This window comes from Larus michahellis, chromosome 6 (genome assembly GCF_964199755.1).
Source record: "Larus michahellis chromosome 6, bLarMic1.1, whole genome shotgun sequence".
Lineage (NCBI taxonomy): Eukaryota > Metazoa > Chordata > Aves > Charadriiformes > Laridae > Larus > Larus michahellis.
The window spans coordinates 6,979,536-7,051,624 of NC_133901.1; the positions used below are offsets into that span (position 1 = coordinate 6,979,536).

Consider the following 72,089-nt stretch of genomic DNA (forward strand, 5'->3'; position numbering starts at 1 on the left):
ATTAAAACATAAATGATAGACAAAGAATGAAGGTTCCATGAAGCTTCTATTAAGAAAGACATGGGAAAAAAAAACCAAACCCAAAAAACATTTAGTCATGCAAGGTGGATAAGCTATTGGCATTTTATTGCCATTTTTCTCTCTTTTGCAGAATCTTATGCATTATATTGAACCAAAATATTATTAATTAACCAGCCATTCCTTGGATGCATTAATCACAGTAACTATGTTTAGTCCAAAGAATTTCTGCAATCTGCCTGTAATCGTGTATGTGCCTGCCATTGGCAGATAAGTTAGCAAATAATGCAATAACTGATAACAGCAAAGGATAAAGCATTGGTTTCAATGTTGAGCTTTACAAGCAAGAGTAGCAGATGAAGGAAGCAGAGGGGATTTAAGGTATGTTATTCATTTTATTGTATCCAAGTTTCTGGAGACCTTTACCTCACTGCTGAGCACACAGCAATCAACAAAATTTATATTCATAAATTATAAAGCCTTATTTCCAAAATCTCTGGTCTTGGGGGAGACCATGTGAAGGAAAGAACTGAAATGCAACATTACAGTTGGAGTAGGGGAGGCAGGGTAGGGCTTGATGACAAGAACTTTAAGAAAATCATAGTTTTCAGAAAAATGAATGTTACATTTTAGGACTCCAGGTCAACATGTATTTAGGCAATGTTAAAGGGAACTAAGGAGAGGAACTGCTGGAGTATCATTTCCACATTGTAAAGAATGGGCCTTCGAGTGTATGCTTTTCAATATACAGTGTAGTTGGAAACTTTAAATACAATATTCCCTGGGGGAGTAACAATAATCATAATAACAAAAATAGCTACGAATTTTTATATTAATGGAGAAAATGTGAATAGCACTATACTATCTATAAAAGTGTCTTTATTAATCACCATGCTGAAAAGCACTCAGGTGTCTAAATAACAGCTTTACTTTTCTGGGGACTGTTGATGGGCCAGTCTTGCTTTTACTCCTCATTCATTTCTGTTGCTGTGGGATTATACTTGGAAGAAATGGGAGGCAAGAATATACAATAGACATAAACTGTTATTTCACACAAACAAAAGCTTATTCTGAAGTATTTTCCGTTAATTTGGGTCATCACTACAGTGAATGTGTGTTGGTGTGCCAGTGCAATGCACGTGTATTCACACGCTTTCAGGCTTTAGTGAAAAAAAAAATGGTTTCTCTGTATTTAAGGCTGTTTTATAAGGTTAAATGTTCTTAACCAAATGTAAAATGCAGTAGCTGCTGCCAATGTGTATCGATCTGGATGCTGGAGATTAGTTTTAATTAGTTTTATTGCTGGTGCGCAGTTCAACGTTAATGGTACGGTGTTGTTCTTCACACAGGGCTGAGCAGCTGGCTCTGCAGCTCACAGCCCCCTTGGCGCAGCACGCATTGCTCCACTGTGCCTCACAAAAAAAGCAATACTGGGAAAAACATGAGTTTTGCACAACATTTTAAGGCACTGACTCCACCTTAAGTAACTTACCCTGTTACTATGTCTTGCCTTTCTCACGTGTCGTGAGCATGCAATCGGAGCTCATTAGACGTTTTTTCAAATATACTTTTAACAACTCAATATCCTCCTTATAAAACAGGATATAGTTTGTAATTCTTCCAAAGAAGGAAAGAAAACTTAAAAAAAATAGAAAAGAGGATTCCGGATTTTTTCCATTTAAGGAATTTCAGTTATGTGTAAGAAACTCCATCATTAATCTCAGGAGAAAATTGTTCTTTGTCTATAAAGTGGTTTGCAAGGAACAAAACACATTTCTCAGTGATTGCCCACTAGTGTAATGATGCAGTAATCTGCGCTGCATGAGTTATACTGAATTTGAGATTTATTGCACGTAGTTCTTAAGGAGTGTTTTATTTAAGCCACAGAATTAGGGGACATGGTTTAAAACTTGAATCCTTTATGAATTTTGCCAATTTGTTAATGTAGTTGAGTGAGTTACAAAGTTTTCAAAGCTGTTACTTCTGTTCTCCTTATACCAATGGTGTTTCTCTGGGTCTAGATGGGCAAGAGGAAGTTCAGTGGGCTGGAAATCACCCTGATCGTCATCTTCTGCCTGGTGGCGATCATATGCTGTATCCTCATTGGGCTTTTAGCATCAGGACAACCTGGAGTCAAAACGACAGGTAAGCCCTTCCCATTGCTGCTGTAGGACCAGAGCAAAAGCCCTGAGTGGGAACTGCTCCTCTCTGCTTGATGAGACTATTGGAAATGCCACGGAGCTTCAGGAACTAAGCAATGGCAGCCTTTCCGTCATCCTTTCTGGTGGATTCAGACTTTTCAAGAACACGGACACTGAAGTGAAGAGAGAGGGAAAAGAAAACGTAAAAACCACAAGCATTCCTCTTTTGTCCTTTGCAAAGTCAATATTTTGACTGCTCTCAATGTTATTGTTATATTTTTCCTATTAACCAAAGGTGAACCATGGTCATTTCTTCATTCCTACAGATAGCATGAATAATGTTATCTATTTTAATGTAAGAAATAAATAACATGTCTAGGAACTTCTGACTATAAAAACCCCTTTTATTCTGTCCTCCAAAGACTGATTTTTAGTCTGTTTGTTTATTTTATATGATTTCAATACTTCTGAAGATAAAAAAAAAAGACAGCACTGAAAACAAGAAAAAGGATCAGGGAGACTTTGTGGGAGCAGACACGCTGTGTGGAAAAAAATCCGTAAGCATAAAAACCTGTATTGGTAGATTAGAAATCACTTGTCTTACAGGGACGTGATATATAGCATGCTTCTTTACATACAGCTCCGTTCTGTGTGAGTCATTCCATTTACACATGGGGGTTTGAAGCAAAAAGCTTGGAGGTGAAAGTGGCAGTAAAATAAAAATAATGGCTAATACACAACAAACATCTTGGTGTTTTAGTAAAACTGCCCATACAGACTAATATCTGCATAATTTCTGCCTAGTTCAGTCTCAAGTACGAATCTGCCTGAGCAAAAGGTACAAGTGCGTTTATTGCAGAAAATGCAGACGGGCGAGTCTGTGTATTTGTGTGCATCTCAGCCTGAGACAGGATTTCTGTACTTCATACTTCTCATTCCAAACATATTCAGTGTTCCAAAATATATATAATGTAACTTAGCAAACAGCAGTCATGTACCCTTTGGTCAGCTGAAGTAGCCAAGAGGCCACCTTAAATTTGGTCTGAGAAACCTGGAATCTAATGGAGCAACTTAATGGAGTTTTAAGGTGCTTTTACCTGATGCTCTAATTCAAGGTGCTGTGGAAGAACGGTATTTCAGGGGAAGGAGCACCTGTGAGAGCAGCACCCTTTAAGAAAAAAGGAAGTCCTTCCAATTTTAATTTAGCATATATTTTCACAAGAAGCAATGCGTAGTGAGCTACAGGACTTACTGAAAACTGAGTTAATGCATGCCTTAAGAAACAAAGTCAAGGTCACCCATATGTTCAAAAACTTTAAAAAAAAATGTTAATCTGAAATAGTTGTGTGCAATTTTTCAAAGGTAAGATAAATGACACTAGCAATAGTTTACACTCATTTAAATCTGTATTAATAGTAAAGGTATAAATTTTTGAAATCCTGGTAATAACCCATTAATTTTTTTCCCTAACAGAATTTAAGCCAAAATGTCCAAACATATTAAAAGCAGAGAGAATTGACTGCATCCCGGATCAAGTGGCAACAAAGGTCTGAAAACTTTCTATAAGAAAAATCAGAAAACTGGCTTTATCTCATAAAGCCTCATGCTTAATTACAAAAATGTAACTTGTCTCTACAGTATCAGTAGTTTTCTTAACATTTTCATTCCGTGATAGCCTGAACACTTTGCAAGGAATCTTAACTCCTGTATAAGCCATTTCAGCCCATTGAGAGAACACATGATTTTTCTAGCCATTGTAGCAGCTTGCTGCCAAAGGTTGAAGACCGCTGCCAAGTACTCCACCTCAGTTCGGTTTTGGGATAGGTGGAAAGAAAATTAGTCAGACATCAAGCAGTTAAAAAAAGTCACTTTTTACTTTTAACAACTTTTCCTGAACAGTTTCTTTTTGTCTGATGGTCAAGTACTAGCATTTATAATAGTTCAGAAATAGCAGGTGAAGGTGCACTTTACCCAGATGCATGAGACTTTCATAACATGGGCACAGTTTCCTTTCAGAAGCAATTTGAATCTCAATGTCTTCCTTTCCTGGTTGTGACGTCTCTTACCTGGGAGAATGCAAAGTGACTTTTTGGCTTGAGAATCTATTAGTTAAGATTCCCTTGAGAAGTATCATCTTAACTTTTCAGCGCTCTCACATTCAGAACATTTTTGTAGTGGTTGGTCTCAAAAGGTTATTCTTATTATTTTTATTATAATTTTTTTTTTTCATCTTTACGATGGATGTTCTCATTTTCTGATGGAAGCTGGTGGATGCCTGAGGTCTTTCTTTGGTTTGGGAGGGCAGCTTAGGAGAAAAAATAGTGAATATATTATGATGTGTGATGTTTATGTCATTCACAGAGGTATAAAAAATGATTAACCAGTTCTCTCAATCTCTGAGGAAATTTCTAGTCTAATTCCAGAAAAGACAGTTGTTAAAGCTTCTGTCATGCCATGAGTTTTGTTATGATATATAGTTCAATAAAGTCCTGTGGGCAAACAGGTTAGTAAAAGCTCAATTCACAGCCTGTTCTACTCTTTCGGTTCCTTTGCTCCCCCAGGAGCAAGCGCACCATGGTAGGAGCAGTCTGGCAGATGACTTTAATCTTTAATTACTACCTTTGAACCGGTCGCCCCACATTAAGTGCTGCACTCATTGTACGGTGAGGGAAATAGCTTTGCTCTGGTTGCGACTGTAAGCCTTATTATAAGTTTGCCCTTGCTTTTTACCATCACGGATTAGAAAAAATTAAAAATAATCAAATTCTAGATGCCAGCAGAGAAGTAGGGCCAGATGCAGATTTGGACATTGGGGTACCTGCTCTGGAATTAGAGGTAAAATAAGTGATTCCTGAATCTGTTCTTCCCTTAGTGAAGACCAGACAGAAGATTTCACAGGATTAGAAATAAGCATCACCTTTAACCTGTGCCCTGATAAAAGCTGTTAGGTGCATGCCAGAGTCCTACCCCAGTGTGTCCATTCATTCCCGTATAAATTTTCTCCTGGAAGCATTTTGGTTATCCCTCTTTAGGCTATTCTAAAACAGCAACCAGCAGAGCTGTAAAACTACATGTACCTGCTTAGAATAACATAACTCTTCTGTAGTGGTTTCTATGAGTGGTTTTCAGAATAAACAGCAGCTGGGAAAATGATGATTTGCCTAAGCTTGTATAACAGGTTAGTGTCTCTCTTGATTTCTTTATTCACTGAAGATGTCCTAGATGAAGCCAGAAAATGAGTAGGATTGCAGAGGAAAGAAGTATGGGAACCAAATAGATACTAACTCTGAAACAGTTTATAAAATAGGAAATAGGCAGCTCTCATGGCTGGAGTTGGGAAGGTGGAAAGTGAGCATGGGTTTTTGAGCCTTAGGAAGTGCATCGATTTGTGGAGAAATGTGGGGGGAAATGAGTCACGATGTCTCTGCTCCATTTTTTTTTTTGCTTGGAACCTAATGAAAATGATGGTATACATGTTTTCTGATGTGATGAGTCCATGCCAGAGAGACAAAAATGTATGTATTTGGTGAATCTGTGTTTTATCTTGGGTGGTTTTGCAGAGGTTTCTGTGCTCCATGCAATCACTACTGCATAAACGCACTAAGGCTTCTCAAGCCAGTGGCTCTGTGAGCTCCTTCTGTGCTTTCCTTCAGCACGTGCATGATTTCTGGATGGAGCTGGCTTATCTTCGCTCTGTTCAGAGGCTGAGAAAAGCATTTGACCTGCACGGACTAGGCTGGGCTCTGTAACCAAAAAAACAAGTGCCACTCACGACAGCAGCAAGAGAAATTTTGGGCCATCTTCCCGTCTTTCAACCTGCGGAATATTTTAAAGAAGCATGGTAGAAACACCAAAAACATTTGAGCACAATCAGCTGAAGGCAGAAACAGCTTCTGTTAGTGGGCAGGTGGAGGGAAAGGTCTTAAAGATCTGCACGTTGGATTTGGATACCTGAGATCACTTACGGATGCTGCCCTTTGCCCTCAGTGAAGCTCATTGTATTACTACCGCCCTTTGCCCTAAGCAATGAATTGGGTTTTTAATGTGAGAAATTGTGCGGAAACTTAGTGATGTATTACCCAAACCTTATCTTGAAACAGAAAACTCACGCAAACACCACATGAATAAGTTAATTCATAACAGCAAAGCAAAGGTACTGTGGCTTATTGGACTACTGAAAGGTAGTGTAAAGATTGGTGCCACTACGCTGAGATATATGCTTTAAGCAATAGGTTTATTTCCTTGTGTTTTTGTTTTTAAAAAAAAATATGTTGATTTATCTCTATTTGAAGTTCTGCAGAAGCAAGCTGAACATTTCTGCTATGGGAAAATTACATTAAAAGTTAAATATTATTCATGATGATCAATTATGCATATGTAGATTTTTAATAACCAGATGTTTACCAGATGTTAAGCCAATTATAACTTTTACCCCCTCTCCAGTGTGTGACTTTTGGTCATCTGTCACAGCTCAAATGTTTCAATAATTGTTTTTAAATTTTCATTTTGCCTATGGATCTTGTGATTTTAAGAAAGAACGAATGTCTAATAAGCACGTTTCTACTCTCAATCCAGAAAAAAATCCTTTCTATTCAGTGTATTCTGTGTCATTGAATTCACCTGATAGATTTTCAGAGAAGGAGTTGGTCTGATTGTAGATATTATTAAGGTTTCTGGTGTTTGGGGTAAAACACACTTCATGTGCATTTTAACTTTTAGTATAGAGGATTTATTTGTGTAAAATCAACTCATTTGTGCCCCTCATGTCCTTGAATCAGAGCATCTGCACCCTGCGTGGCTGCTGCTGGAGTCCCCAGAGTGATACCAGCGTGCCCTGGTGTTTTTTCTCTTCAGACTACGGGTACAAAGTGGATGGGTCAACAAGAACGACTCAGGCAGGTAAGCTGTGGGCTGAGCTCCCCAATTTACACACGTGCCAATGTCCAATTCAACACAATAACATTGCAACATGTGTTTTTTCCCAAGGATTCGAGACTACGTTAACAAGGCTGCCATCACCTTCCCTCTTTGGAAATGATATCAATACTGTCCTCCTCACAGGAGAGTACCAGACACCAAATCGCTTCCGGTTCAAGGTTAATCTTTTTTCTATGTTGTTTTATGGTTTATGTTCTGTGCAAGATTTTGGGCTGGCTGTTACCGTGCAGTGACAGCTGGATTAATCCCTGTGATGCACGCTCGTGACTCCCACTGAAGTGCTCAGCTCCTCCTTTCTTTGTCCTCTCTGTTGTTGCAATGCATCAGGTTAACAAGGGTTTAGCACAGAGGGATTTCAACATGAAAAATTACTGGCACCTTTCAAAAGCTCAGTTTTTATATTATATTCTCCTCATCATAGGAAAATTTTGGGGATAAATATATTTACTTAATTTTATTTATGGCCTGACCATATCTCTCAATCATTTTGACGTACACATTAGCTCTTGTAATGATTTCTGTTTTCTGTGGAAAACTCAACAGTCCACGCAGCGAATATAGGGTATCGATGGGTTCTGGGGTAGAGCAGGGCTTCTTCTGTGGGAGACCTTCCTCTTACGGTGGGTTCCTGCTAAGCCAGGGAAACACAGGGTCATGCATTATGTCTGAAAATGAGTGATGGAAGTTGGAATTGAACAAGGAAGGCAGAAGAGGAGACTGGGAAAGGGGTGGGAATATCCTGTGTCAGAACTATGTGTTAACGCTAGAAAATGTTTGAATTAGGCATTAGTTTTTAAAGGCCCAACACTTCTGTTTTTTAAATATGCACAGATCACTGATCCTAAAACACAAAGATTTGAAGTCCCTCATGAGCACGTGCAATCTTTCACTGGATCAGCAGCCTCAAATTTAAACTACAAAGTGGATGTGAAGCAGAACCCCTTTGGCATCGTGGTGACCCGAGTGAGCAACAATAGAGTGCTGTAAGTAACATTGGTACTTTTTCTGTGTAATACAGATGTCATTGGTTTTCTCTCAAAGCCCGTCTTGCCACGCAGGCAATGTATGTCCAATATGTGATGTGACCTCTTGAACACGTAATTTGCTTCTCTTTCTTTGACTACTGGATGTTCTGCAAAGACTCTTGCAAGGCCTTTGTAAACAAATTCTGTGATATGGAGAGCTCTGTCTAAAAGGTTTTAGGTCTGGCTCTCTGTTCACTTTCCCCCCATTCTAGGGATATTTTTACAGCTACTTTGTTTCAACAGTTCAGGGAATTATTATTATTATTATTTTTATTATTATTATTATCTGAAGAACTCTTTGCCAGTGCTTCAAATTGCATGGGAACACTCTTCATTGCATCTTTTATCTTATTTGTCGCAATCATGGTGAAGTCCTGAATCGCCAACGCCAGGTTACCCTTTAGCCCTATGATATCCAAGAATACCTGGTGCAAGTCACTGATAAGCTGGTCATGTAATGCTGTAAGTAAAATATTTGACGGACTTGTACATTGAATGCTTGCATCCCATTTAGGTTCTAAAAAAGATACAAATAAAACAAACCTGCAAACTTAAACCTGCATGGCTTTAAGACCCATTGGAAGGAGGAAGCGTCACAATGAACATGTTTATTAAATCAGTCCAAGAATGATTACCTGTCAGAGCGCTAGGCTAGTTGGACTATCAATGCTCCAAGTTTAATTAATTAGCAATTACTTTTGTGCTCTTATTAGTATTGTTTTCTTGCTTAGAATCATCTGTAATGATTGATTTGCAATTATAGAGAGCACAAAAGACAGACTTGCTATTCAGTAGTGCATGACTGATTAAACAGGTATATGGAGGGGGAATAAGAAATCTAGTCCTATAGAACCATGTTGAAACAGTGCTCTGGAAGGTTGTCTGTGTTTTCCTTAGGCTTTAGTTTAATTTGATAAAAGCGTTGCATTTTCTGTCTCTAAAGAAAGAAATTACAGTAATGCTTGACTCTGAGTTTGAGTATCTCCAAGCAAGCTGTTGCGAGCATGGGATAAGAGCAGCCCCTCAGAGAAAAATCCTTGATAAGTTTATTTAGACAAGATGAGTGCTTTCCCAAACTCTTAAACAACCAAACCAAAGGGAAGCCTCTTTGGAAAAGGAAGAGCGGGGATGAATGTTTTATTACAGTTCATTTCAAGAATCCTAATTATCCAGACAGTTATAAAGCCTACGGCCTTCCATCATCATTTGTTACACTTGAGCCCCCCAAAAGAGTTAGCATTCTGATTGACCTGTTACCACTATTATTTGCAAGAAAACCTGGAAGATTGCCATAGTTTCATTGGAAATACTAACATCCCCCCCAAAAAAACCCCAAACTGGTTTCACTACAGTGTGTGCAAGATAGTCCTTGGAATCCTTAAAAGAGGGCAGAAATACATCAGATGAGGATTTGACCTGTGAAGCCTCTCTCAAGTGTATTTTTAACTGAAAAAAAAAAAAAGGTAATATGAGCAGATTAAAATTGTAGTAAGCCCAAACTCCCCTGGTCTTGTCACTTGTTCGTGCAGTGTTTGTAATCGCTGATGCATTGTGTGTTTATTTAATAGTTTAATGGTCTTTTTATGCATAAAGGAATTTACTGATAATGACATACTCATAGTGATAAATGTAGTTATAGTGTACTAATGCATCTGAAGTGACAAAGTCCCTTAAAATTAACGTGGCTGTGTTTGCGTAAACTCAAGATAAACTTGTGTTACTCTCCTCTATATGAACATCAGGACTGCTAAATGTCACAAATATCACATGAAAACACAGCTCTAAAAAGAGTTTCTAACGAAAACTACATAAAGTGAGTAGAGAAAAGCATATTCTTTGAAATTGTGTATGATGTTAATACACATCAAGGTAGTGCGCTCTCTCCAAGTCAGTCATTTTCTCTGCTTTTGAGGAAAGACTGCTTTTCTGCAGATCCCTATAAACTCTTGGTTTAATGATGCTGAAGACAGTCTTCAAATCTGAGGATCAGCTTCATTCCAGTTGCTCTCTGCTTTAAATCTGCTTTAACTCACAATTAAGTTGTATTTATGATCGTTTCATTTAAAAATTGGTGACTGATGGAAACTCAAACTATTTCTGGGCCGGGGTCACTTTTGATACCTTTGCCAATTGGAAATGTTCCAAGTCTTAGAGGAATGAAAGTGGAAAATTAACATGTTTACGTACAAAAGGAATGAAATTTAATGTTTTAAGTCCATGACACTGCCCCGTTGCTGTGTGAGTGGCCAGGAGAGCGGATATAGGATTCAGCGCAACACATGCAGGGTGGGAAGCTTTGGTGGAAGAGGGGAGTGCAAATAGGCGGGCCGTTTGCATGAGGGCTTTCTGTAGGATCAATAGGCGCCACTCATCTCGTCGTCTGTGCAAGGGTGGCTCTGGTCCAGCCCCACACCATCCTGCCTCCCTCTCCTTCAGGTCTCTGGATGGAGGCCTTAACCTGCTATCCAGGTTCTACTAAAAGGAGAAGAAACAATTATTGCAACAATTCTCAATGAAAAACTCTTTTTAAAATTTATTTTAACTTGTTTCATCAGGTTTGATACTACCATAGGACCACTGCAGTATGCTGACCAGTTTTTACAGCTATCAATCAAACTACCCAGCAGCAACATTTATGGTGTGGGAGAGCACGTGCATAAGCAGTACCGGCATGACGTTAACTGGAAAACCTGGCCCATGTTCAGCAGGGATATTGGCCCCTCTGGAGTAAGGACTGGTTTTATGCTTTGCAGATGACTTCTGGAACACAAGTCTATTATGCAGTAGAGACATTAATAATATCCATCGAGTTTTTCCCCAAAGACTTGTCAGGCACTGCATGTTGTTACCAAAAGCTAGATGGTACTGATGAAAGTTCCCTGAGGAATAGCTTTTTATAAATATTTTGATTTTTGTGTTGAGGTGCAATTGAAAACCAGTTGATAAACATTAATATATGTGAGTCTTCAGTTTTTACTGATAAAGAAAATAAATAACAAAATGTCCTAATGCATTGCCGTGTGCAGCATTCAGTACAGATGACACATGCTTCTTCAGTTAACATCCTCGTAGCTCAGCAAATGATGGAAAAGTTCTTTTTAACATCTGTCTCTTTACAAGATAAAATATGTCTCTCAGCAGTTATTTGTTTCTATAGTCTTTATGGCTGTCTCTTTATGAAATTATTTCCAGGGCTCCCATTTTTTGATAATTGTAAGATTATTTGTTGCTATTACCTCAGTTTTATAAAGCAACCATATGCTTTACTTTGAGAGAGCACTTCAGTGTCTTGCTGAAATGGGGTCTGTACTAACAGAAACTAGAGGATGAGACAACTATATATAACAACTATGTATAATTAATTAATAATTTGGAATTTGTACCTCTTACATTGGGCCACTCTTTCACTATCTTCCCTGGTTCGAAGATAGTTCTTACCTGAAGGACTCTATTGAGTGTAGACTCATTAAGTTAAACTAACAGTGAACAGAATCAAGTTAGGCTAATTTCAAATTGCTTAAGTTCTGTTTCTCGTTAATTTGTTCTGAGTCTTCTTTTGCAGGGGAAGAAGCACAACTATGAAAACAGCTGTTATCATTTCTAAGGGTTTTGTTGCTAATAACAGTGGGGAAAAAAGCCATTAGAAAGGAAATAAAAAAGAAGCGAGGCACTCTCTTATTTCCACAGATTAAACATAAAAATGATTACCTTGCAGGATTAATAGAAATATAGATTAGATGTAAAATGTAATCTATAGTGAAAGTTGATGAAAGCACCTTTCAAGTTAGCTTGATGTGCATATATATTACCCAGAACTAGTACTGCAATATATGCATACTTGCCCTGAGTTCCATCCTATCTGCTTGCTTATGTTATCTATATATTTGGGGAAACTTTTGTTTTAATGGAAAATGTTGTCATAAAGAAGAAGAATGGCAGGAAAGAGAAAACACAACTGTAGGAAAGTGTCAGGATTTTTATTTTTGTTGTTTACTATATTTTGGGAAGTTTCAAGTTCTACCTGTGATGTATTTTGAAATATCCCAGAACAGAAACTGTTATTAGATTTTAATCAGCTTGGTTTTTTTTCTTTTTTTAATTTATCCTTCAAGGAAATGCATAACTTATATGGAGTTCAGACTTTCTTCCTGTGTTTGGAAGACAGCACTGGAGCCTCCTTTGGCATTTTCCTAATGAATAGCAACGCCATGGGTAAGAAAGCTTTCTCTGTAGGTCTGGGCACTGCAGTTAAATACCTTTTAGATGATATGTTGGATTGGGATCAGAACTCTGTGTTTCGTGTACACAATGTAAGCAATAAGTAGCTCACAATTAACAGGAAGATTGTGCTGGACCTAAGGGTCAGAAACCTGTCCAAAGTCTGTGCAGCTTTGCGCAGGTGTGCAGGACCCTGGAATCAGAGACTAATTTTGGAGTGAGCAGTACTTGAAGGTGAACGCCTTTTAGTCTGTTTAGATAAGCATGCATATATGTATGCTTTGCAGAGCTTTTCACATCTCTTGAGGCTGGAAAGTTGTACTAAAAATTTAAAGAGAAAAGACTGAGCCATTGGATTTCTTCTGATTCTCTTCCCTGTAGGATGTAAAGGAATGGAAATATGGACATTTAAAAGAGTCAGCTGAATACATATCCCTTTATTTGCCAGTTCATTTAATGGTTTTGGGTTCCTTAGGTATTTTTGGTTTGTGATGTTTTCTTAAGTAAATTTTCTAAGCACCAATTTGAAAATTACAAAGTTATTTTAGAATTAGCTGATATTCAGAATTGGTTTTGTGCACTCTTGTCTGGCAGAATTTGTGGTGCAGCCTGCTCCAGCAGTGACCTACAGAACCATTGGTGGGATCCTTGATTTCTATATCTTCTTGGGGAACACTCCAGAGCAAGTAGTCCAGGAGTACCTGAAGGTATGTTTAGCGAGAAAGACTATGGATTGAACAGATTTTTAAAAGTCGTGGGATTTTTTCATGGGTTTGTTTGTTTGTTTCACCTCTTTATATGACAGTATGTCTTCACTATGTTATCTAATAATTGAAAATATGACTCAGTATATATTTAACTAAGAATAACTGTTAGTATGTCCCTAATGTGACTGCTGTCATGAGGAATAGCTAGCTGGGGATAAGCTGGGATGTAGATGGTTTTAGCGGCTGTTATGGGCAGCTGAAACTTAAGCACTACTTTTGCTGGAGATGCTGCAGCAGAGGCCATGCAGCACCTTGAGGACCAAGAAGTCTGTAGCTGCTAAATTCATCAGTCTTTATGGTCTGACTGATTTACACAGTGGTCATGAGAGCTAGAGATGGTCTACATGGAATAATTTATGCTTCTTTGCTGGGGCTCACTCTTGTTATAAGGACAAATTCCTGTTCATATGGCAATATTACAGAGTAGATAATGTACTTACAGATATGTCATGGTTTTATGGTCATAAGATATCACAGATATCTTTTGCACTTCTTGTGGTCCACTTAGGTTTCAGTGATACCTTAAAGAAATATTTGTATTTCTTAAAATAAATTAAAAAATCATAGAAAAATATTGCATTAGGGAGTGGGCTGCTCATTTCATACACTTTAGCTTAGTGTATATTATTCAAATAGATTTGAGGAGTATGGATCTAGGGAGATGGGGACCAAGATGACACACACAGTGTCCACTGATGGTGACGATTTTTGTTCTCAACTTGCAGCTCGTGGGACTGCCAGCGTTGCCCTCCTACTGGAGCCTGGGCTTCCAGCTCAGCCGCTGGAATTACGGATCTCTGGATGAGGTGAAGAAAGTAGTGGAGAGGAACAGGGCGATTGGACTCCCTTATGTAAGTATGGGGTTTGAGAAGGGCAGCAATTCTGTGAAGGCAGAGCTCTGCAGGAGAAATAACCCAGAGATCCTGACCGTGGTGGTGTTCTGCAACTGGTTCATTTCACATCAGTTTAAATTAGTAAATGTCTAATATGTAGGCTTCTGGTGTCAAAGGTTTTTGTGCATTTTAATGGTAGACCTTTATCAGAATGTGGGACATGGTGGGGCTTAATTACAGTAAGTTTTATTTGAGCGCTTTATTGTAATACTTTTTCAGTCATATTTTCCAACTATATCCACTTATCTTCTCATATTGCCTAATCCATTATTTTTTTTTTTAATTGTCCTGTGGAAACTTATGGAACCATACATTATACTTAATTGACAGCCAAAGGTAAAAAACAATTAACTTTTAAAATTATATTTCAGATTACATTAGCCTGATGGCTTAAATAGACTAAAAATTCCCTAATGTTACGCTAAGAGTTGAAGAAGAAATGTTTGGATTTTAGGGGATAGCTCTTGAAGTCAGGAAACTGCAATGAAATAGCCACATGTCCAGGGGCTATTTGAAAGGATGCCAGTATACACGGTCATTTAAATTCTGTTAATGTTAAATGCAGCTCTTTTTAGGCACAAAAGATGTGTCAGTACCATTCATTAGGGCTGTAAGTATGAGGTGAAACGCACATCGTTTGCGAGTGGTCTTGACAGCATATTTTCTGCCAAGCTGCAGTAAAGTCCCTACAGTAAATTCACTATAGGACAAATGGGAATTATCAGAAGAAATTGTGTTGGACAAAAATACAAAATATTGTCACTTGTCATGTTAAAGCTGAACTATCTTCTCTTGCAGGATGCTCAAATTACTGATATTGACTATATGGAGGAAAAGAAAGATTTTACTTATGACAAAGTGAAGTTTAGAGATCTCCCTAATTTTGCAGCTTATATGCATGAGTATGGACAAAAATATATCATCATATTGGTATGCATTTAACTATTTCTTTTTTCCGTGTAAATACTATCATTATAAATATTTATTATTATACTTTGCATATTCTATGAAATTCATTGTCTAACATTCTAGTAGTCTATAATAATTGATGGAGTGTATCCTGGTTTCTTTTTATTTTTTGTTTTCTAATTTTATTTTAGGATCCTGCTATTAGCACACAAAATCTAGTTGATGGCAGTCCATATGGAACCTACGTCAGGGGAGAGAGCAAAAAAGTCTGGGTTAATGAATCAGATGGAGTAACAGCATTAATTGGGGAGGTAATCACGTTTTTATTCATTTGAATTTGGTCTGTTGTCACTGTTACGGTTTAATTTGGGTCAGGGGGCTCCTTTTAAACTCTCATTTTCTAAGTTGCTTGTTTTTAAGTAAAATTATCTGCCAGCGAGAGCTAAGTTTATAAGGTCTCACTTAGGATATGATACTTCCCAACCTCTCTTGATTTTTTTTTTTTTTTGCAATTTTTTACATTAATCAAAAAGGAAAACTAAGGTAGTTTGAAAGCTTAAGGAACAATTCATCAGCCAGCTACTATTTATTTTCAGTAGTGACTGAAGAGGCAGCTCCCACGTTATCCTTTTAATTTATAATTTTAACTTCCATTGAGAAATTTTTCTGTTCTGTATTGTTCCTTAAAAGAAAGGCAATTGAAAACTCCAAAGAAACTCATTCTCTTTCTACATTCTTTCTGCATGCAAGCTAAAGTCACTCTAGCATTTTGTTGTTCCAATGGCTTCATCAGAGCACTACATTAGCACTGCCCTCGATGGCTAACTCTGAGGGTTCTGGTGGACAAATGGCTGAACATGAGTCAACAGTTTGCCACTGCAGCAACGAATGCAAATTCAATCCTGGGCTTCATTCACGGGGGCATCACTAGCAGAGACAGAGATTTAATCCTCCCACTCAGCATTTGTCAGGCTGCCCCTGGAGTACTGTGTCCAGTTCTGGTCCCCACAATTCAACATAGATGCAGACAGACTGGAGAGGATCCAAACGAGGGCCGCAAAGATGATTGAAGGGCTGGAGAACCTGCTGTATTAGGAAAGACTGAAGGAGTTAGGTCTTTTCTCCCTAGCGAAGAGAAGGGTCGGGGGAGCTTCATCACAGTATTCTAGTACTTAAAGGGCCGTTACAAAGAGGACAGAGGCTCTCTCTTCACAAGGAGCCACGTGAAGAATATGAGGGGCAACAGGTACAAGTTGCACTGGAAATTTTTTACAGTGCAAACAATGAATAACTGGAACGACCTCCCCAGGGACATGGCAGAGTCCCCATCACTGGAGATTTTCAAGATGTGACTGGACAGGAATGATCTTATCTGGGTTCCCTTTTTCTTGAAAGGTGGGACCAAATAACCTCTCAAGGTCCCTTTCAACTTGGACTGTTCTGTGATTAATTATTTCCCTTTTAATATTACAGGTGTGGCCAGGAGAAACTGTGTTCCCAGACTTCACCAACCCAGACTGCACTTCCTGGTGGGTGGAAGAATGCAAACTGTTTTATAACGTAGTGCCATATGATGGGATCTGGATTGTAAGTAATTCAGAACTTTCATTTTTATTTTATTTTATTTTTAAAAATAGACAAGGATGGATGTTTATCAAATTCAGTTTGCATCGAATTTGAAAGAGACGTTTACTATTACTAACCTGAAATGAGTGTGGATGTGTATGTCTTCTGGTGTTGAATTTGCAATTCAAATTTGAATTTTAAATTTTAATTTGAATCATTAATCACAGCATTTAAATGATCAGTGTGCTGTTTCTTGGATGTTCAGTGACACTTTAAAATGCTTCAATTGATGAACCACTGCTAAAGGCAAATGCTAGCACACTCCTGTACTTGGAATGGCAATATTTGGAGATCTGCATACCTCTCAGTGAGTGTGTGCTAGACAGATCCTGAATAAAGGGTATAATGCATATAATCTATGCATCTATGCTCCAAGTAGCTCATGGAATTTCCAGTTATTGAATCTGCAATTGCCATTCCAGATAGGGATTTGGAAAAATCAGGCTCCTTAGACAGATTCTCCCATAAAAGGACTAAAATACAGTCTGGCACGGTGGATTTTAGGTACAGTTCATGGAAATCAGATGAGATTAGGAACCATTTTGATTTACCAGATTAGGTTTTCAAAGTAGCGTCCTGTAATAAAGCTTCTAAAAGTGGGTGCCTAAAAGAAATCTGTGCTTGAACTCCTCAATCCCTGTTTCAGCGCCTTCTTCCCTTTATTCTTTTTGTGTTTTTCCCACTTCCTTTTACTTAAAAATAAATAAATATTTTGAAAGAAAATGAGATTCTACTGAATATTTTGCCATACATTTTAAAAAGCTGCAACATTTTTTAATTAATCTGCATGGCAAAACACAGTCGTTCAGCTGCTATGTGATAGAAAGAGGTTTTTTCTCACTTATTTTTGCTGATTCTATGGTTCCATTACGCCAAGCTATGAAGTATAAGACTGCAGGTCTCTTGCAGAGATCAAATACTTTGAGTGAAGCAAATGGGTCACTAGACTACAGTGCCCCCATGATGAATTTACTTTCTTCTTCCATGCGTGCTTTTCCTGCAGCACATTCAAGGATGTGCATAGAAATGCACTGACAGCACTGACAAATAAGATATTCATGGAAGTAGACAGCAAAATTTGAAAATATAATGGCTCAGAAAGTATTATAAAAGAGGTATTTAAGAATAACTAGTCGTCTTGACTAGATGTCTGTATTTTGACAGAAAGTAACAATGTACACTTGCTGGTTGTGTATTTCTCTTCAAATACACGCTCCAAACCAAAGACATTTCCTTTGGAGATGTGTGGAGTTGGCCACAGGTAGGGACAATGTATACTTGAGCACCTCGTGGAATTTCTTTCTGTGGAGGGATAAGATGTAGCTCTTGCGACATGGCATTCACCTGCATATATAAGTCTGTCCAACACTGAGACTTATATTAATACAGGAATGGACCAGGTCAGTATCTGAGTTATACCATTCTTGCCTAATTGTATGGTACTAGTTCTAAGTAATTATTCCTTAAGGGGTAAGAGAATAGAACATAAGACTTTGTTAGGAAAACATACTGGAGGAAACTTTATCACGTTCTGCGTCTTATCTTTTCAGGATATGAATGAAGTATCTAACTTCGTTGCAGGCTCGAAAAGCGGTTGTGCACCGAATGACTTAAACTATCCTCCTTACACTCCCAGTAAGTCCATCTACTTTAACCAGAATGCAAAATATCAAAAAGTTTATGAGTTACTGTGCAATTGGCTACAAGGATGCAAAGTGATTTTAGTGTAGTTCTTATGGGTGGGGTTTGAACATTACTACTGACAGAAAATACTGGTATACTTTGTCCCTTGTCAAAGGCGTGGTTTATATAACTGGCTTTTATCCCTTTTCAAATTATTACTGAATATTATAATGGCCTTAATTATGTCTGATAATATAATGATCCTCTTTCACTATCAGTAGTTTTCGAGATGTATGAGGAACTAAAATGGAGTTCATAATTTGTATTAAGTAGTAGGTTAATGTAACCATTGCCAACATGTTGTCAGATAATGATTCAGAAATTTAGAGCGTAGTTCTCAGTTAGTCCTTGCATGCAAGGATGCAAAGCTCAAGAGTGAAAAGGTCACAGAGCAAAGATGAATCAAACCAGCAGCCAACAGTAGCATTTTTTTTGTAGTAGTAGTAATATTGGCCTTAGTGCAAACATTAAAGTGAAAAAAGGGCTTAAATGTCATCAATGTGCATTAAAGACTGGAAATATTCGTAATAAAAATGTGCTTTATAAGTGATATTTGTATTTCTTTACTAAAGGTATTCTTGAGAAGCTCATGTATTCCAAGACACTTTGTATGGATGCAGTGCAGAATTGGGGAAAACATTATGATGTCCACAGTCTTTATGGATATTCCATGGCCATATCAACACAGAAGTAAGGAATGCATCCTAAAATCTTTACAAAAAGGTTTCAGAACAGTACATGGCCTGCATTTTCAAAAACTGCTGGAGATTTCACTTCTAAAGGAACATGGAAACCTGTTCCAGTTCCTGGAAAATACTGTATTATATTTAAGCCAATGTAGCTAAGGCAAAATCTACTAACTAAAGTTAGCAACAAAACCCACACATTGGTTGTCAACGCTCTATAGAAAGACTATTTAAAATTAATGATGTCTTGAACTTCGCTAAAAGACATCTGGGTTACTGTAAAGGAGTCTACATCCCTGGAATGAGTAATTACTGTAAATCAGTAGTGTAAATCTTCTTTATATAAAACTATTGATGTCCAAGTTGTCTTTTTTCCTTTTCATAATTCCAATCTCATTTCCTTTTAAGAGTCATTGAAGCACTGTTTCCTGGAAAACGAAGCTTCCTCATTTCAAGGTCTACTTTTGTTGGATCAGGAAAGCACACAGGACACTGGCTGGGAGATAATGCAGCAACATGGGATCACTTAAAATGGGCAATACCTGGAATGCTAGAATTCAACCTTTTTGGAATTCCTTATGTATGACATTAGTTTGTGACATCCTTTCAGAACATATAGATAAACAGTAACTCTATCTCTATGATAACGGATTATCTAATCACATGCTCTCTAGATAACCACCTTACTTTTTCAGCTCCAAATTAATCCCCTTCAGGAATCTCTTTTTAACATCTTTTTCCAATTACTGATATTTGGTTTAGGCCACATATTTTGATTACTGTGTGGTGAGAAAAGTGTGGGTAGCAAACATATTATTTTACATATCCCAAGCTACTTGTTACTTCTAGTAATTTTTAAGTAATAATGATCAATGTGAAAGACAGTTTTCCTTATCATTTCAAATTAAATAGAGACTTCCTTTTATAAGGGAAATAGCCAAATTCCTTGACATGATTTAAATTTGTATGACTCTAGAGCTTTTCTATAACGTATGCATATTAGCACCAAACAGGAATGTAAAGGTTCAGAAGAAATAAAACAATGGACAGTGTTAGCTAGTTATCAGTTTAATTTTTCATGCAACATAATTTGTACAACATAGACTGAATTTGAAAGAAGAAAGGTACAAATGTGTTGAATGGCTCAGTCACTCTGGCTAGCAATTAAGGTTGAATTAATGCATCTCTGAAAACTAGAAGTTTTGTGTAGAGATTAGAGGTGCAGTGTACATCCAACACTTCTGTCTTCATTTAAAGATTGGAGCAGATATTTGTGGTTTCTTTGACAACACCACAGAAGAACTTTGCAGACGATGGATGCAAGTAGGAGCATTTTACCCATTTTCGAGGAATCACAACTGTGAAGGATTCGTGGTAAATTGTGCTTTCTCTTACAAAATGCTTTGTGTTACACTACCACATTCCCTTTAATAGTATCACTAGTCATTATTACCATCAATAACGATTATGTGGCTAATCAGTTTGAAAATGGCAGAACCTTAAGCTCTCTTTAAGAAATCTTAGATCTGAGAGGTTCGGCTTCATGAGGGTTAATTGCATGTACTTGAGACTGCACTTATTTGGCAACAGTTTCGTCACCATCAGTTGTGCCTATCAACAAGGGCAAGCACTCACTGCTGTGTGACCCATCAGACTAACTCTTGGGAGCCCTTTAAGCAGACACCTGGCCGTGTGCCAGGGTGAAATTTGGGCTAACCCTAATGTGCCCTTCTTGCAGATGAGCAAGGAGGGACATGCAGTGCAAAACACGGGGAGCCCAGAGGAACAGGACCTCAGGTCACACCACCCAGAAGGCAAATATTGTGCCGATGTGCACCACTGAATTTCAGCCTCTCTGAAAGAGCAGCCACATTTCACATGTTTGCCAGACTTTTCTGCATGATGAAAATAATAATAATCTGATATTTGTTTCCAGCCTCAGGATCCAGCTGTGTTTGGAGCTGATTCAGTCTTGGTGAAAACCTCCAAGTATTACTTGAACATTCGCTACACTTTGCTGCCCTACCTGTATACACTCTTTTATAAAGCTCATACTCAAGGAGACACAGTTGTTCGGCCAGTTTTGCATGAGTAAGTTTACTCATCAGCTTTTGTGGTAGTTTTATGAGGAATAAAAAAATCAGACGCATTAAATGTCGTTAAGGACTTTCTAAACGCTGATGTAGTCTGTGAAAATGCACATTGAAATATATATAGACAACTTCTCAATGCATGAAACACCCTTTTGGAGTAATCAGAAGAGTAATCATAAACGGTCTGTAATTTCTGCATATATGCATATATTATTACCAGTCACTCTTGCGAGTTGCTATGAGATGTTATTGTCAGCTAATCAAATTATTCTCCACCTTCATATCTATATATTAGAATATATGTTTCCTTGCCTGTAAACTCTTGAATAAGCTGTGTCAAGAATACAGGAACACCTCCACTTTGACATGTGTGGAGAATACTAACTAAACTAGCAAGACCTTAACTTCTCATCTTCAGATTGCCTCAGATGAAAAAAAAGACAATTTTGATGTGACACTCTTCAGTCATGGCTCTAGACAATCAGTACCCCAAAATGCTGGGATTGCTGATGATAGTATAGTTCCTAAAAAGGAGTTACTCTTATATCTTGCCCAGGTTCTACTCTGATGAAGTGACGTGGAGTGTCGACAGGCAGTTCCTGTGGGGTCCTGGGCTGCTTATTTCCCCTGTACTTGACCCGGTAGGTTTGGCTGTTTTGGTATCTATCTCCTAACCACTTCTTGGGGCACAGAGACACATTGAGTCACCAGTTCCAGCTCTTTTCTCTGCCAGGGGACAGCAGCATAAAAATCCTCAAATTACACTATTCCAGTCACTCCTTTATTGCTCTGATTAGAAACCACCTTCCAGTGCTGACCCTTTGTTGTTCAGTCTTGTGACAATTCTGTTATCCAGCTTAAAGGTTATAGCTTCTCTACTATACATGTATTTCCTGCTGAATTCACACTCCCCCTCCTTTTTCTATGCTGAACAAGCTGAACCACAATTGTAGGCTCTGCCATTTCCCTGAGGATCTCAGAAATTTGCTCTGGTCCTGTTCTAGTCTGAACTCTTCTCTTGACCAGACCTGTAAACTCTATTGGCAAAGCAATTGCAGAGGGCCTTGTTTAGCACAGCTCTATCTCCAGTGGGTTTTGCTAGATCCTTAGATTGTATTTATATTTTATTGGGTGCATCATATTATGGACTCATGGCTGTTGATGAATTCCTAACAAGCCTGGGTTTTGCCGCTTTTTTTCTTTCCCCCTTCATTTTTGCTTCCAGTGGGAGACCCCACAGCATATTTTTATCTCTGCCGAAATGGTAAATCAGGTACTTTGTGCTATTAGATCCCACTCCTATTTTCCAGTCCTCTAGGGAGCCAAAGTCATCTGATCTGATATTCTGATTCACCTCAACTTTGAATCTTCTCTGAATTTTCTTCAGAATCAGCTTGTCTTGCTGCATTTCAGCTTGTCTGTGATACAACAAGGAAACAAATAGATCTTGGCTTATTCTGAGGTAGAATCTTGTAAATAATGATTGTTAACACCTGTAACACATATGCCATGGAGAAACACAAAACATTTCTTAAATACCTAAAATGAAAGCAAGAATCTGAAAGATGCCAGCCCAGAAAAATGTGAAAATAAAGATGATATAGAGCTACGTGTGAATATGATCACTGGATTTGAAGCCAGTGTGACTTTGGTTTGCATACAATGAGCTGCCGCCTTGTGGAGCAGTGGTTCAATTGTCTCCCAGCAGGTTTGCCAAAATTGTACTTGGATTGCTGTCTTCCCTTCTGGACATCTTCATAAAAACCATTAAAGAAAACAGCAAAGAGGAGACGTATCAATGATTTTCTCAATGTGGACTTTAGTTTTATTGGAATATTTAGTTTATTCAATTAAGTTGCCTTCAAATATGAGAGTAATTTGTTTGTTCACCTTTCAGGGTGTGGATGTAATTCAAGCATATATTCCTGATGCAGTATGGTATGAGTATGATACGGTAAGTAAATGCAGAGGATACTATGGGGAAATTTTCTACATGGCTATGTGACAAAATAAGATTGTCAGCTCTGTTCTGGTGACAGAGACCTAAAGTAAAGCCGGCAGGAAGGCAATGCTGGGAAAAGGGATGGAGGGTGATGGGATAAGTGCCTGCATCAACACCTCAAGAAAAAGGCACAGAGGTGTAGAATACAGCCCAGGAGATGGGAAGACAGGTTGACTGGAAACTTTAACAAAGATCATATTTGAAATAAAATAAAATAGAATAATTCTAATTATAATACACAAGAGTCTGCAGTTATTATTTACTACTGTCGCTTCTTCAATAAGTTTCCGGCTGTTGTGATGGTCCTTTTGATAGGTGAAAAAGGACGTTGTTCATGTCAGAGTCCCAACAGGACTTCCTCTCTGCATTGACTGAGACCAAACCAGCGAGAGATGTTGATTTATAACATTACATCATATTGATAAGCAGTTGTTTTATGTTTATGTGCCCATTGGCACATAAATATTTACATAACTTAAGCCTTTTCTAAAAGGAAGCATTAAGGTGAAACTCAGGACTTAAGAAACCATTCACAGCAGTAAGTAATGCAACGTACCTGTTCTCTTTTACATCCTGGTCAATAAGGGGGCAAAAATCTCAGAGAGAAAACAATGGACCAGTATGTACCTGCCAGCAGACAAACTAGGACTTCACTTGAGAGGAGGCTATATTTACCCTACTCAAAAACCAGCTAACACAACATTTGCAAGGTATGCTTCAAAACTGAATGCTTTACATTTGGGGGTTTTTCCAAGACTGGACTGAGGACTTCAGGTTACAAATCAGTAGCAGCTGATTGCATTTAGCATTTTCACCTTGAAATATGGGAATAACTGTAAGCCACTCTTCACTTCCACAACTGTTTACACTGCACGTTCAGTGACTAATTACAGGTTTATTTGCATGCACTTTGTATCTTAATATGTTTTCATATATTTTAATCCATTTTCATGAAAATGAAAGGCAATCAAGGACTTATCTAAGGCAATTCTCCAAGTATTGTGACCCTGTTGAGTGTCTCCATGTTCTTAACATGAACATGAAGGATGTATTAAGGCTGTTTAGATATTTGATATACACGTAAGACAGAAATCTCTCTTTCCACAGCCGCAAGAATCCAATGGGACTTATAATTGCTCTGGATGACAACAATGCAGCTTCTGGGGATTTGTTCTGGGATGACGGAGAATCTACAGGTGAGCAGTTATCAATAGTGAAGTAAGTAGGATTAACAAAACACTGATGTGTACAAGTTCCAATCTTCTGCTGATTTCATGCATCAAGAATAAGGTATTGTTGTAACATGCTATTAATACTTGATTGTTCCTTTTTCACCACTTTGAAGTGGAAAAACTGTAACTATTATAAATTTACTTTTGGCTTGTTCAGGTTTCACTATAGCCTTAAATAAGTAAAGGTTTGGTGCGTTAGCATGCCGACTGTTAAACCTTGCTGTCAAGACTGATATATATTCTGGTACATATCCAAATTAGTTTCAACGGGTGCAAGAATGCACATAATTAGTGTTAGACACTGAGAATCAGTAGAAAATGAAAAACTAGCACTGTTATTAACTCTCTGGAATTATTTAAATTGCTTGTGAAAACAGTAGAAATTTTGAGAACTCAGAAGTACGGTATTGGAGCCAGCATTTTTTTGCCATCTGGTTTCCCCAGCATAGCCGTGCATAAGCACGCGAGTAAGCGTGTTTGGGCTTTAATTGTCATGTTGCCAACCTCGCCTTTAGTAAAGCTGCCGGAGAACTTGTTTCCCCCTGGGACAGTCACTCTGATTATGCCAAGGGCTGTCAACCTCATCTCTTGCGATGCACTGGCACCGACACTACCTACCTCACCAGGTTTTTTCTGTCAGACAATTTACAACACATATACATTTCTGCTTAGGGTGAGATTAAGGTCGCAATTTCCCTCAACTGAAGTTAAAATTTTAAAAAAAGCACAAACAAACGCAACACAAACGTCCAATATAAAGTTAAATTTATTTTGACATTCAGTAAAAGTAATGCTTTTGGAGTACATGGATTTCTAAGGAAAGCAGAGTTCACTACAGAGCAACGGAAAGAACCTTTCTGTTACATATCCATAGAGATATTCTTCATTTTAATCTTGAGATGTAGGGAATTTTGAAAAATGAAATGTCTTGAACTGTGGGATTTCCTGTGGGATTTCTGAGCATTTAGTTAGGCATCCTGTTCCCATTAAACTGAAAAGATTTGGGGTACTTAAATCCTTTAGGCTACTTCTTCAGCCTTTGTCCTTTATTACGTGTTTTTTAGGAAAGTCAGCAAGCAGTTCAAAGGGTTATTCTGAAATCATTTTTTGAAGAACTTTTACAAAATACTCAAGCTCATATTAAAATGATTTAAGAGCTTGTATTTGACAGATTTTATTGTTTTATTTGCAACGAACCATAACATTCAGAGCTAAGGACGTTGTTTTATGGTGTATGCCAGTTAATATTGTTGCATTTCAAGTAGACCTGATCTTCTCTAAGTCATATCCTACTTGTATCCATAGACTGCTGTCAGTGGCAAAAGTGTCAGAGCTGTCCATAGCTACCTTTATTCTTAGTCACAATCTATTTATTTTACTTGCACAGAGCCCTGCAAGCAGCTCTTGGGGTTCAACATTGCATCCCCTTTCCTAACTGCGTAGCTACCTTGTCCTTCTACATTATGCATTCAACCTGTAGAACACTCTTTTTTATTTTAACTCTACCAGTCATACCTCCCAGAAAAACTTTCAAGCCTCTACATTTTTTTTTAATTTTTTGAAAGTTTGTGATGCTTTTAAGAGATAGAGCTGTGATTTGGCTGATTATTGCTGCCATAAACATGGAAGGCCTTGGGTGGTTGCTGATATGACAGCTATATGTACTCCTTTGTCAAGGCCTAAAATAACAAAGCTATTATTGTACTCACTTCTGTTGAGAAACAGAACAATAAAACATCTTATGATGCTATTTCCTGCCCAAAACTTACAGGTTGCAGTCTTTTCAGGGAAACTGTTTATAATTTGCTTGCAATGACAGTATTTTTCTTTTCGTACATGGAAAAAAATGCCAGATTGACTCAACTTCTGTATTTCTTTGTCCTGGTGCTGTGTTATTTCCCTCCTCTCTTATGGCCCCATGGCATAGATTATTAATAGTATTGTCATCTTTGCATGAAATGCGCCTATTTAGGGTGTTTTAAATGTTTAACTTTGAGCCATACATCTACGTTTAAGAGAAGTAAAGAAGGAATAACAGTTGAGTTAAAAATCAGTACATTTTAGAAAGCTGATTTCAATGACTTTTTTGAAAAATTTGGAAAATTAGTTCTCCTGGAAGACTGGCCTAAGGAAAAAAGAAAAAGAGAACTGTCAGTTCCTCAACAAAGTAAACATTTGAGTTGCTCAGTGCCACCTCTGAACGCAGTAATGATAATAATTAACAATTTATTGGTCTCTAGCAGTGGCACAGTCCTGCTTTCAATGCCATTCCTTTCTGCACTGAAAGTGTAACTTCTTTGTTTACATTTTAGGTACAGTTGAGAAAAAAACATACATTTACTACGAGTTTACAGTTTCCAATGTAAGTATTTTATTTTAAATAATTTCATTCTTGATTTTTATCAATACTATCTTCAAAGGGCATTCTTTCCTCCTCCTTATTCTCCTGTAGTATTTTCTGAGAAGCGAAATGTTTCACAAAGTCAAAGAGGAGCTATGTTCAAAATACTGTAATTTAGCTGGGATGAAAATCGGCTGTTTGTCTTTTCTTCCGCCAGTTAATCTAAGTATCTAAAGAACTCCTATTTCCTTTCACATAACAAACTCAGCAGCAATATTTATTGAGCCAGAGAACTATAAAGCATCAGTGGCAGTTAAAACAGAGTCAGAAAGGAGGTGAATGTAGTGTTTGTGATTCTCAGAATATTGGCAATTTGAAAAAAGTCTATGTACACTATAAAAATATAGCTGAATGTTCCCAAAGAGTGAGAGGAAGACCTACGCCTTGTCTGAACCTAAGGAATCTACGCCATGACTACGTTTTAGTTTTTATTTTTTTTTAAACTGAAACTGCCTTGTCACGGTTAATTTATGGCAGGGAGGAGTCCAGATAGTGTTTCTATTCAATATTAACTGGAGATACCATATGAGAAGGATTCAAACTAATATGATAACGTATCTTTTGTATAATAAAAATACCTGCCAAAGTGTCCTGGTTTGAGGATGTGACATAAAGGTATTCTTTCCCTTGCCACGGTGAAACAGCAGGGCAACAATCGAGAGAGAATGCATAGAAACTTTGGAGTGGAAGCAAAGTAACACAAGGTGGAAGCATGTGCATTAATTCTTTTTTTAATCATATAATCATTTGTAATTGTAGAATCATTTATAGATAAGCAATTTCAGTTACTACCGGAGTTTGAAACTCTTTTATCTGTAGTGCTGTTGAATTAAAAATTAACATAAACTTTCATGTGGAGAGTAATAAGAAAGTTATACACTGGCATATGACAGCCATGGTGCACTTCTGCTCTTTGGACTCTTTAACAATAACTAATGCAATTAAATAGGATCTGGTATCTTTATATCAGGAAAACTGAACAGGAGCCTTCACTTGTTAGATCCTGGTCAGACCACGGTGGAGTAGAGGTTAGCTGCCCTGTCACAGGCATGTGTCAGCCTTTTCTAATTTTTGAAACAAGCAAAAAAGGAGGCTGAAACACAACTATAAAGCGTATTATATACATGATAGAAAAGCATTACTGTAATAACAGCAAGCAGGGTAATAATTAATATGCTATGAAAAAGGTATTAGCTTACTTTACATTACAGTATGAAGATCTAATTAGAAAAAAAATCCAAATCAGGAGGATTTGGGGCACTTTTTTTTGGTTAAGAATGTAATCACTATATTATTTTCCAGAATGCTCTACAAATGAATGCTATAAACAGCAATTATACTGATCCAAACAACTTGAAATTTGAAGAAATCAAGATATTGGGAGCAGTCCAGGAGATAACATCAGTTACTGTATCTCAGAACAATGTTGTGGAAAAAGCTACGCCTACTATCACCTATAATCCTTTAGAAAAGGTAAAACAATAACAGGGAAATGGGAAGTAAACACCTTTGAAATTGCATCAGCTTTCTTTTTTATATATTGTAAAGAGCAGTACTCAGTACTGATGTTTCAACAGAATACATCGTGTAATTTATTACAAAACAAAAGTACAATCGCATTGAACTCACTCAGCCGCATAGAAAGTGCATTTAAGTTTTGGTCCCAGAACCTCAGTGCAACAACAAGTTTAGTTATGCAGTTGTTCACGTAACTTCTGAGAGGAATAATAGCTTTGTGATTATGTTTGTTGTTGGAGGAGGGTAACAAATACTCGTGTTTTAAATGAGTATCTATGCATTGATATTTAAAACAAAATCAAGCACACTGTTTAAACCTCTTTTATCACTTTATACAGAGTTTTTCACAGAACAAATATAGGAAAGCAGCAACAAAGTGCATTTATGTGCAAAGCAAGAAAAACGTGCCGCTGCTAGTGGGAAGCTTTCATCAAAGTGCTTTCTCACACAAAGGGTAGCGCTGGCATTGCTTTCAACTTGTATTGTACACCTTCTTTAATTCCTATAGCACCTCAGTTACCTGTTATGTTATCTCAGTTACTGAATCAAAATAAAAATATTTTAACTTTTTCTTAGCTCTTGCATTCATATTTCAGAATGAAGGAGGTGTGCCCTTATCTTTATTCCTGTTTGCTTCCAAGGAAGCTGTGGGATTGACTCCATTTTTTTAGATTCTTAATTTTTCAGATGTTATCTGCAAGAATATCAGTTGCTTGGTATTTGTTATTTGTAAAAGAGAGACTATAACAAATGTTACAGGACAGGCTTTTTTGTGAGTTGTCACATAGGAAAATGTATTGTTCCTGAGGACCAGCATCTCTGCTGGTTGAAGGAAAGATGGATGTGATGTGGGATTTAATAACTGTTTATTGTTTAATATTTATAGGTTGCTCATATAACAGGACTTCAGCTTGAACTGGGAAAATCCTACACAGTAAAATGGACTCAAGAACCGAGTTTCAATGGAAGGTTTGATTGTTATCCCAGTCCCAATGCAACACAAGAAAAATGCGAACAACTTGGCTGTGTCTGGGATGTAAGCAAAAAAGATTTCGCTAAACTAACGAAACAGAAATGTTTCCAGAATCATAGCTTTCTCTTTGCAGTTGTTACAGTGGAAAAAGTAGTCTGGCAGATTTGGCAGATTTGACAGATTTACATAAAACAGGGGCACAGAGAGCAGCAGGCCTGTACTAGCAGGTTTATTTACCTCACTAAAACTAAGGTAGTTGGCAACTGTGTGAGCTCTTCCAAAGTATATCAGAAATTGAGGAAAAATGTGGTATTTTGTAAAGTCTTCACAATGAGAACAATCACCGGTTGGAATACACTCCCCAGGGAAGTGGTAGATTCCCCAACATGGCACAGTTCTAAGATTCAGCTGGACTAGGTGCTGGGCCATCTTATCTATACTGTGCTTTTGCCGACAAAGGTTGGACCAGATGATCCTTGAGGTGCCTTCCAACCTCATGTTCTATGATTCTATGAAATCTGAATTTTACAGCTTGGAGACATCTCCAAGGCATGAAGACCAAAATTCTCTGCTAGCTACCCCTGAACCAGCAACAGCTGAAGTAGCTGATGGAATGTCCTTATTTTCTTGCACTATTAGGAATATTTTTTGTCATTTTGATTATTTGGAAATGGCTTTTCATGTAGAATCAAACTCTGGTCCTGTTTTGAACTGGAGATGTTTTGAACGCTTGCTCAAGTTGAAAGGCGCTTTGTATTTGGTGATGACAGATGAATAAATATTCATTAGCAATTAAGATGTGTGGAGCAAGCATAGTTTCATTTGGAGCAAGCATAGTTTCATTTGAACAACTAGGCAGGATTGATGGTAAGTGTCCAGAGGTGGAAGGCTAATGCATTAACCTACATCAGCTCATCTAACCTCAGAATACCTAGTTGGAGTGTTTATGTTCAACTGTAGCAGGAAACTGAAAGTAATTTTGATCTTGCTGTCAGGAGATCTTAGATAAATAGGATGTAATTCTCAGTGGATATTTTAAGGATAATTTGTGTGAATAAAGCCAATGGAAAGGTCTCATCTGATGTTGCCTGAATATGTAATGGATTTTGGGCACATACCCTTGTGTGAGCCAGAGACCAGAGATCAACGGGATTAAAAGGTAGGAAGGTTTCGGAATTTCAACAGGCCAAAACTAAGCCGTGTTGTGGGATTAAGCTGAAGATCACAGACACAGGGAAATTAAATCCACCTTCTCTGTGTAAGGATTCAGTTTCCTGACTAAACTATTTATACAGCCATCACTGGCTTGTTTGATTATATCTGATTTAGTGTAGAGACCAACAGGCTCTGTATGACTTCTTTATTGTTCACAAGTTGCATTAAGCTTTTCCTAAAATTCTCCATTTTACAGCAATCTGATCAACATGGGAATTTTGGATTCCACGCAAGTAGCTAACAAAACGTACAGCAGGCCAGTGTAACTCACTAACCTGGAACTTATTTCTGTTTGCAGCCAGCAACTTCAAACTTGAGTGTTCCACCCTGTTATTACAGCTCTGACAATGCTTACTCTGTAGACAAAGTAGAATACACCTCATCAGGTTTGACAGCCAACCTCACCTTAAACAGTGCCAAGACCAGAGCTAATGAGAATTTCACTACACCAATTAGTACACTACGCTTGGAGGTGAAATATCATCTCAACAACATGCTGCAATTTAAGGTAATATCAGTTCAGAATTTCTATGAGTATGTAACGTCCCATTATTAAATATGGTCTTATTTATGGAAATTATAAGGGTGTTTTATAATCAATTTTATATTACACAGACAGTAGCACCTTTGCCTAAATATGTTTCTCCTTCTTACCAATTAGTTGTTATTGCTCTTAGCTCACATCTTTTTTTGTCCTGTAGTTCTGTACTCAGTTTTACAATGAAATTATATGAATCAAAGGTATAATGTCAATGCAGATGTGTAATGTCAACCAAAAACTCTGGAACTAAAGATGTTTTATAGTATACAGGTAAATTTATCTATAAACGTTATCATGACTGTACAGTTTATTTTTGCCTTAATCATTCTACTTCTAAAATTTTTAATACACTATTGTTTAGATTATGATATATTACTGTTCATTTAATTATACTGAAGTATGTGTGATGCTTTAAAATGGTCAAGCATCAAAAACTAACTTCTGTCAGTTTTCAGAATACAGAAAACTTTCAAACGAATATCTTAAAGTTGGCTAAAAGATTAATCAGAAAGGTATTTACCATACTTACTTATATATATACACCTATATTGTAAATATAGGTATATATTTTAAATCCCTAAGTTTTGCTTTGGTTTGGTTTGGTTTGGTTTGGTTTGGTTTGGTTTGGTTTTTTTCCTCCAAATCAAATACTATGAAAGAATTGGTTAAAGAATATGCCTTGAAAGAAAATATTCATCTCAGCCAGTGTTTTCAACAATTTTCTGTATTCATTTTAGTTCAGATTTCTATCACTGTAGCTAAGATTTCAAACAACTCATTCATTGAAATTAATTGACTTTTACTTTGTAGATTTATGATTATCAAAATGCACGATATGAGGTTCCAATACCACTAGATCTCCCAAGCTCCCCAACGAGCACGGACAACGAAAGACTTTATGAAGTATCAGTTCAGAAAAAACCATTTGGTATACAGGTTCGGCGCAAAAGCACAGGAACAGTCATGTAAGCCATAATCGTTTTATTTTATTTCTCTTGGTTTTGTTAGCTCTTTTCAAGCCAAACCATTTTCTTGTGTACTGCTTTTTAAATACCTCAAGACTGGCTTATGTATCCTTCCCATGAAACGGCTCTGTCTGCCAAATGCTGCTCCAGCAGAGATGGCTTCATCATTGCATAAAGAGAGCACTGACCAGGAGGTGCCCTGAGCAATATCCTATTTTTTCTTGTCATTATCTAACATTTTTCCCGTCACTTCATAGTCTGACATTTGCTAAAAGTTCTCTACAACATGTTGAAGCGCAGAACATAAACAACTCCAAAACCTGTTTCTTCTGTAGTTCCCAAGTATACACTTCCTAAAATTTTCCTTAGGTGACCACAACGTTGATCATTAAGGACTGCTCATTTTGTTTAATTTTAGGGAACACTTAGGAAAAAAAATAGAAGAAAGTAGTGTCTCAACTAACTTGCAGATAGATTTTGGTAACGTGACAGCTAATAAGTCTGACAGGAGCTTCATTTTTTTTCCTTGATTAAAGTTAAGTCAGAGCTAGAAAACAGAGAAAAATGATGTTAGCACTTGTGTGTGTTATGTTTTTTATTAAAAAAAAACCCATTCTTATGTCATTTTTTAAAGTACTCAAAACTTAATTGTAAGCTGAGTTGCTTTTTGCCAACCAGAGCAATCATTCAAACTGCAATTCAGCCTCCTGTAATGATGTAATTCTTTGGCAGCGCATCATCAGGTTGCAGTTTGGTTTCCAACTGTAAAGATGCTGATTTACAACAAATGAGACCTATAAATACAGTTTCAGTGTAATCTGCACAAAAAGTCCAGTGAACTGTAAAAAGCACCTTATTTACTATATTCCATGTGGCACCAAGGATCGGTCTGTGAGGAAAATACGATCATACTCTCTTGAAACACGTTTTCTCACTGAATTGCCGGAATATCATGCAACTTGCCGTATATTATCCCTGTGCATAATATATAACCCTCTGAGAGACTGAGAGGACTTTGTGTCTCTAGACTGTGTATCAAATTCTCAGACATCCTCATTTCGCATGTTTTAAGTTTCTCTATAACTGTAACAGTTTTATTCTGCCTTTATTGAAGAGTGAGAGTAGCCTAAAAAAAGCGTCTGCCAGCTAAACACAGCACTGAAGATGCTATATTCTTGTTTTTATTTTCCTCTTTCCATTTTAGCTGGGATTCGCAGCTACCCACTTTCACGTTCAGCGACATGTTCATTCAGATTTCTACCCGCTTAGCTTCCCAATATATATATGGATTTGGAGAAAATGAGCACACCATGTTTCGACGTAACATGAGCTGGCACTCCTGGGGAATGTTCACAAGGGACCAGCCTCCTACTGTAAGTAGAAGCAAATATGGCTTTTGGACCAATGAGGCTAATGTGTGGAGGTGTTCAGCAGGACTTTAAAGTCTAGTGGATGTTTGCTGGTACCGGACACACCTATTGGCTTTGATTGTATTTATCGTGGCTTATAATTTGGGTGGTGTCTCAATGACAACACACTTCTCCAAACCTATCCTTCGCAACCAGCAAGACCAATGTTTGGAGGCCCTGAGTCAGATATCAGAAGACAACGAATGGCTTAGAAACAGCAGTGCATTCCTCCTTTTTTTAATTCTCCTCAGTTAATTATTCTGAAGGCTAGATATGAGTCAGGACAACTCCTACTACTACGGGATTAAATTTGTACTTCCAGCAGTAAACCAGAAATCTTATGTCTATGTGTATACTTGTGTCATTTCCTACGAGATAGCACAATGTTTCCAGTTTGCAGGGAATGACCAATGAAACAGTGGTGGTTAATTATAGCTCTAATTTCCAGTTCACATTTCAATATATTTTTGAGTAAATGAAACATAACAGAATGTCACCAGCATCTCCTGATCATACAGACACCTGCTAATGTTTGAAAAGAAGGGAAAGTTTTGTCCTGTGGAAGCACTTTCTCATTAGCAAGTTTTAAAGGCAGTAATACCTTTGCTTTCCTTCCTGCCTGGTCAATCTGAACAAGACTGTCTCAAATTGTGAAGTTGAAAGTGATCTTCTAAAGATATGTTTTGTACTTATGTAGAGTGTAAGTATATATTTTTGGAGGTTATTTGTTGTGTATTTGGCAGTTGTGTGTCTGGTCTTTTATTAAATTTATTAATAAATGTAAATAAGTGAATACTTGTGATGCTTCCCCAGGAAAATGTATTTTACTTTGTTTGCAGTACCACTTGAACTCCTATGGTCACCATCCATTTTACATGGCTCTGGAAGAAGATGGCAATGCCCATGGTGTTCTCCTGCTTAACAGCAACGCAATGGGTAAGAAAATCTTCACTTTATTTTCTCAATGTTTTTTATGGTCAGTGTTTTGCAACAGTGGCTAATCCAGGCATCCTTTTCTCATTTCACTTCTTCCATTTCCAGATGTGACGGTCCAGCCAACCCCTGCCCTGACATACCGCACCACTGGAGGAATTCTTGACTTCTACATGGTTTTAGGCCCAACGCCAGAACTTGTTGTTCAGGAGTACACTGCAGTAGGATTCTTACTCTCTTACAAACTAATATTGGTTTTTGTTTGCTTGGTTTGTTTGTTTTGTTTTCACCTACTCACCACAAATATTCTGTCTTATTTTTAGCTGATTGGACGACCAGTCATGCCACCCTACTGGTCTTTGGGATTCCAGTTGTGCCGCTATGGATACAGGAATGACTCAGAAATCGCCCAACTGGTGGAGGACATGAAGAGAGCTGACATTCCCCTTGTATGCTGCTAGCAGTTAACGTTTGAGCTCAAGCCTGAATTTTTGATTTCAGAGTATTAACTAAGCCCATTTAAACACAAAACCAAAAACAAACGAAGAAAACCCACCACCATGGTAGAGTAGAGCAGACTATGTTTTATGCCAGAGCTGAACATCTCTGTACACTCTGGGCCATGTTAAATTTAGGCCTTAGGTTGCTTTATTTTCCTTATCGTTCATACCAAAGAGGCACCCAGATGCCTTAGTCAGTCATGGGCTCTCACCATGCTGGCTATGAAGGGGCAGTGATCAACAAGAAAAAAGAGCAGAAAAGAAAATGAAGCAGCATCGTTTCAACGGTATATTGCTCTGTGTCAAGTTAGTTATGATTTGGCACGGGTTTTTTTTGGAAAGTTGGAATAGCACATAGATCTCACAAAATTATACTGTAAAACCAATGTGACTCATTTTAAATGTAATTAACATCACTGTTTCAATGCAGAACAACTGTTTCCTTATAGATATGGTAGCATACATGCAGTTTCTGTGTACTTACACATATGTACAAATCCAGGACTTTTTTATCTATCATATTAATTTCTACCCTCAAACTAGATGCAGTAGTGAAAAGTTTATTTTGTATTGGACTTGCTGATAGGTTGTATAATATTCATTTAATAGCTTTACCTTAAAGTTACAGATGCTTCCAATTTTACAGTTCAAAAGTTCAGTAGTTCACTTATTTTAGCAGATTTTCAATAAATATATGTTTGGGGAAAAAGAAAAAATTCATTTTACATTAATTGTTTTTGTGAACCGCAGGATGTCCAATATGTAGATATTGACCATATGGAAAGGCAACTGGACTTCACCATTGACGCACGCTTTGCTGGATTACCGGCTCTGATTAACAAAATAAAAGAACAAGGAATGAGATTTATCATTATCCTGGTCAGTTTTGAATACTGCATTTAAATTTCAATATATCATTGCTGAATGCAGCATATATTCAACAGCGTTTCTGAACTTGTTTTTTGAACATAAGGGTAAATGTGTTTTTATTGTAGGATCCAGCCATCTCTGGAAATGAAACCGATTATCCTGCCTTCTCAAGAGGTGTGGAGGACGACGTCTTCATAAAATGGCCCAATACCAATGACATTATATATTCCAAGGTACTGTTCTTAAAAAGATGATGACAGCAGAGGCATGCTGTATCCAAGAGAGCAACACGTCAGCCTAGACTTCAGTGCTAGCCACAGGGGGAAAGTGCTAATGCTATATTCATGCCTGGCTGTAAATGACACATTGAATAAATACTACAAACTGAATTGTCTTCAGTTTGTGTTGTCTTCCACATAGGTATCAGGGAAGAAAATGGTTATATCTGTCCGTTGCTGATGCTCGGTTTACATTCAGTGTGGTTTGATTATTTTAAAATGTTCTTTGTCCTCAGGTCTGGCCATTCCTTCCCGATGTACAAGTAAATGAGTCACTGCCTGAGCAAACCCAAATAAAGGTAAACGTTGATACGATTTGGTTATGGACTCAAATCTAGACAGAGTAGCACACGAATTAAAGAAAATAGCAGCAAACTAGTTGGTAATTCTAGTGGGAGGAATAAGGTGCAGAAACTGGCTAGCCTTCCTAACAGAGCTAAAAATGTTAGGGAACAAGTAATTTTTTTTTTTTTTTTAATTTTTAAATTTTTAAAACAAATTCCAACATTTTAACAGCAGGTTGCTTTCAGTCCTGTATCTGTTTTGGTTTCCTACTATTTTTACAGCTCTATGGAGCACACGTTGCTTTCCCAGACTTCTTCCGCAATTCCACAGTGGCGTGGTGGAAGAGAGAAATCCTGGAGTTCTACAACAATCCCACCGATGCCTCAAGAAGCATCAAGTTTGATGGCCTGTGGATTGTAAGTGTAGCATTCCATTTCTGGAATATTTTTTTCCTCTGCCAGACACTAGCAGAGTGCACCACATTTCACATATACGTACTGCTGCTGAAGCTCAGGGGATATCTGGCGTTAAATTGTCATTAAGTGAAATAAAAAAACTAGGCAGAAGGGAAAGCAAGCAGAGCACCAGGCAGAACCTGAGCCCCCAGTCAAAGGCCCCACTTTGGCTCTAGGTTGCACACTTGGGGTGCCTCAGTGCATCATGACTCCACTGTGACACTGTCTGCACGGGGAAAACGGAGTCCAGACTCACTGTTCTTCCCTTGAAACACTTTGCGTCTCCCTGTTCCTGCACCATGCCACAGGTGAACGTCTCAAGAAAACATAGAACGGTAGCCTGAGACTGCACCTGCAAGGGCTCCTGAGGACTTCTACAATGCTACTTGTTTGTAATTTAGAATTTAGTGTGTTTTATAAATGTGTAGCAAATACCATCAGGTTTTCTCTGTGTTTTTAGGATATGAATGAACCCGCAGCTTTTATGAATGGCGCCATTGGTGGGTGTAGAAATGACCTCCTAAATATGCCACCATACATACCTAGTAAGTCTGATCACTCCTTAAAAAAGTTTTAAGTCGATCTGGTTACTATGTAATTTCGTATATGGTATATGTGGCTTAAATGCCTGAAGTTAGGTATATAAAACCACAACTCTTAACTGAAAATGGGCCTTTATTTCTGAGATTATGGGCACACTTCAACCTCATCTGTTTCAGTGGGAGCAGTAACAGCATGGCACCTTTTAAAAATAAAGTTATTTCCAGCCACTTGTCTGCATATGGATTTTGATACCTATTTTATATCTAGGTGCTTTGCTTTAGGTACGGTAGAGAATGTAGTTCTCTGTTTTGGTTTTCTTGGATGAATAATAAAACTAATTAAAAATTTAGAAAAGATCGTTGTGTCTCCTCTCATTACCATTTATCTGTACAGTCAAATACTTGAAATACTTAGCTTTCTTAGCGTCGCTTTACTTAAGTACTCATGTAAAGTAGTACTAATCAATAATTATTAATGGTTTATTAGCATACTCCTGTTGCTTACTGTTTCTTCGGTTCTTAAGAATGATTTCTCATAAATCGTCAGGAAGTTAATATTCAGACACAGACCGTACCCTGTGCCACACACATTTTTCTGTTTATATGGATGATATGACAATGTTTACAAAGATGTGGAGTATCTTCTGAATTTGGATATATGCTGTTTACTTTTTAAGCCTCTTCAGCAAGAGCATCTGTAACTGAGCTAGTAACACACTTACAGACCCAGATGCCCACATAGGAATATTAGAAATATTCCATTTTGGAAATGCTATTTTTATAATTACAAATAAATAAATGACAGTATATATGTCTAAAAAGTGAGCGAAGGCCAAAGAAATTATGAAAATTCAGAAAAAGTAACTCCAATCATTATTGAATGTTCATTATTTAAAATTAATATTTTTTGTTCCCTTCCTGTTAGATTTGGGATACCGGTCAGAAGGATTAGCTTTCAAAACACCATGCATGGAAGGGCAACAATATCTTCCAGATGGTACCCCAGTTAGACACTATGATGTCCACAGCCTTTATGGATGGTCACAAACAAAACCTACCCTAGAGTAAGTGAAATTCGTGTAAGTTGTGTATGTTTCCAAAATATGTAGCAAATGAGTATTCTGTGTCTACAGTCTTACGGCTAAAACTTCCAACAGTTTATTTAACATGCCTGAGAAATCTTTGGTTTTATCCTAATATCTATGATTCTTCACTTCATCCAGAAGTGGAGTTTGGAGGTCAGAAGTTTGAGCAGCAGTGCCAGAGCTCTCGCAGTTGGTATTATTCAGTCCCGTCACTGCTCACTTAGCGCAGTGCTCTTGGCCCTGGCGCACGCAGGGCGATATGGACCTGAGCTGCTGGAAAGGATGTGCAGGAGAAGGTGAGGTGCGTCTGTGCAGGCCTGAGCTGGAGCTGTGCTTCCGTGGTTTCACTGAGATAAACACCTTCTGTGACTGGAGCTAGCTAGAAGAGAAAACAAACACCCACTCGAGCATGTCTATACCCGCAGCTGCATCACTGACTGTCTCAGGGCAAGCAGGCAAAGTCTTTATTTTGAGTTTAGCAGCTTTAAAATCCCTGACCCTGAGCAGACACGATTGTCCAGGTGCGATTTAAAGACAGTTCACCCAAGTCTGATATTAAGAAACTTACTGCTCACTGAGCTGGGGAGTAATTCTTGGTCTACCAGTTCTGAGGGCTTCATCCATATAAATGTTATGTTGTGCAAGCGAAATTGCCGACCTGTTTTATGAAATAAAATGGCCACGGTGCTATTCATCATGGAGTTGAATTTGGATGTGGTTACTCACCATCGAGCTTTTCCTTGTCCCAACACATTCAAACACAACATGCTGCCTTTTCAGCAGAGATTTCTATTACGAGACAGGCGCCAAGGCTGTCCCGGGGTGATGCTCTGCATTGTAAATGGCACAAGTCAGTCAAAAGACACTGCTCGGATATTCATTCCCAAGGCAGAATGGAGAACAGGTCTGAACATTTTAATCAACTGTTGGGAACAATAATTACTCAATGATAGTCTCCCATAATTGCTGTAATTAAAATATAAAATGCCTTTTGTTTCCAGGTTTTGCTGGGGTAGCCCGGTTTACTCCTAGGATTGATATTGTTTTCGCCTTACGCTCTACATCTAGTGAGGGAAAACGGATAGAGTTTTAACAATGTTAATTTAAGATAGGCTCGCTTATGTCCTCTAATTAAAATAAATTTAGTAGTAGTGAAAAGGGGAAACAGTGGCTTTTGAAATGCAAACTGCGTGCACAGGGCTTTACTTTTAAGAATTTATTTCCTCCGTTCCAAGGCAGACGTCGTTATCTGCTCCTTTCTGAAGAGTACCCCAGCCTGCTGTAGATAACGTCTGATCTAATGATAATGTATCTGTGCCATTTCATTTCCAATTCAACGAGTAAGCAAGGAAACAGTGTTTCTTTTTAAGTCTTAATGACCTTAAAGCCCTGGGTAACTTTGATATTACCATAAAGAAGATGTCAAGGCTGCTTGAATTTTTGATGGAGCGGATGTTATATTTGGCAGCGTGCCATTGCAGCTCTGCCGGTCAAGGCAGGAGTGAAATTGCTGACAGGACAGGAAGGAATGTCGGATTCCTCTTGTGTCAGCCAAATCACATGGGATTTGGGCATTGTAAGGCGACAACAATTTAACTGTAAAAGGAGTATTAGCATTCTTTCTGTGTATTAGGTATGAACTGAAATGTAGGGAAATATTGAAATGTTTAGAAAAATGTGATTTCAAAAAAAAATAATATGTGCGTGTATATGTGTGTGTGTGTGTGTATATATATATATATATATATATATATATATCAGCTCCCAATTTATTGTTTGGTACTCACTGAAGGAGTAATTGTGCAACTGAAGACGTGCTGTAATAATAATTTATTCTAATACTAAACCGTCCAACGAGCAAGATCGGTTGAACACAAAACTCACAAAAGCCTATAACTTAAAACCAAGCAGGAATTTTTGATGTAATGATGTAATTTCAGTTCTCCATCCATTCGACAGAGGAAGCTTCTGGATAGGGGCTTAATGCTGTTCTTTCGTAATGAGGCTTTTGCATAGGCGTGAAAGCCAGAACCCTCACGAGTGAGTGTAGTGACCGTTTGGAGGTAAATTCAGGCTCTGTGACATGAGTAATTGCTTTTCATGGCTACAGCTGTGCCTCAGTCCTGAAGCAGGGAGCTGGCACCTCCAGTCGGCAAAATACTCGGGCTGTGCTCAGCCTCGAGCAGTTCTACGCGTGACACACACTTCTTTACTTTTGAAATTTTACCTGCAATTTCCAAAGCATTGCTGAAGTGGGGTAAACAGGCAGAGGCTGAAAACATTTGCTAGTATGTTACAAAGAAATAAAAGATACTGGAAAACTTACTATTTGTCTTAGAAAAAATAATTACAGCACATTAGTCTAGTTTAATTGCGACGGTAATTTAAGTGACTTGTGTATTTTTACTGTAATTATAGTGTCACTAAAGCTGCAAATCCTGTAGAAAAATAAATAAATAGTGCCTTATTGAAGCAGCGGTTTAGGCAATTATTGTGAAGCTAGCAGTGGAGAGCAGTGTGAGTTAATCAGTGTAGCTTTCTTACTAGTATCGTGATTTAGTATTTTGTCGTAATGATTCACAGTATGTGAATTCACAGTATGATTCATCGCTGCAAAGGAATTGTTCTGAGGAAGCGGAGCAGGAATGCAGCCGTGCCAGTCACATCGCACAGACCAACAGCACAGAGTGCAGAGCAAGGTGCTCCTACTCTTGGTGGAGCAACTAGAAAGCATAAATTCCCCTGAACTCAGCTCTTTATTTTTTTCCCCCTAAAGCTTAATTGGTTGCCTTTGCAGGTACTTTGTCGTAATGGCCAAGGCTTTAGTTGTTTTGGTTTTTTTTAATTATTTGAGGTAATGCGGTTAATTGGTTAATCAGTTCTCCATTTGTCTGTTCACGTCCACACCTTGGGGGCCTCAGGAGCTCTTCTCCCGAGTCATTGGCAAGCCGCCCTCTCCCCTCTCAACAGCAAGGATCCTGAGCAAGGCTCTTGGGTTTCAGTGCCAGAGCATCTTGAAAAGTCCATGACAGTCCTTGCCTGTTTTTTTTTGAGTTTTTTTTGTCTGTAATTTGGGAAAAAGAAGTACCATCATCCTCAAAAGTTACTAACCTCTGGTTGAAATCTCTTCTGCGTATGAGGAGGCCAAATGTGATCAGATGAGGACGTCAGCTAATGCCAAGGTAGTCACACACATTGGTAGTGACTCCTTAGCTGCGAGGTCTGTTACCTGCCCTGAGCTGAAAAAATACTGATTTAATATGTTTGCTTTTAGGCCAATCCATGTTGGTCATTTCACATTGATATCATGTCATCTCAGTGTTTCTGAAGTCTCTATAGATCCATGACATTTTTTTTGTTTCAATAACTTTTTGGCAACTGGAGTCCAATATTCCTGTCACATCTATTTTCCCACTTATGATCTTTTTTGTATGTATTTTGTTAAATGATTATTAACTGTTGCCGCAAGTTTAAGTTACTTTAAGAAAGGAATGATGTGCCCTGGACCACATTGTGAAACCCTTAGAAAATGTGCAAGTTGGGCTACGTTCATATTTTCCCACACAGTAATTAGTTTGAGCTGGAAATCTGTATTTTAGCACCTCCTTGTTTTGCCACTTCTCTTTCCAGCGACAGGTTGGCTGACACTGCTGACTTCCCGTGCGTGTGTGAATCACAGTGAATTGCTGCAAAAAGCACATCTGGATTGGATGTATGCATATTTATGCATACAACAAGGCCGCCCTTCCCTATGAAAATATAAGCCCTTATGTGCATTTTCAAAGACCATCTTATGTAATAAGTTCTCGTGTAATATTTCACATGTAATTTGGTTTTGCTGTCTATTTTCAATGTCAGGGCTTTGCAGAATGTCACCAGGGAGCGTGGGATAGTTATCACCCGTTCCACCTATCCCAGTAGTGGAAGATGGGCAGGACACTGGCTTGGCGATAACACTGCAGCTTGGGATCAGCTAGCCAAGTCTGTTATTGGTACGTAGAAGGAAAAGGATCTGTATTCAATTTACTGTGTGCAGTTATTTCTTTTCCTTTACCTAATTGCTTTTAGCATTCATGTGGTTCTAGCTGAAATAAGTCCTTTAGTTCTGCAACCAGAATGCTTTTTTTACTTCTTCAATTCTGCACCGGGTGCTGGGAGCTCTTTTATTCCTTTGGGACTTGCCACCTTCACGCCCTGTGTCCTGCTACTCATTTCTTCATTTGCTCCTGACCAACCAGCTTCCATCTCTTTCTGTAGGAGAAAAACATGACACATTAGAAAAAACATGAGGTTTGCGTTTGTTTGTTTTTTTCCTGCTCATTCAGCATTACAATATGTATTATCTATGTAACCATTAGCACACCAAAGGGGAAGAAAAAACCCAGCTGGTAATGTTGAATTATTCTTCCTTTCAGGTATGATGGAGTTCAGTCTCTTTGGAATATCCTATGTAAGTTAATGAGTTATTACCTTACATTTCATTATCTTGATGCTGTACAAGATTTTATAATATTCCAATTGGATCATTTTTAAACTTTCAGACAGGAGCCGATATCTGTGGCTTCTTCAAAGACTCTGAGTATGAGCTGTGTCTTCGCTGGATGCAGCTGGGTGCGTTTTACCCATATTCGAGGAATCACAATGAGAAAGGAACAAGGGTGAGTCACAATTTTTTAATGACTGTTAATGGCTGGGCCTTTGCGACACACATGTAGAGATCAGCCAGAACATCACACAAGCTGGCCTGGCTCAAAAAAAAAAAGGTACTTTTCTAGCAAAATGGACAAGAAAAGAACACATTTGGCTCTTTATCAAATAAAAATTGCCTTTATTTATATTTATTTATAGCTCTGCGGTAAGCCTCCCCCTCACCTGGGAGGTTTTATGCCCACAGAGGGGCGGCTCTGGGATTCAGACCACTTGAAGGAAGCATGTTCTGTTTGTTTTGGCTCAATCAAACTCCTACATATTTTTCCCTGTATGCTATTTTTATTTAAACGCACTACACCAGAAAGACTAAAATAGAGCGCTTTCATGGCAATCGCACAGAAAGGAGCAAAACTGACCTTGGTGCTCTCAGCCCTAATTGTCCATAATTATAGAACAAGTGAGGAAATGGAAGAGTGTAATAAGATTCTGGAGTAAGACTCGGCAATTTCTGTGCTTTGCACATTTGCCACCATCAGATATTGTATTTCTTTAAAGAGTAAAGGAAAATAATGGCCTAAATGTAGGTCTCTGCTGGCTAAGGACTATATTGTAGAAAGCTGTAAAACAAGATAACTGGAAAAATAATAAAAAAAAAGAAACAGCACTTCTATTCCAGTTAAAGCTTCAGGTCCAGTGGAGTAGAGCTATTTCTATGGCGTATATCTAATGGATTAAAGTCTCCTTTTCAAAACTGTGTGCTTTATCTTGCAGCGGCACACCTTTCGATAGGACTTTTAAAGCCTTTAAAAATGCAGACGCAGGGTTATCATGTTGCTTCCAGTCCTACCCAATTTGCCTAGGTATTGTTCAATACATTTAATAAAGCTTGGAAGTGCTCCCTGACATCAGTCATTAGTGCTTCGGTCTCTTCTTGCAGGTCCTGAGTGCTGCCCTGCAGAAAAGAGGGATAATAAATTATGTACACTGGCATGTGTCACGCCTTCGGGCCACTTTGCATTAGATGTTTTTTACGGTACTTCCCCCCCAGGTTTTTCTGACCTTCCCTCTTTCGAGTTCCCTTCCTAGGGCTGACAGTGATACCTGTTGTTAGTTGTCACTTACTCCTTAATTGAAGAGGGAACAGATGAAGGTGCTCTAGTTTGGAGGAGAAATGGAAGTGTCTTGTGAACATTAGTCAATTCTTTGACCTGTTCTTTGGCTTTTTGGTTTTGGTTTGGGGTTTTTTTTTAATGTTTTCTGAATAAAACAATCCAGCATGACTAACAAGGGTCTCTTCTCTTTCAGAGGCAAGATCCTGCTTCCTGGAACTCAACATTCGAGGACATTTCCAGGAATGTGCTGAATATAAGATACACCCTGCTGCCCTATCTCTACACGTTAATGTATGATGCCCATGCCCATGGCAGCACTGTGATCCGCCCCATGCTCCATGAGTACGTGTGACTCCTTTGCTCTCCTTATCAGGAATTTCCACTAAAACTTCTGCGGTTACGACCCTCCTGACCATAAAATTTGCTTTTAGTTACTGCAATTTTCCTTTCAACAAAAAAGCACAAGACTGAGAACAGGAGCTTTCAATATCAAGTCTCACTTGAACAGCGATAGTTTTCTACTTTTCATTCTACACAATTGAACATTTGCTTCTCCAGGAGTAAGATTTAAATTTTAAAGCTCACCCCTAACCTCCTGAAGAGCAAGCAATGAAAAAGTTTGATCTGATGATGGGCATATACAGAATCAAAAACCCAAATGTTGCAAAAAGATCTGGACAAAAACTTTAAGCTAAAAAGGGAATTCTGCCACAAATCATGAGTTCTGCAGGGAAAAGTGGCTTTTTTGTGTGTGTGTCCAAGCTGATATAGCAGATTTTTTAAAAAAAATGTTGTTAGACACATAAAGCCTTCTTTGTTCCTGGTCAAGAAGGGCAGTACCTTCAAAAGCTTTAAGTCCTTCTATTAAAACATGTGGTCTACTATCTACATGCATACCTTGGCCGAGGAACAATGGGTTGTTTGCATGTATTGACTTGCTTTTTTCAAAGCAACTGCCTAAGAAAACAGTGGCACAAATTAGGAAGTTGTTGCCAAGGCTGTCCACAGCCTAATCTTATTATTGCTAACGCCGGCCAAGCACAATGGATCTTCTGGGTTTTGTGATCTAAATATACTGAAAAGCAAATGCAAGGAAATGGCAAAAAAAGAAAGCTAAGTAATAGCTTGCATTCCTCTAATGATTTTCACATTAGGATCTTTATGCGTTCCTGGCAAGCATTAATTGATCTATGAATTATTAATACTAGAATAAAGACGAGGAAATAGTAGATACCAGAAATAGTAGATTCAATTACTGACAAAAATAACTTACCGAGGGAACACTTCGGAAAAGTTCACCACCCAATGTCTACTCAATTTTCTGTTAACTTGCAGGTTTGTGCAAGACAGAACAACCTGGGAAATATATGAGCAGTTCCTCTGGGGCCCTGCGCTGCTCATCAGCCCTGTGATGCACCAGGTACGTTCATAAGCACTTACGAAAATATTTAAGCCCCCTTAACCAAACTTCACTTTTTGATTTAAGGTACCTAAAACATGTATGTTTAATTCCAGAATGCTGTAACAGTGAATGCTTACTTACCCAATGCCCGCTGGTATGATTACTACACAGTAAGTCATTTTAAAAATGATATGTTATATGTCTTCTTCACAGTGCTGTTCAGCCAGAAGCAGGGTGTGCTGAGAGGGGTGGTGAGGTGTGAACCCTCCCTCTCCCTTTTACAAACTTGCATTCAGTATCAGTTCTTAGCATCCAATACTAATACTAACCAGTATGAGTTCTTAACATCTTTTTAGCTGATAAAAAAAAAAAAAATCATTGATTCCTGTATAATGATGTAATAATGACCACAGTTTCAGGGTAAATTAAAAGACGATAAAACCTTTAATTTGAAGTCCTTCTATTAACTTTTTTAACCCTCAAATGATATACACAATGTCTTTGTAAGAAATCCTGGAATGGAGAAAGACAGCGCAGGTTTAGCCTCAACATATTTCACAGAAAATAAGAAAAGCTTTGGTAACAGGAAGAGCAGACATCGAAAATCATTTCATTAATCACAAGTTGTATTTCACCTGACTGGCCCCTTTGGTTCAGCTGTGGTCAAGCCAGTCTTTTACAGATACAGAATTTCAGAGTTTCTCTTAAAAACATTATGTAGTTACTATTGCAGTAACAACTGATTAATCTGTCTAGCAAAAAAGGATCATTTCATTCTAAAAAAAACCTGTAAAGTGAGGGCAATTCAGTAGTAGACATTTTTATTTTTTCATAAATAGGATGAAGATATTGGCATTAGGGGACAATTCACACTTTTACCAGCTCCTTTGGACCATATCAACCTACATATCCGAGGTGGATACATCCTTGCTTGGCAAACACCTGCTAATACAACCTTTTACAGGTAAGATTAAATTAAAATTTACAATTTGGTTTTGCACAATTGCATATAAATGCTACCAGTCCCCAGAGAAGCTGCATGTATGAGAGCACAGCAACTTTATGGCTGGTTTTTCTTTTGGTTTCCTCCTAACGGTCTCCTAAAAATTTAATAGCATGAGCTTAGGAAGATGAGTAAGAGAGATTGATTGAGTGGCATACAATATTTCTTAAAAAATTCTAACATCGGATAAATATGAAAGAGGATTAGCTGAGGAAACTGAGAAAACTTTATTCCGTTTTCCATAGCCGGAAAAACCCAATGGGACTCACTGTTGCTTTGAGTGACTCACTGGCTGCAGAAGGACGGCTTTACTGGGACGATGGGGTTCGCATTGGTATGTATGGTGCTTCTTGCTTTATAAAATGCTTTTTTTTGCTGTGAGGATGGTCAAACTCTGCAGCAGGTTGCCCAGAGAGGCTGTGGAGCCTCCACTCTTGGAGGTATTCAAAGCCCAAATGAAAACAGACCAGACAAAACCCAAGGATATGAACTGGGGAGAGATGAAACAAATTACAGCAGTCCCTGAAAACCAAATAATGCTCAGTAGCCGACTTTGGAGCTTTCTGCCTGCAGTTTTAAACAATAACACCGTTGTCAAAGAGGAAACTGCAAGCTGTACAAAACTGCATCGCTTGGCCATCACCTTGGAAAAGAAGTGTTGGTGGTTGCTTCTGCCTTAGACGTCCTCAGTGGAGCATGGGGTGCTCGAGGAGGAGCAGGAGACGCAGATGGAAATGATGGACTTTGGCCAAAGCAATCACGTTTCTGGAGGACATATCCGAACATGCCTTCCGAGACAAAACTGAAATTAAACCTTCAGATTAGCATAATTTTCCCGATTTAAATGGCATAATGTTATGATTTATAGAATTAATATGTTGTATGAATGAAATTGTGCTCTGGACCTAAGGCAACACAGATAACAAAGATTTGTTCTCAAAGCTATGGGAGCCATAAGCATAGATTACGTGGGAAGTTTTAACTCATTTCCTCAACACGACTCCATTTAAATTGTCTTCAGATAAGAGATACTTAGATGCCATTTATCCTTCTCATCCAGAGCGTATTACCCTTGTAACAGCAATAAGCCATCACCTGAGAGTACTGCAAGTAATGCAGAAAGTGGTGTTCTTTTGCGTACTGATGTGTAGGGAAGTTTGCAGGATGGTGTTAGTGTATTTTGAGGTGCTTCCCACACCCCACTGCCTGTTAGCACTGGAACTCAGAAATGATGGCTATGTTTATGGAAGTCTGATGATAAGTGAAGGCAGCATAGATTATAAAGTGCATCTCACCAGGATGCCCGCGATCTCTTTTCGTTAGTGCAGGAAGGTGAGAACCTACAACGCCCCTGATTATTAGCACTACTTTGAGTTCATTTAGTGCTGAATAGTAAAATATACAACAGTGATTTCAAAGAGGCATCAATGTCTCTCATGGTCATGTGTAACTGGACAGTGAAGAGAGGTGGATGTGGGAAACATCTCCCATGCCTTCTTCAGCGAGAAACTTTTTTCTCTCGCTGGTCTTAATGCCCTTGATCTTCCTCATGCTGTGATTTTTTATATTACCTCTAAAATATTCTTACGCAGGCAGTCCTATAAGAAAGAATTTTACAGCTAAAAACACATGCCTTCTGGAAATAAAGAACTGTTCTTTATTTATGTACAGATGGACATACCATATATTTGTGTATAGTATACGGACACAATTCTTGAACTGAAATTTTGACAATGCGTTAACTAAAGTAAATAGCGAACGCATTTTATTTTATTCTTTCTCTCTAACAGATGCATATGAAGATGGCGCGTATCTGCTAACATCATTTACTGCTAATCAGGTATATAATGCTATCACAGTTTCTGAATAATCACTTTAGGTGATTATTATATTTTTAACTATAGGTATTTTAATTTGGGTCTTCCTAATGTCTACAAATCCCACCCTAACATTAATTTGTGCTCACGATCTAATAGATTACAAGTAATATGATTAAACTGTGTTAAGAACAAATTTAAGAATGAGTCCGAAGATACCATTTCAGCACGTTGTTAAATAAGGTGTATACTTATGGCATTGCAATTTCTGATGTAATTCTGAAAGTACAAGTTTATTTCATAAATGATTTCTATAATGCGAAAGCACCTATCAGTGCAGAACATCTGGAGCATGCAGACGGGTCAAAACAGCTGTGCCAGGAAAACCAGCCCTGGCTGGTGAAAAGGAAGCTGGAGGTTGCAGAGATGAGGCTTTGACCCTGGCTTACAGCTACAGAGAAATAACTGTGCCCAGCAAAGAATTTGGGTTTCTTCTCAACAACGGGCACCTTAAATTTTTCCCAACCCATTTTGCAATTTCAGGGTCCTTCTTGCTGTTTGCTACCTTGTTGGTCAAGCTATGTCGCTGCTCCAAAAAGAAAGAAAAGTTGTCAGGGTCAGGAGGGGGACATTTCTGTTAGTAATGCATTTGCCCATGTTCACTGTAGAATGTATTTATTGTATGCAATCTTAGTTCTGGGAGGAAGCAGTAGAATACACAGTCATTGGAAACCACTAAAGAAGTCACTCTCTAAAACAGCAAAGAGAGGGGGAACAGGACCTGGCCCATTCACGAGTCCTACTCATGCGCTGCCACCACAAACCAGAGATGTCTTTGTGGTTGAGCCATAAACTTGAGTCCTGGTCCTAGGATGCGCGCGTTGACCCCAGACACCTCTCGCATCCCTTCGGAGATGGTGGGTTTTGCTGCTGTGGCCATGCCCATGAGGGGCAGCCTGACGGGAGAGCAGGGAAAGCAGCTTTGGCCCAGCCACAGCTCTGCAGAGCGGCCGGTGCGGAGTCACCGCCTCAGTTCAGGATTGCTTTTTCTCTTTTTTCTTCAACACCAAAAACCTGGCATGCATTCCTGAGTAACGAAGTCAATGAACACGAGCGGTTATTTTAAGTACCGGCGTTTCTAGGATGTCAGGTTTCAATTTTTATCATAACCAGTTGAATACCTGGAATTAAATTAGACTGTAATTATGTGGACTTTTGGTTTAAAAGAAATGCTTTTTCTACTGTAATAGAAAATACACTTTTGTTATTTCATTAGTTTTCCAGGGTGCCAGAATGTCTTCTAGTTTTATCCACACTGTTCTTTCTTCTCGTTTAATTCTGTCTTTGTCAAATAATTGAATGTTAATTGCTAAGGAAGAGAAGTTTGTTTTGCTAATATTCAGTATTTGCAGTTGCAAGGAGATTATAAAGTAAGTGCACCTTCTCCTGCTCTTACAGAAAGGTGGTAAGGAAAAGCGTAATTAAAGAGGTCTTGAATCAATGAACAATGAAAAATACTCACACTAAAAGTAATACTCTCTAAGCACTAAATATGCAAAATTACACCATAGCACAATTGCATGGGATCCCCCTTGGGCTCTGATCCAGCAGGAACCATCTCTGGGCTGCTGAACGTGGCATTCTCTCCCTGGAGACCTACTGGACCTGGGTACACCTGAAAGAAACCGTGTGCCCATATTGTATTTAAAATCACAGCAACTGGAAACGAGAGGGGACCTGTGAGTGCCGAGGGAGATGATGGGGGTGGAGGAGCTGCTCTGTGAGGACATAAAGCAGGAGAGCAGAGCCTGGATCAGGCCTCATAGAAGCCAGGAGCTGAGGCTGCGACAGTGACAGAGGGGTTTGTCCGTGCAGCACTTGCTGCTCACCTCAGGGGTTAAGAGCAACTCCTTGCTTCACTCCTCGCATCCATCGCCTGAGTGGCAATTGAATACACAGCGAAGCCCATGACCTAGCCAGATAAACAACGTGAAGAAAACTGAAGGCTTCACCATTTGCAAAATAAGTAACAGCATACAAGTATTTAAAAAAAAAATAATAATTAAAAAAATAGGAAGAGAGGAAAGCAAGTGAAAAGCTCAAGTGGACTTGTACCAGTCTAATGACAATCTCCAATATCATTTTTTTTTTCCTTTTCCTTTCAGAATGTTTTAGATATCAGGGTTTTGCGTCACGGTTACACCGATCCAAACAACTTAAAGTTTACTGAAATTAAAGTCCTGGGGGTGCCCACCAGTGTTACGCAGGTGACCGTATCGCAGAACGGCGGGACAATCCCATCGCCTCACGCCGCGAACTACAATAGCACCAAGAAGGTGAGATGCCGTTTGCAGGGTAATGCCACCTTCACAACTGCGCATGCGCTCTTCAGCCTTTAGAGATTCAGCCCTCAGCTGTAATACCACATATTAAAATACATTTCAGTAAGATACATAAACTACCATCAGGTCATGTTTATATAACACACTGTTCAATATATAGTAAATAGCGTGCAGTAAGTGTGGTAGAGCTTTTAAGCATAGAAATTACTGTCGAGGAACCCAAACCGCTTCTGACATTGGAAAAGTGATGGACTTTGGTTTGTGCTTGGTTCCCGCTCTTCCCAATAGCTGACTTGCAACCTGTGAGATCTGAAGGAACGAAAAGCAACTACAACTATTTTCATAGTCTCTACACGACCCCGTTGTCAGTCTTGTCCAATGGCATTTTCATTTCCCAGCCCTGTTTGCCTACCGCCGTTTCTTATTCAACAGTCCCATTTCGGCTGGAGGCACTGCGGCACAGGGCTCCTCCATCCGCAAGTCAAATCCCACTTCCTCTAAAGTTGTCGGCATACCTTCCACCAACTTCCGAGCACCGGGGTTTCCATCTGCATGGCTTGTGCCTCTCCAGGACATTCCTCCCCTCCCGCCTCCCCAGATAATCAAGTCGAGCACTCCTCGAGGCAGCTGAAATAAATGTATATAATTGTAACGCTGTTCAAGGCGTCGCTCCTACGGAGCATCCTTCAAACACGAACAGAACTGCCGAGGCGTGTCTTGTCAGCTTTCTGCTCGAAGGAGACCGCCTGACCTCTTCTGCTATTGGGTTCTTATCACCCTTCCTTTGAAACTCAGTATTCTACTAAGTCTTAGTCCTTCCTCTCTTTCAGTGGAAAGCCAGAACTATATAAGTTTTGTACCCAGCCAAAAACATGAGTTAAAAATGTAATTGTTAAAAATGTATTTCATTCTGCTGTTGACTTTTGGATGGGGGAAAAAAAAAAAAAGGGAATTCATACGCACCGTCGAATTACAGTATTTCCCAAGTTTTGCTGCTTTTTAAAAATTCCTTTATTTTTTTTAAAAATAAAAGGAATCCGCGTTTTAAAAGGGCTTCTGAATGAAGGGAAAGGATCAGAGCCTCATCATCAGACATCCCAAACCTATGCTGGTTAAACTATGTTTATAGCGACACAAACACAAAGGCAAAGGGAGAGCAGTAAGTTCTTGTAACCTCAAATGAGAAGCCACCATCTCTACTGAAGACAGAAAAAGCAGTGGATCTTCAGAGCAGAGTTACTAATTGTTCATTTTGTTTGTTTTTTTTTCACAGCTCCTGACAATTACCGGGCTTCAACTTGATTTAGGCGAAGAGTACACTCTGCAGTGGAGCTAAAACGCCTGCAAAACAACATTGGCCATGCCCATGAATTTTCTCATTGTTTTAAAACTACCTTTCAATTTTTCAGCTTTCCAAGTGCCTCTTTGGCATCTTAGAATACTTTTTACTATAAAAATATACTAGTTAGTCGGTTCATATTGCGGTACTATGTGTATAAAGCAGTCACGTTTCAGTATTGTTGAAGGCGAACTACAGGCTCTCGGTGGGATGCAAAATCTGTATTTTGAACAGTATGGCACTTCAGTCTAACTTCACCTTTCACAACCGACAGTACAACTCCGCGTTTTCTCAGAGGAGAATTTCTGGCTGACTTGATGCGCGACAAATTTTGTAAAAAAAGGATATGGCTGGTGTTCCCTGCGTGGACCTGTGGCCATAAATCTGCCTATATATACATTTCATCTTAATTTTGATTATGCCTATGTAAGTCACTACTACAGAGAAGTATTGGAGGCTAGATGAAGTAGAAGTAAATGTTTTCAGATTAGTGCTTTAGCGTGAAACAATGTTTCAAGCTGTTGATCTGTAAGATACTAAGGTACTTTCCAAAGTAATTTTAAGGGGTTTTTAGCCAGGCATTTGTGTTCCCCGGTGTTTTGATCTAAAGTTGTAAAATTAAACCTGAAGTCTCGAGGTTGACTAATGAATGTTGGTCTCCGAGTGTTTATTTCACTGAAGGAAACGTTGTGGTACGTTTACTATAACAGCAATTCACGTTAAAGGCTTTTTCTATCCCAGGAGTGCAGCGTATGAGCTAAACAGATTGGTAAAGGGTATTTACAGTTAAATTTGACGGGATAAACTGCTGTCAGAGGTAGCGGTAATCTCCAGTGACTGTGCTTAAGATTCATTTTAAAGATTCCTCTCTGCTTTAAAACTTTGTAGTAAAAGAGCTAAGTAGCCAACATCGCCTAGGCGGATCAGTGTAATTACAGGGCTGAATTTACTGAAACTTCCCCCTCAATGATCAAATATGATCAATAATGATCAAATTGGCAATCCAGAGAAGATGATCATTTAGGTCTAAAGTTCCATTCTGAGCAATATTTTTGTCTGAAGGAACAAACGACCCTGTTTTTCCAGAGCCAGCCGTGACCAGCTGCGTAAGGAGCAGACGCAGGGACACGTCCCCCGGCTGCGGGGAGGGGCCGTGCAGGTCACCGAGCCTCCGACCCCTTCCCTCTCACGTCATGCCCTACCACTCGGCCTCCCCCCAGCTGACATGTGAAAGGGCAGGTACAGCCAAAGGCTTCCAAGAGCTTATTTTCATCGTTTTCCTTATTATTAATTTTATCCAGGGAACCTCGCTGTTCTGTTTTCTTGGCTTTGAGAGGCTCGGCATGCCAGCTGCACTGCCCGCGTTTCAGCCACAGGGGAAGGCTTTTACCGAGTCCCCAAGATAATAATCCATGCGGAACTCACACAGACTGAGAAATCACAGCTTCAAACACGCGTTGTCCACCTCAGGGAGGTGCTCCCTGCTGCGTCTCTTCCAAAGGGCCCGGGAAATGCGCATCCCCTCCTGCCGCCTGTACGAGCACCCACAGCCCAGCCTGGCCCACAGCTCACTCCTGAAGCATCTGCGCAGCGTCACGGTCCTTAGCTGGAGACCAAGAAGGTACGTGCTGAACCGGGTGGCATTTTCCTCAGGTTGAAAGTAGTGCTTCATGCAGTGCTTCTCTTCGGGTCAGATACGCGCATGAGCTGTGACGCACCTCCTGCGGCGGGAAGTCCCATGAAAGTCCAGGAGCCACGCTGAGCAGCGGGGCAGTTTTCAACGGAATTACGTGAGCAGCCACAAAGATACTCCTTGTGTTGAGAACGGGATTTTTTGAGTATCGCTCTCTGCGTGGTTTGACTTTTTAGCACTGAAAATAATCACGCGTAAAGGCACGATACCTAAAGGCACAAAACCTTCCCTGAAAGCCATAAAGTTCTGCTTTCGCTGTACTTTTTCTGGACTTTATTGGCTGCTGTCCTGGGCATTCCTAAAAAACAAATCAAAGAAAACACTTAATATATTATACTTAAGTAGGTATATATATATTTGAACATTTTATATACATATACCTACATATACACACTTTATATACATACGCATACGCACATGTATACAGAAATTTGTAAACATACAGATCTATTTATCCGTGTTACATGCATCTATATATCCACATACGTGCACATGTATATCATTTCATCATTACTAAGTGGGGTTCCTCTTCACTGAGACTTTAAAAAAAATTTTAATAATGTTCAGGTTTCAGGGGAACTGCACCAGAGAACAGCCAGATGCACACAGGACCTTACCGGTGTACTTTTTTTTCTTGAAAAAATGTTCAAGTTTTAAGTAGCTCATCCCAGAGCTGATCCAAACCTCATGGGAATCGGTGAGTTTCTTTCCATGGCCTTTCATCGACTCCTGAAAGATTAGGTCTGGTATTTTAAACCCTGTGTCCCCTGCCCCTGGCACGGGTCCGGCTTCATTGACCAGAGCAAAACCAGCCTTTGAATCCATTACTGCAGACCAAGACCACAGCTTAGACATTAAATTAAGGTCAAGTAACAGGTTAATGAACTTTATGAAACTGTCCCTCCTAGCTGTGTAATTAGGAGTGGTAACCAAACGAAAACTTTGGCATTCCAGCTGCTCTAACCTCCACGTGCAAAGGACTTAGGCTGGACATTAGGAAAAAATTCTTCACGGAAAGAGTGGTCAGACACTGGAATAGGCTGCCCAGGGAGGTGGTGGAGTCACCATCCCTGAATGTGTTTGAGACTCGTTTAGATGTGGTGTTGGGGGATATGGTGTAGGGGAGAACTTTGTAGAGTGGGGTTGGTGGTTGGACTCAATGATCCCAAGGGTTTTTTTCCAACCTAAATGAATATATGAGTCTATGACTTGGGAAACTGAATAACGTACAGCAATTGCACTTAAAAGCTAACGGTGGTTGTGCAGATCCCTCCAGCTTTGGCCAATGTGCTTCTGCAAGATGGACAAATGTGCAACCGCTCTCAGAGCGCAGCAGGTACAGAGAAACGCCCAACGAATGTCCCTCCAGATGACAGCTTTTCAGGTACTAGCGGATAATCCCGGCTGTTTGAAAATTGAATATTTCTTTATCCTCATAACGAATGGTTAACTTTGCAGTTATTTATTGCTGCACCCGAGAAGGTGCCGTAGAAGCCCGAGCCGTGCTCCAGCCTGAGCCCAAGGCCACCGGCAGGCAGGGGACTGCTGGAGGCCAGGTCGTAACCCCACCCACCACACATCGAGAGGAAATCACATTTCCAATGACAGGTAGCACGACCTTCAATACCACGCAGTACAGAAGCGTTTCACACCCAACTGTTATTAATTCATCAGCCCGCCAAGCCACCGCCGCGTTTGCCCTTGTGCACTGAGCCCATGCGGCCGACCCAAAGGAGAGGGGGGCATGTTGGCACGTTCCCACCTGGCCTCTGTGTCCCCCGCTAAGCAAGTTCTGCTTTTGATCTTGGAGAAAGCAGAGAAACTGCAAAACTGGGGTTTCATTTCACTGCTTTTCCTTCCTATTTCTCAAACAGCAAGTACACCAGACCTCCCTGCAGTCTCCTCCACGATTAGCAGTTTACCTTTGTATTTTAAATACGGTTACACGGCTGTAGCAATGTGTAGTATTCAGACCTAATTACCTTCCTCGTGCTTAGGAAGTGGAAGAATCCAAGAATCCTTCAATAACGCAACACGCGAAGCACAAGCCTGGAAATAGCTGGGAGCTTGCTTTACTTTCTAGCGACCGTAAGGCGCCGCGCGCCCCGGAGGTGACAGCTCTCTAAATTACATCCTCGCCGGATGAGCAGCTGGAGGACATTTTCAGAGGAGCGCCCTGAAATAACCAGAGGGTGACTCACCTTAAACACAGTCTGACTCGGAAACCTACGGAAACGATGACGAAATACCGGGTGTTTCCAGGATGCTTTTGGGTCAGAACCCCGGTCCCCAGGCTGCGGGGTTAACTCCTGCAGTACCACACCTGATATTACCACTGGGAAGGTGACAGATACCAGCAATAGATTTGTTATAGCACATGCTACGCAAGTAGTGGAGTTTATAAATATTTCTGGTTCTCATGGACTCAAAAATGTAGTCGGGATGCTTGCGTTTTTTTGCCTTTTGGAAGATGCTGCCGTGAGATTGTCCTTCCCCCCGTCTCGTGTTGCGGCTGAGGGATATTGGCACCGAGCTGCTCGATACAAGACCTCCTCCCTCAGCTCAGATCTTCCTCCATGCAACCATCGCCTTGTGAAAGCAGCGCTCTCACTGCTAAGAAGAAGCGCCCACTTACGCCAACTTACAGGGGAACGGCCACTAATTGGCGTGGGAAGGAAATTATAAAGAATTGGCTCAGATTTACCTTTGGTGTGACACCAAAGGGTTTCCAAACGATGACTGACTCCGAAGGACTTCTCCAGGCGCGCACATGAGCGAGTGGCTGGGCTGCCCGCGGGTGGAGCGTCGCTGTCGAACAGGAGCCGATATCGTGGCGCTAAAGAGACACTGATGGCCCTGAAATTACTATTCCGCTAATGTAAAAGACAAAACCGTGTCACACTTGGCTGTGCTCATTCTAATGAAGCTGCCACACGCGCGCGGTTAATTGGATTTTTCCTCGGAGCCCGGGAGTAACAGCTGGATGGCAACATCTGGCAACACGGCGGGAGGGTGGGCTGGCTTGTGCAAAGCGATGGGAATTCACCCTTCGGGGTAGCACGGGGAGGGGGTGAGCTCTGCAAATGTCCCCACTGCTCGGGCAGAAGGAGCTCACCCCAACCCGCTCCGGGACGAGGAGCTCTCTCGTCCTTCCTCACATTTGAGTTATCTCCGGGCGGTGGGCAAACTAGCGCCGTCGTGTGTTTTAAAGCTTCTCCCAACTCCAGTGACAGGCACTAAAAGAAACGCTTTCATTTTTTTGTTTTATAAAAATGCAGGGGTTTTCATACTATCAGTTAATGAAATTTTGTTTTTCTTTAGCTAAACCAGGAAATTTTGGTAAGGAGCTACACCAGCAACGAAGAGTTTGTACGCTCCTCTCTACATTCGCTGAAAAATGCTGATCTCATTTTGTTCCGAGGATTAAGTCAAGCCCGCTGGCGTTTCCACTGCTATTAGTAATACGAATATATGGCAATATGAATTGCTACGAATTTCTGAATGAGGACAAATTGAAACTGAAACTTTAAAAATGAAACCAATGGGATGCAACGCTTCAAATCATCCTACGTGGAAAGGTTAAGTGTTTAAATACACATTTGGTATATGCTACACATGTATAATTAACAAGTGTATCTCTAAGATTATACACTTACACACACACTATATATATATTCTTTAAATTATTAATATTTTAAACTCTAATATGTAAAATAAGGGTTTTAAAACTTATTATATGGTTATTCTCAAATTCAGAGTTATTTAAGTTGAATTTTTAATGCACAGGAGGCATTATGCGCATTATAATAATTACGTAATAAGCAATTTAGGAATGCTCTCTGACCAGCGCTTCCTTTTTGATAATCTCCGGAGACCTTTCAGGCGGATACCGGGCACCGTTTACTCCCCCTGATACAAACCCTACATTCCGGGTCAGGCCACAAAGCAGCTGATACGGATATATTCCAGCTATTTTTAAAAATCGCAGCAATTTGCATCGAGCACTGGGTGCAGGAAAGGCAAATAAAAGTGACATTCACCCGGGGTGACCAAAAAGTGGTTGTTAAAAACATTGTTTGCCATCAGTTGTCTCCTAAAAGTACCATGGGGATGGAGGAGAGCGGAGACGCCGGTCTAGATGAGTCCCCCCAGGTCCGTGGGTTTCTCTGCTGGCCGGGGAATTGCTGAGCCGGAGGATCTGCCGTGTGACACGGAAAATGGGCAACTTCTCTGTAGATCTGACCGTCCAGGCCGAGGGCCCGGCGGGACGCAGCCGCGGGAGCTGAAACAGCCGGTTGAAAAAAAAGTAACCTCGTACCCGGTTTTGGTATTTGGATAAAAGTCCCGGTCTGAGGAGTGCGATGTGATGTTCTGAACCCAGAGGAGCCGCTGCCTAAAAATTACAGAACTCGGACGGCTTGTGTTATTTTCTCATGACTATGAATGTAACGGAGAGTAACGCACTGTGACTTGCGACTGTAACGTTTGACACCGAAAGCTGAGAGAGTTGGGCTCTATCTCAAGCCCAGTCGTTTTGCTTTGTCCATTTTGTTATCGCTTTCACTAAAACATCTAATTGTATTGGCTATTATTTTTAACAGATTAATGTGAAAATAAATAGCGTTTCTTAACGCTGCGCTGTCGGGTATACATTTAATAAATGTTACCTGTAGTGACACTTTCAGCCTCCTCTGAGCAAACTGCACAACCCAGTGCATTCCTTTCACGTAACAGCTGCAGCAGCTCCTTCCTCCTCTCCGTTGGCTCCTATTTGATCCACGCGATTCCTCGCCACACCCCGACACCGCTATCCTACCATTTGTGCCGGGACGTTTGGATCAGAGCAGACAGAAGAAACATCTCCGGGAGGATCCGTCCTGTTGGGAAACACGGTTGGGTTTGCCGTTCAGTGGTGACACTGTCACCCCCCGCGCGGGGACTCATGGGCCCCGCTCCTTCCCGCTGTCTCCTGCTGGGACGAGCGATGCCGAGGGAGGACCTGGCTGGCAGGAGCCGACCCAGACGCTGCCAAAGGGTAAAGCTCATCACGGCCAGGGACAGGGAAAGGTTTTCCTCCTGTATTAACGTCACTAAATAATGGTAATGGTTAATAATGGTGTCTCCTCGGGTAACAACCTTGTAACAGCGTTTGCAAATCCTGGGAGAGACAGTAACCCTCATTAAAACGGTTCTCCAGCAGCTCGCGGTGAGATCAGAAACTGCTTTTGACCCGCACATTTTTTGCCGTTTGTCGGGCCGTGTCCCTGCGATGCAGCGCGGGGCGTGCGCCTGCGCCACTCCTGGGTTTCGTTTCTGCCCCTTGGCTTAACGCCAACTGCCTCTGGCTGTTGGCATCCGACGGCAGCAGGCTCCGAATTCCTCAAAGCCACAACTTCGGGCTGCAGAGTTGAGGTTTTCCCCGTCACCTACTGACATTCTTTTAGAAGGGAGCGCAATCCGTGGGCCGCTCCAAGGGGCGAGTGGCGGGAGAGCTGCCCCCTCGCCTCCTCCTGTGCCGTCCCACTCCTGCCAACTCCTCTTTCCCATTCCCGGAGTCCCGCACAGCTCCCGGGGCTGCCTTGCCCCCGGCTCCCCCTGCCGCAGCAGCCACCGGGAGCCCAACGCGGGCCCGGCGGACGCCCGGGGTTTGGCAGCCCCGTGCTGGGGACGCAGGAGCCCCGACGCCCAACGGCCGCGCCGCAGCCAAACCCTTCCTTACAGCAGGGCGCCAGCCGAAGGTTCTCCTGACGTTTCAAAATTATACATTTCCCTCCTGTTAAATAATGAATGAAAAGAAAATAGAATTTTCTGCACTGCACGTACAAGCTCTCAGATTAATGTGCTGCTGCCCAGTATTCCCAGATTCGTTTTCCGTTGCAGCCGGCAGTGAGGCCGGGGAAGCATGTTTTGTTATTTTTCATACCAGGCAGCTCTTGCTTCCTCTACAAGTTTCCATCTGATTCCTCTCATGAAATACCTCTCGCAATTGAGCTAATCTCTCCTGCGGCTCCTCCTTTTCTCATTTTCACTGCCAGCCTTCGCCTTCTGTTCAGCACCCTGCGCCGCTATCGGGCTTGAGAAAATGCTTTTACGGGTTCTACCTATTCCATCTCTAACTTTAGAAAACGAAATATTTTCATGCCACCTCTACACACTGCAATTTTAAACGGATCTAATCGGTTCTGCCCTCTACCTTTTATAACCAGAAACATTTTCAAATGAAAATTGAGATATCCCATCTTTCGGTGATAGCCTAATCTCTCACTCTCTTCCTATATAACATTTCAAGCAATAAAAAAAAAGTTTGCCTGACTTTGAGAACTTACCCACAGCACAAAAGCCTTTTCCAAGAGTTTTAATTGAAGCTAAGCATCTATTTAGGTTACGGTGTTCTATCTTTAACTTGAATAGAATAACTCCTTTTCTTGTATTTAACCTTTGATCAGCTGCCTACCTTTGAACTCTTGGATGACTACCCCCTTCTTGTTATCCTTGTCCCACTTCTCCCGTAACTCTCGCGTAACTGCACCCTATAAATCAAAACAGAATTATTTTGGGTCAAGTAACGTTTTGGTTTTTTTTTTCCCCACAGGGATGGTTTCAGTCAATTTGTTTGTCCTTTCGTTTTTGAATATAACCACTATGGAGATCTGGGATATAATGCTGCAGGACACCTGTACAGTTTTAAATTAAAGTCAGTATTGGAAAACCAAAATTTTTATATATATATACCTTTGAATATTACAAAATATATATATATATATATAAACTCTTGAATTTACATATATATATATACACACACACACACCTTTGAATATTATAAAATATGTATATAAACTCCTGAATTTATGTTCCGGATTACATCTGAAAAGCCAACTTGCCCATGATGGACTTGGCCCAGGCCACTCCGTGGTCGCTGCCTGGATCTACCTCCCTTCTCCATCCCCCCGTTGCCCCCGGAGCGGGACCCCAAGGGGACCGTGCACCCCTGCGGGCAGGAGGCCGGGCAGGGGCGGGAGGGACAAGTGTCCCGCTGTGCTTGGGGGTTACTCCCTCTGGGTGACAGACACCCTTAGGGATGCTCCTCTTCCCTGCCAGGATTCCGAAACCTCAAGATAAAATAAATCGGCAATAACAACTAAAAAGAAAACGATGTCACACGGTTTAATTGGATCGGCACTTTTTCCAGCATTACACCTGCTGACGTCTCTCTTTTCCGGCTCCCTCCGATCACGCGAACGATCCCTGGTGATGCAGGAGGGGAACAAGGGACAAGCGGGTTGTTCTGGCTCTCAGCAGCCTTTATGTACAAAGCTGCCCCTACACAAGCGACGGGATGACTCCTGGTGCAGAGAGCGGGGAAAGACAGCTCTTAAATTGCTCAAACGGAACTGCTGGAATACGGCAATGGGCAGCTCGCGTCAGCACTCGGTCACCTAACTTCTGAGGTAGGCACCAACCCCAAACTAGCCCTGCCGAGAGCTTGTGTTAACGAGTTTTAAACAGTCCATTTCAGAACACAGATACTTGCAAACAGACCACCCAACCCTCCCATATCACTCGAAAGAACAAATGGCTACGCAAATAACAGTTATTTTTAAAAAAATTCACATAAATCAAAAATTAACACGTTAAAAATTGTGGCATGGTCTGAATTTCTCTGAAACCAGCATTGCATGAATGTTCTAAACTACTGATTACCTTGATTTAAGTGCTCGCGTTAGAGGGCTTCTTGCTTCAGGATAGATGCAGGCAACAATCTTCCTGACGAATACGTGTCTCCAAATGAATTCAGAACGGAGAATTGAATTTCTGTATTCATAACGCATGGACCGGTAAACGGTTATCAATCCCCTTCTCCCCACATCGTTTCAAACCACAGAGGTCTGAGTGATTTCTCATTCATATGGCACTCGCAGACCTGGCACACGTACAGAGGGTGGGGGTTTTTTCTGTCTTTTTCTTTCGAAATATCCTTTTTCATCACACTTCCCACCCCACTTCTTTCACTATCACATCCCAAACGAAGAGTAAATATTTGCTCACCTTGTGCGCGTGTAGAAATAAATAAAAAGCCGATGACAAAATTACTCACAAACCCTTCCACACCGGGAGCGGTCGCACAGAAAATCAGTTGAATGGAAGGGCGGGATACCCGGAAGGATGGAATGACGTGGAATGAAACTACTGACTGGAGTCTTGGCTCACGGTGCATTTTGACAGTGAATTTGTCACAGGCGAAGCTCCATACTTCATTTCAAAGCACACGCTGAACGTAGCTGGAGATACCACCGCTCCCTCTGTACGTACCTTCCTTCTCCCCCACGTACGTGAATCCGTATCAGCCTCTGAAACGCTCCCAAGGACCATTTCTTCCCTGCGCATTTATCTGTGACTGCGGCAGTAACACGCAGAGGCTCCCTTCAAAGCTTCCAGACTTTGAAAGAGGAACACGGAGAAAAAGTTCTGCTACTGAAACGACCCAACTGTTCGGTTCATTTTGAAACTCCTTCTCCATAGATAAACCTAATTTTCCCTCTGTTGAGTGGCAAGTTCACAAGGAAACCATAACAATAAAGAATGATGGTGAGAGAGCCGGCATTAGGTGACGTTAGTTGCCACCGAGGAAAGGCGTGCTGGTCCCTCACGGTCAGGGCTCCTGAGGATGCTCAGCTTCTGGCAGGCTCTTTTCTCCTCAGCACGCTCTGCATGGCAGCACCTAGCGAACAACGCAAAAGGGAATGGTTTTCATAAAATAATCTGAAATTAAATCATTTCTGAAACTGAAGAACATCACCGAGATGACCATAAAGAAGGATCATCTTATTGAAACTAAAAATACGTGATAAATAATACTGTGGAGAGGGCAAGCGAGGTGAGACTTGGGAGAGTCTGGGACTGCAAAGTTCAATTAAAGCCTTTTTTCGAGCATCTTTATGTTAGTGCTACTGTGCACGAATAACTCAAAGAGGCTGCCAGTTCACGTGCCTTATTTCACCGGGGCGACACCTCTGTGCTCAGGTAATGGTTGATAGCGTGCTTTAGATATGAGTCAAGTACACGAACCCTGCTCAAGTTCGGCAGTGCCGGGCGACGTTTCCGTCAGAAGAACCTGCCCGTGCAACTGCAGGCTGTAAGAAGCGCACGAGAGCGTGAGGAATGTCGATCTGCGGTTATGAAAATACCCACAGTTAAAATATTTCGCACGACCCGGTGATTTTTACACCTGGAGATGGTACGCTTGTAGACATGATTTAGCCAGGCTCGCTTTAAACGAAAGTTATGTGCCAAGGTGAACGGGGCTGCGCGTCCCTCTGTATTGTTTTATAACAGGGAGCTTGAAGAATACACCGGAATTTTTTTTTTTATTCTCGAAGACAAAAAAAATAGGCTGCTTAATGCTTTTTCTCCCAACGACGCGAATGCCCCAGGCACAGGACAGGAGAACATGTCGATAAGGGGGATCTCCTGTATATTTACATCCCAACCACGTGCGGGCAGGGCTGGGGGCTGGTGCCGGCCACCAGTTGGTACGTGGAGGGCGACAGCCCGGCCTGGGCGGTGGGTCACCTATTACAGATGCACTGGGCAGGCGTCCCTGGGAGCTGGAGGTACCTGCGCGTCCGCTTGGCGTGATGGGCTCCCAGAGGTGGCCGCAGAGCATCACGTACAGCCGTAGATACAAAGACATAGGTCTAAAGACGTAGATGATCCTGGTGCGGATCCACTGAGCACAGATAACTACCTAACCCCAAAATAAACTCCACCACAGAGAGATTCAACACACTAGAGTAATTTATAGCACTGGATATTATGTCCACGACAGAAAACAAACATTTGCATAGTTCGAACTAATGAGACAATCTAAGTCTCGGTGCATTCTACTTTGCTTTGATGGTTCCATTAAAAAACTAATTTGCAAATAATTTAAAACTATTATGCCTATACACACACACACATATATATATCCCACATTGATATACAAATATGTGGGTGTTATTACTGATCCACACAAGTATTACACAACTTTGCTGACATGACACAGAATCATGGAGTATTTTTTGGTTGGAAAAGACCTTTAAGATCACCATGTCCAACCATCAACCGAACACTGCCCAAACCACTACTAACCATGTCCCTCAGCGCCACATCTACATGATACCTCCAGGGATGGTGACTCCACCACTTGTTCCAACGTCTGACAACCCTTTTGGTGAAGAAATTCTTCCTAATACCCATCCTAAAGCTCCCTTGGTGCAACTTGAGGCTGTTTCTTCTTGTCCCATCGCCTGTTCCTTGGGAGAAGAGACCGACACCCCCTGGCTACCCCCTCCTTTCAGGGAGCTGTAGAGAGCAAGAAGGTCTCTCCTCAGCCTCCTCTTCTCCAGGCTGAACACCCCCAGCTCCCTCAGCCGCTCCTCACAAGACTTGTGCTCCAGACCCCTCACCAGCTCCGTCGCCCTTCCATGGACCCGCTCCAGCACCTCCATGTCTTTCTTATATACTACTGCCCCGGTAAATGAGTGAATATTGTGGAAATAGTTTCCCTTCCCTTCCCTGCGTGGGCAGAGGTGGAGGCAGAGCCCCAGGCACGGCGCCGCTGGGGGCCGGTGCTGCAAAGAGGAGCTGAGGAAGGCTGGTGGGAAAAGGCAGCAAACCTTCACCACAGGTGATTCCCCAAAGCCTCGCAAGTTAAATTTCCCTGGTGTTAATACATGTTTTGTTTTATATTTATATTTATATTTATAATTTAATTTTTTATATTATTTATATATATATATAAGTTTATATTTATAATTTAATACAGGTAAATGCATGTTTTTCACGGGATCAGTAAAAACGTCTCTGCATTTTCTCAGCCTTTTTCGGACTTGGGATTTTTCTCACAGGGTGTAAGCCAGGTAGGATTTCACTGAAATCTCTGGCATTACCCTGAAAAAACTCCCAGAAGACGGTGCCCACATCTTTTCTAGTAGCGGACTATTCTGAATGTTTTCTCAAAGTTTGTCGCTTCTCATCTGCGTAGTGAAAACAACTTTCAGATCAGCATTCCCCTTACTGGATGCACCTTATGCCCTGCTCTACTGGCTGCCAAAAAGCTCAAGTTTTTGATATTTCTTCAGACATTTTTATGCTTTTATGTCTTCCAAAAAGTGAATGTTGCCATCAGCCAGCACAGGCTTTCGCTGGCAGCGCCACATGCATGACCAGACTGATGATTTAAATACTCTCTCAGTACCTAGAAAATAGCACCATTCATTAATATCTTATGAGAAGAATTTTGGGTCAGGCTTTTTGCCTCTCATAATGCATTTTAATGCATTTCTTATTGAGTCTTCCATTCCAGTTCTGGAGAGGTAATTCATACTTTCCTTCTACTCAATATTTCCTTCCAAGAGAAGAACAAAAGCTGGAATTCTCTACCTACTGCTAGATAATTCCTATGAGATTTTTTTATTTATTACTAATAGCAGCTAGATAGGGAATATACTTTCCACCATACCATAAAGCATATTTATGAGAATACAGATACTTACATGTGTCAAAAAGGAAATTATTTTTTCCTTAAATAAAGGGGGAGCAAAACCAAAAGAAGCATTTTTTTTTAACGACTACGCATTGAAAATGTCAAACTTTGAGGCTAGACGTTTCCAACGTAGATTGATTTGAAGTTCCTTTACATATTGGGTAATGAATCATAATATTCTTTTTGTTGTTGTTGTGTGGAAACAACACCCCAGAGAGAAAATATTTTCAGCTGCTAGAAACGCGGCTTTCACATTCATGTATGGCATGTAACTATATAGAACGTGTCTATTATGATAAATATTTACAACCACAGACACGCATCTGCATATCCTGCGGAACTGATTATGTCAACGGGAAAATACTCAGTTACTTGACAAAAGATACCGCTTTTCTCTTTTTTAATATAGAATGCACATAATAAAAAAATATAACATCTTGCAGCGTTCTTTCCAGCACCTGTGAAGAACACTATTTTCATCCTACGGTGACTCTGTAAAAAGTTAACACCTTTAGAGATTGTGCTTATTTGTTTTTATGGATACTTATGCTTAGAAAACCCATGGCTGTCTACACGCCCTGTATTCACGCACACGTGGAATCACAGAATCTTCATGGTTGGAAAAGACCTTTGAGATCATTGAGTCCAACCATACACACACAACAACAAACAAAAAAACCCCCCAAAAAACCCCAACCCCTACAATCTCTGTCACTAGAGCATCTTTCCAGCTATCTGTTCAGCTGCGTAGATGTATGGATATAAGCAGTGCGCTTCCTTTGGGGTTTTTTTGAGATAATTTTAAATCATCATGAAATCTAATAAATCAGTACATCCGTGGTAGCAAGGCTTCAAATACTACATTCTTAATATTTTGGCAATTATCTTCAAGAACGATGACAAAATAAACAATTTCCCGCAGCCTGCCATTTGATCATTTTTTCTTAAAACCTTTATTGCATTTTTTTGCGTGAAATGAGCTACAAAAGAACGCCTCTTCAGTTTGTTCCACTACGGCGTGAAAGCCGAAAGCGGCAGCCACGCGCTTATTGCAGGACGTGTGTGAGAACGTCACCACGGCGCTGAGGTGCCCACACGGAGAGCACTGGGTACCTGCTGTACGCGTGGCAAACCCACAGCAGCTCCCGAGAAACTTCAATCCCTCAGTCCCTTTACTGCGACTACCGTGCTTTTGTTCTTATTTACTTTATGGGTAACTTATAAATATTTAATTTTAAGAGGACCCATGAAATAAAATGAGCTTTTAGCACAAGGTGACCGACTGGTGATTTGGTTTAACTTTCAGGTACAATTAAAGCTTTTATTGCCATCCTACTGGAAGAGCACAGACACGGTAAAATAAGTGAGATGGGGAGGTTCAGCCCAGGTGGAGCCTCCCGAAATCCCGAGGGCACCCTCCATCCATCCCTACGTGCCCACGGCTCCGGGGGATGTGCCTGGGAAACCGCATCCCTGAGCCCACCAGGAGGGGAGCAAAGAGCTGGGTTCCACGAGAGCTACGAACGGAGGGGGTGGGATGGGGAAATGTTTGTATATAGTACTGTGGAAAAACAGGGAAACCAGGAAAACATATTATCGCTTTTTTAAATTCCAAGTCACATATTTTAACAATAGGAAAAAAATACCCCACCATTATTGTTGAAACCAAAGAATTTCAACTTCCCAGCCGCCTGTTTTGTTGTCAACTTCAGAAGTTTCCGAAGCCTAACAACATTACTTCAAAAGTACTTGGTTTAAATGTACACTAGATAATGAAAGAACATCTTTTAAGAGGACTTTCAGACAGATAAAAACCCCCAGCAAGCTTACACGGCTGACATCTTGACAAATGATGTACCAAAAAAGATCGGGTCACAGAAATAAAGATGGTGGAGGAGAGCGACGCTTTCTCCCCAGCTAATTGACAACTTGGGAAACAAACGCATCAAAAGAAATACATTATGATATTACTCCAGTGAATACAGCCTGTCAGAAAACGCAGGCTGCTTATTAGTTTGGAATAAGCATTCATTTTGATCTCAGGCAGGGCAGAGAGATGAGTTCTGGAAGCAGAAGAAATCTATCCGCGAGGGCTCGCAGCACAATGTGCTCGGAGAAACAATGAAGGCGCTTTTGAAGGCCCATTAGACAGCAGCGAGAGAATCTGGAAAGGCAACAATTCAAATATTCCTAGTGCTCTGCAGCTTCTTTCTTATTTAACAGCTTAGCAGGGCTGCATATATTACAGACGAGTTGGAAATAACTTCGAGATGGGAAGTTGGGAAGAGGAATATGTTAAAGGCATCACTCAGCTGCTCCAATGACTCTGGATTCAGGACAGTACAATTTGGCGCGGAAACCACTTCCAAGAGGTGTGTTCAGGAGAAAAATCCAGAAACCTGGCATTTGATGTCAAGTATTTCAGACCCAACCAAGTTACATGAAACTGTTTCCTCGTCTGACCATGCTGTGGAAACGTGGAGCTGGGAATCTCCCAGAACGTTCCCCAAAATTGCCATCCAGCAGCAGGAGGAAACGGGGTGCTGTTCACTTCCATAGCCCACGTTAGATGTAAGCCTACCGCAGACCACTAAAAAACCCTGCGTATTTTGAATATGACCATTCCCTGCCAACACATTTGTTGTTAGCAGTCTCACCGCAAGAAGATCTACCAGCTCTGACAGTCCTCCCAACGCACCCGTTTTTAAAGATAAGATTAAGGAGTTAGGGAAAATGGAAAATAACGTAATAAACGTGACATCCTGGAACTTATTAATGAAACAGATAAAGTATTACTACAAGACAGAAATGGGAAAGAAGGAAAAGAATATAGTAAGACCCCTTTAAAAAGTGCAGAGAAGAAAATATGACAATTTAACTTCAAGCACGGTCTAACAACTTTATGACTGCCTTCCCACCCCAAAGTCAAATAAGCAGATTTTAGGACATTCAGCATCAGATTGAATTCACTCCTAAATCCAGTTCCATTAACCACCTTGTTTTCAGACCCCTACACCACAGTGCTCTGTGGTGCAAATATAGGGAAAGGAGCGGGGGGCGGATAAGACTTTCTGTGAAAATGCTTTCCCGCTCCGTATTTCTCTCTTACAATTCTAGAAAAACTCAATAAATGTGAAATAAAAATGTTAAAATGCTAAAAAAGTTGCGTGTATTTCTGACATAGCTGATTGCATCTTCATAAAAACGTGTGGAAAGAATAAACAACATGTTGATGCAATTGTCCTTTTCCGTTTTCGCAAGTACCACCACAAACGGGGATGGTGAAACCTCGACACTACCGATGTCAGATAACCTTTCTAGCGTCTGGGTCCAGGATCTTTACTCAACTTAAGTGGCTCCGTTTCCATAACATATTTTTATTTTCAGCAATAGAGAAATACTGTGAGACAATTACTCTACTAAAATACGGTATTTGAAATGAAAAAACCATACACGAATGTTTCACCTTATTGGAAAAGGAACCGTACCCTTGACATTTGACTGAGAACAGAGCTATACTTTCAAGGATTTTACCACTAATACTTAAAGGAGTAAATAGCAAAGTTCCTTCTTATCTTTATTTGTCTACAATTGTGTTCAAACAAACCAAAAAACCGGGGTTTCAAGCATTTGTTGTATTGCCTATGATGTCCTCAGTGGATGGTCTTCTGCTGTTGAACTGCAGATTTACCGTATCTGGATTTTTTTAACTAGACTTTGATTTTGAGAAATAACAGACCAAACCTGAATTGTCCGTTGTTCATTTCTATACCCTGATATTGCAGTTATAATGCTTTAATGTTAACAAATATAGCTTAAACATTTTTTTTTTTTCATTTTTAGATAGTATTAAAATAGCACTGAAAGTCAGGAGCACCCGGTTCGTTTATGGACTGGTGAACACCGCCCATCTCCTGCAGCATTCACCTTCACCCTGATACTGCACCATCTGAGACATCTTAAAAAGAAAAATCTTCTCATGCGCGTTTACACAAGTTAATGGTGATATGCTCACCAAACTAAGCATGAAAGTACAAAGTGCTGCTTAAAACCGGAGATGCCTTCGATCAGAGAGAAGTCCCTGCAAGAGAACAATTTCCCATCGCTGCTTTGGCCGCAATGGTTATTTCCCTGTGCAGGTGACGGGCTGACTTCCTGCACGAGGCCGCTCAACGGCTGTGGTGAACAGGTTAACCGATGAGCAGAGACTAAAGTGAAGCGTGGTTGAACTCGGCTTGGCAGAAATCAGTGTCACGGGCCTCCAGGGGACGAATCGGCGTCACTGCGAACACGTGCCCACCGTCAGAGAGGGTACGTAGCTGTACCAGAGCCTTCCTCAGCAGAAGGGAGCACAGACCAAATAACTGATTTCAACATCTAAAAATACGTCGGTATCAAGTCAGAGACCGCCTTCTCTTCAAAATTTATACTTATTAGAAAACGACTGAACGCAATTAACAGACAGAGGGCAATCAGAACAGAAAACAGCAAATGGCATTTCACTTGTCTCATCTGACAGCCTAATGGCAAAACCACCCACAACAAAATTATTGTCTAATATAAGAGCAGAGATGAAGCGCTCTACAGGAATGAAGGAAAACCATGGCCACTTGATGGTGACAAGTTGGTTTAGATTTTCTAGATGGATATAACACATCCTTCCATCTCCATCAGCCTTTGCCAAACAACTTTCTTTTCTCTCTTGTGGGAATTTTCCACTTTTAGTTTATTGGTATTTTCCACTGGAAAAGGAGGAGGAAAAAAGAAATCATTCTACCGCTCTCCCTTAATAACTCCCAAGCATTGGCTGAGCAGCAGCCTGCCTTAAGATCCTCCAGCCCTTTCTCGCTTTTCCAAATAACTTCTACAGAGTTAATAAAAACTGCAAACATCAGTGACCACTAAAAAAAAGGGGGGGGGGGGGGAAGAAAAAAACTCACACGTAAGCCCACCAAACAACATCAAACACCAACAGTTTTCACGTATTATTGCAGAACGGCTTCAAATCCCTTATGTACACAACTGAAGACCTGCACTTACCCGCTATTGCAAAATCCATCGCACAGCCTGGCTGTCCTCAGGTGTTTCTAATATGTGCAGGTAAATATTGATAAAACATCATTTGGAGGGCTGAGAATTCTCCGTCAATTCCCCATAACTCTTGCAGAAAGGCTTCCCGGGCAGTCGCTGGTATGAAGAGTTGAGCAGTTCTCCTGGCCGACCGGTGAGGGGCAAGGCAGGAGCCAAGCGATTAGAGTGGGCTAGAAAATTGGCAAACAAATTAGTAAGATAAAGCTAAATTCAAAGTCACAAAAAAGGTGAACTCGCAGTTTGAAGCAGCATCACGAGAAGAAATGCAGACCTTGGAGTACACATCTACTTACAGGAACACTGGGTTACCTGACCAGGAGGTCTGTGCAGGGTTATTACGCTGACTCATTGGTTTTGCTAGTAGTAAATCCTACTGCTTTTCTCCTAAAGGTGATTTTTTTTCTCTTTTTCTCAGTATTGTGAAATCAGCAATTATTTGATATGCTTGCTATAGAGCCCTTTCATCATTCCACTATCACGGTTGCCAAAAGTTTTTGTCTTCTGCAAATGACACAAAGTCTGAAAAATACTGGGTATTTTATGAAACCTCTTCTAACGCATTCTCTATGCAACCACGAAACAGCCTTAGGTTTTACATGCTACACTGGAAATTTTGGATTTTACTACAAATCAGATTAAAAGAAATTTGAGATTAAAGGCAATCTCCTACTAGATATCCTCAAATAATAAAGAGAAAAGACATGTAAGAGGTGACCCTCTGGGGAAACTAAATCTTGGAGAAAGTAATTTTTTTACAAGTAAATTTGCATTTTTATCCACACTACAGACCTTGTATGTACACCACCTGTCACCAGGCTGCTTCACGAGGACGCTTCTGCGTTCCTGCCCTGCTGCCCGACTTGCTCCTGCCATGAGATTGCCAGCCCACTTTGTCAATTAAGAGTCTTCACTGGTGGCTGAAATAATTCTCCTGGAGAAAGGTGCGATGTTTATTAGTCTGCACGGAGAAAATCTACAAGCGAAAAGCTCTTTTCTGAGCAGGAAAGCTGCACACGGTGTGATGTTACTCTGTCGATGACAACAAGGACCGTTCCCTCCCGGCCTCTCGCCACCGGGCGGTGGTGGGTTTGCGCAGACGCCTGCATACAGACCTTCCTCAGTCAGGCTGTGTTTTCTCCTCTAACTTCTTGCATTTTCTCTCTTCAGACTTTTTAATGAGGGAGAGTCGTACAACTTTATCTTACAAGTAAGCGTCCTTGTGCTCTCCTACTTGTTTTCCTTGAACTTACCAGTCACGCCTCGTCTATGTGTTTGAGAGCGCGGTTAAAAATTGTACGTTTTACATCAAAGAACTTGGTCCGGCGGCTGTTTTTCCCACACTTTTATTTCTCTCTACCATAAAACCAATCCTCCATGAACTTATCACCACTAAATGCAATAACAGAAAACAAAATGCACTGCTGGAAACTTTAGTGCTAACCAACCCTTATGGCTATGTTAGAAATGCTATAAAACACACCTTGTTTACGGGAAAGCCGACGCATTCTTTTTGTGCCTGTAATCTCTGTAGACCACAGCTGCCCCAAGCAGTTTTGATGATTTTGCCATAAGAGTTGTGAGAAACTTTAAGGAAAAGGCCACCAGATCATATATTTGCATCCCAAAATGTCACGTGGAGCATTCAAGTTTGCCATGTACATTATTTGCTACAGTGATCACACAATTTAACAAGTTATTAAAAATAAGGCAATTGCATACTGAGTTCAGGGCATTTCCTTTGCAGGCTCAGCTATTACGCATTTTATTTCACTTTGCAGAGAATTTTGTTTCGTCTACTGCAGAAATATTATCATCAAGTATTAATAGTTTTTTTCTGTATTCATAGTCATAATATGCCAAGCGTTTGACTGTTTTCCGCCATTCTAATAAACTATTCTGCAAGGAAAGAATT

General features: G+C 40.2%; 1 protein-coding gene across 2 annotated transcripts; it reads left to right on the plus strand.

Annotated features, from left to right (window-relative positions):
• Nucleotides 1–2,039: 2,039 nt before the first annotated feature.
• Nucleotides 2,040–52,012, plus strand: SI (sucrase-isomaltase). 2 transcript variants are annotated; one of them, XM_074590692.1, is made up of 48 exons: nt 2,040–2,163; nt 2,992–2,997; nt 3,633–3,706; nt 6,938–7,058; nt 7,146–7,255; nt 7,929–8,080; nt 10,678–10,849; nt 12,235–12,334; nt 12,935–13,047; nt 13,833–13,958; nt 14,799–14,930; nt 15,101–15,220; nt 16,383–16,496; nt 18,086–18,170; nt 18,791–18,908; nt 19,313–19,484; nt 20,162–20,278; nt 20,841–20,995; nt 21,554–21,638; nt 22,895–22,951; nt 23,585–23,709; nt 24,107–24,195; nt 26,544–26,593; nt 27,935–28,105; nt 29,037–29,186; nt 30,637–30,846; nt 31,690–31,844; nt 33,049–33,217; nt 34,093–34,189; nt 34,295–34,407; nt 34,510–34,635; nt 35,437–35,565; nt 35,682–35,789; nt 36,071–36,133; nt 36,401–36,535; nt 37,035–37,119; nt 38,042–38,180; nt 42,060–42,193; nt 42,617–42,651; nt 42,743–42,859; nt 44,157–44,305; nt 45,299–45,383; nt 45,479–45,535; nt 46,205–46,329; nt 46,614–46,702; nt 48,159–48,208; nt 50,351–50,521; nt 51,801–52,012. In XM_074590692.1, exons 1-48 carry the CDS (start codon nt 2,040–2,042, stop codon nt 51,861–51,863), a joined length of 5,442 nt encoding a protein of 1,813 aa, XP_074446793.1. In that variant the 3' UTR covers nt 51,864–52,012. The 2 variants fall into 2 exon arrangements, with proteins under 2 accessions (XP_074446793.1, XP_074446794.1); XM_074590693.1 differs by lacking the exon at nt 2,992–2,997.
• The last annotated feature ends 20,077 nt before the right edge of the window (nt 52,013–72,089 follow it).

Excerpts from the sequence above, each read along its gene's own strand:
- SI (XM_074590692.1), top strand. The coding sequence starts at position 2,040 with ATGGGCAAGAGGAAGTTCAGTGGGCTGGAAATCACCCTGATCGTCATC. Across the intron at positions 42,652-42,742 it reads GTCTCTTTGGAATATCCTAT|ACAGGAGCCGATATCTGTGG; the intron begins GTAAGTTAATGA and ends TTAAACTTTCAG. Across the intron at positions 46,703-48,158 it reads GGACGATGGGGTTCGCATTG|ATGCATATGAAGATGGCGCG; the intron begins GTATGTATGGTG and ends TCTCTCTAACAG.